Here is a 64,744-nt window from a genome sequence, read left to right on the forward strand (position 1 = left end):
GGCTAAAGTATGTTGACCAGACCACACACTAGGTGAAAACACTTCTAACAAACGTGACCTAACATAAGCTTACCCTTCCATTTATCTTTCTTTCTCTTTCCTTTTCTTTCTCTCATCTCTCTTTTTTCTCTTCATTGTTTTCCCTTATGTTCCCTTACTTTCCTCTTCTTATTCCTATTACTATCTCCTCCTCATTCAGTGGTTATAATAGGAGCTGCCTCGTATGGGCCAATAGGCCCATCTGCAGTTCTTATTCCTACTACTATCCCCTCTACTACACCTTACCTTACCTTGCTCCTCACCTCTCTCTTGCCTACTTATTGCCTGCATCTACTTCCTCATCACAATCGACTTGAGAATGGTCCACGGACGGACCAAAACATCGTCGTCCCTTCACCTTCTAGTGTGTGGTCTGGTCAACAAGATAGCACCAAGGAGCCACCAGGCATCCTCCAGAAAAGCAACACAAATGAATACAATATAAGTACTAAGGAATTTGCCTTTTTTTTTTTTAATCTATATTTTGTAGCAAATTTATAAGATTCTTGAGTAAGGTTGATGATTTGTTGTATTTACTTGAACCAATATTTATGTTGTACAATGACAACAAATTTATACTACCTGTATTTAAAACATTCTTAATGATTTTTTCATGGCATATATGAAGTATGTACTCGGTTATATTTTTAATAAAATAGAAATGGATTACAGAAACCATCCCATGCACTAAACAAAATCCCTGTACATTTCCCTTTCCTCCCAAGAAAACAAAGAACTTCCTTTGATACTTAACCCTTTAACAGTTTTTGTGATGCCTACAGTCTTCATTTAATCAAAATGGCAGAATATTCTGATATCGACTGAAGTCAACATTTTCAACGTCATGTTGGCTAACTAACTCGCCTTTTGTTATTTTATTTTCTTACTGCATTTGTTGAAAATGCCATCATCGAGTATAACTCTTTAGCATAAACACAATACCAAATTCAACACTTTACCATGCATAGTAACTTTGCAAGTAATGTGTCGGAAGTCAAATACTGTATCTCTAAGCAATTTGCGCTTGGCCCAATCACTGGTAGCTCCCAAAATTGGTAAGGGACACAAAAATGGATACTCTATTTTTTTTTTCAGTCAATCCCTGATGGGAACAAGTAAGAAACAAAATGTCACAGTGAAAGGGATGATTGCTTTGAATAATCAAGACTCCACTATGTTGAGATTCACAAAATTATGACTTTAATGACAGTTAACCCTCACTGGTGCAGTTATTGTCATTTAACAATTACCCAGTAGCAATATTACAGCCCAGTTAGTACAGTTTATCAATTATATTAATATAGTTATAATAGCTTTATAAGGGTGTAATGGAGTTAATCAAGACCTATGATCAAATTTTGCTATCATTTCCTAACTGCTTACTACGTTAATGAGATTATCATGTACAGTGGAACCTCGAGTGACGAGCGGCTCCATCTATGGGTATTTCGAGTAACTGAGCAAGCCACTCACCAAAAATTTGTCTCGATTGACAAGTTTTTGCTCGAATAACGAGACATCCACGTGGTGCTTCCTAGCGTTCCCGCTGGTTCTCACAAATTCTCGGACACCTCTGATGAGAGTGTCATTTTAGTGTGCAGGATAAGCATCCCTCTGCATTTATTTGTGCTTTTCTTTGGGTATTTTGTGGTTTTGTGGCTACAATTTATAACCCACGATGTCCCCAAAGAAGCTGCTTGCTAAAAATAGTGTTGTCAAGAGGAAGAAAGACACAATTACTGTAGATTTGAAGAAGGAAATCACCTGACTCAAGGGTGGATTCTCCTTCCACACCATAACCCCTCTCCTCCTCCCCACCTCCCTATCGTCTCCCTTATGCCAGCAACGACTCTTCATAAGGTAAAGTATATGTACAATTGAAAACAGTAAAACAAAACATTTATAATAATTACATGTACAGTATTATATTTACATTATAAAATGTCATATTGGTGTGTTTGGGAGTGGAACGGATTAATTTGATTTCCATTATTTTAAATGGGAAATTCGTTTGAAAGACGAGCATTTCACACGACGAGCTCAGTGCCGGAACAGATTAAATTTGTTAATCGAGGCTCCACTGTATTGGGTTGCAATTATCATCAAATGATGCTTTGGTCTTTCCTGCTAGATTTGAATCTATGCCTGGATAACAGTCATCAATGGAGTGGGTTGCAAGACACTTTCTTTGAGCTGTGCCAGGACCAGCTTTACATGCAATACGTGTACATATTAAGTTGTAGGCCTATATACAGTATTCAATCACTGCACTGTTTTTTCTCAATTATATGTATACAGTACATAAGTGAATTAATAAACTATATGAACATTCAGTGTGAATATTTGAGTCCTCTGCCCCACATAACTGACAGCTACCCCTAGTGTATAGCAACAACTAGAGAGACTGCCGCCACCACCCATCAACCTTATACAGCTTGGCTCATAGGTTACCTTGAGGTGCTTCCTTGAGGTGCTTCCGGGGCTTAGCGTCCCCGCGGCCCGGTCGTCGACCAGGCCTCCTACATTCATAGTGTTGATGTTTTCAGAACATCCTTATGAGTATTCAGCCATGCCATGCCAAACCATAGGTGAGGTGACAATTTTGATGATAGCTGCATTTTGAAGGTTAACTTCCTTAATTGAATACAAAATATGTTATTCAGTACTGTATTTTTTTATAGCTTATCATTTATAAAAATATAAAATACTAATGCAAACAAAACTGCATACAGGATACTCAAAATAGTTGCATGATTATCTTTAACAAGTCCATTAACCAAGAATACAAAATATACTGTACAGTATGTTTTTTATATTCAATAAAAACTTAACAACACAAGTAGCATTATATCACAGAGTACATAACATAGCAAATAAACATGACCCAATGGCTAGCATAATTTAAAGCTTGACCATTTATTGAGTGTATGAATCATGCTGTATCCAGTCTCCTGCTGCTGAGATGATGAGTCGAACATGATTCCCAAGTACGCCAGGTGGAATACAGTCAACACAGTAAACACCAGGTTTGTTGACAAACTGAACCATGAACGTGCTGAAATGGGTAATGGTACATGAGACCTTCATCATTTATTTATATTTCCCTACATGAATACATGCACATATTTTTCCAGTTGTATAACAGAACTGGTTCTTATTTCATTATGGATTGGAGTTTCCAGGCTCTAGATCCAATTCAGACCATATCTCACCCAGAACATCCTTATGAGTATTCAGCCATGCCATGTCCATAATCTTTTCACATATCCACTTACTATCATCATACATCTATTGTTTGCCTCTATCATTTTCACTTTGTATCTATAAAATCCACTTTCTTTTTCTATCACTAACTGCTCTTGCTAACTCTTCATTCCACTAAGCAGCTTCTTTCATTAGTCTATGAGTTTGGTTAAGAATACCAAGGAAGTGTGTGAGCAGCAAAGACATTTATAGCATACATCTCACATAGCACTAAGGTTCAGATGTCCATAGCCTCTTCTCCAAGATTACTAAAAAAAAAAAAAAAAAAAAATTCACTAATCAACTACTATTCTCATTCAATTTCTCAACGTGTATTATTTTACCTCTCAAGATCTAATTAGTTACAGTCAGCCTTTCTCCACTTAAGATTATCTGCGCAGCACTAACACATGATCAGGCACACCTTCAGATATTCTGTACTGCTCTTGTATCACACATACTTAAGCATACTGTAAGTCTCACAGCAAGCACATAGTCAATTAGGACTTTATTGTATTACATTATTTCATAATTTACTCAGTGCTGTGTATATTTACAAATTGTTAAATTATTTTTTATGTGCAATATTTATTAATAAATAGTTTGCATCAGCCATTATAACTTATTCCTGTAACACCATTGCTACCCATAATGTCATTTTCAAGACCTATTCCCACTTTACTGTCCAGATCATCCATATGCATCTACCAATCTCTGTCTACCAGTTTCATACACAATCCAACATATTCTTGAGTTAACACTCTTATTACCCCCTAACATTCCTCTAATATACACAAAGCTATACCTATTTTTTTTACCCTAATAATTGTCATTAATTTCTGATCACACATCTAGCTCTCTCAAACATTTGTTCCACTTCATTTTCACCATTATCTCTTTTACTTTTCACATAAAGATGTGTTTCACACATAACATATATAACATTTAGTTTAGTTTTAATTTAAATTTTTCTCTTGTGCCCTTCTTATTTATTGAAGTTAAATTAAATGCACACACACTCAAATCCACATTTATTCCCTTTCAAAGCCACTTTTATTACTGTCTTGCATATTTATACATTTGCATATGTGATTATACAAATATATGAGTATGAGTGGATGGATATATTTACAGAAATTGAATGGTGGTGATAGTGTGATACTAGGGACAATAATTTTTAATGGATACGGATATAATTTTTATTCATGCAATTACCATACCTTTCTGTTTATGCAAGCAGGTGTCTGAACATGGTCTGGCTAATATGCAGGCATCGAATACACTTGATAATTTGGCCCTCAGTGAGTATTCTACAAAGGTGTAAAACCCCAGTGAGAGAAGAACAGCTGCCAGTTGAAAATTTAGACCATGGAAAAGAGCCGACATGCTGTAGGTGAGCAACAAAGCCCAGAAGATCCCCAGATGGTTCCGTGCTGTCTTGAACACATCTATAAAAGTAAGCCACAAGTAAACAATATTCAATATACAGTACTGCATGTATTACAATATATATACTACACAGTCATTTAAAAATTTTCACTTGCAGAAAAAATAATGAGGAAACTTACAAGTTTTCAGCCAATGGTGCATGGGCACATTCCAGTATATAACCACCTCAACAAGAGAGCGTGGAATCTCAATAAAATATGGTCTTGCAACCTTGCCCATATTGAGACCCGCAAGAAGAGCAGATGCCTCACTCAGGTAAGACACAAAGTAATGACTAAGTCGAAAGGAGAGTGCTTCCCTATATGCCAGTCCCCATCTGTAAAAATTGTGAGTTTTTCAGTTTGAGATAAAACATACAGTATAATTCATACAGTACAGTGTATTTGTAAGTTTCATTTAGGCCACCATAAGGGTAAATTTGATTGTTAAATCAATATTAATTTAGGGAACCTGAATAGGGAGTGATTAATTCTAAAGGACACAGTCACACAACACTCGCACTGGTACACAATTTGCACACAGATGACAAGCTATCATACTCGGTAACACCGTTCCTCACAGTCTCATGCAGAGACAGTAATGAGAAATGTGCTGAACTTAGATCACATCACAGTTCTGCACTTATTTACCTTCATCTGTGGCAATACATATTGTAATTATATACAATACTGTACATAAGCCTCTAGAAGCAGAAACTAATACTTATAGTTTTTCTTTAGATGTTATAGAAAGCTACATGGTAAGAAGGTGTAGTGGAAATTTTGTTTATCCTTACCATAGTGTTGGTCTGGCATGTTCACTACATTTTTTTTTTAAATCGATTTTGTCGCTGTTGCCCAATTGCATCCGAGTGTGTGTAATTACCTAAGTGTAGTTACAGGATGAGAGCTTCGCTCGTGGTGTCCTGTCTTCCCAGCACTTTTTGTCATATAACGCTTTGAAACTACTGACGGTCTTGGCCTCCACCACCTTCTCACCTAACTTGTTCCAACCGTCTACCACTCTGTTTGCGAAAGTGAATTTTCTTATATTTCTTCGACATCTGTGTTTAGCTAGTTTAAATCTATAGTGTGTTTGTGTGTGTGTGTGTGTACGAGCTGACACAACTGAGTTCATACTTATTACACAAGAATTATGATACTGTATAAAAACTGTAAATTTATTATATTCTCTAACTGTGAAATAGAAATTGCAATAGTCCCAGTTCAGTATTTTCATAATATTTTCCAAAAATGATACAAATAAATTTAAGCTTTGGCTTACTGATGGTTATGTACAGTATTTGTAAGTTATCCAATAGCTTTAAACTAGTATCAAAAATGTTTTCACAAACTTATTTGTGCTTCACTGTTATAATAACTTTTATTTATATAAAATACATTTGAAATATGATGCCCGTTTTCTCTTGACTTCACTTGTTGAAGCCCTGAACAACAGATTTCCTGTACTTTTGGATGCACTAGTTTTAGGATACAATATATAATCACAGATATAAAATGGTGAAACAGGGGGAAAGGCTTTGTCCACTGTGGGAGAGACACAAAAACATGGCCAAGTTGCCAGAACAAGTGTAGAGGTCATGCCACGCCAACTCAGTGACCAGCCGCCAAACTACAAGGGCCTTTTATGGGTGGAGATGTCCTGGTCAAAGTTGCAGACAAATATGTGGAATATTCAAACAGTTGAGGTTTGAAAGAAGGGTCAGGTACTGTATATTTTTTTAAGTGATTTCAGTATCAAAGTATAGTACTGTATGTGGAAAAGCATGCTCATTTATTTGCCCTAATAACAACAAACTTGGGCATAAATCAGCAATGTTCAGATGTGAAAGTTCTTCAGCTGTGGAAGAGGTTTATTTATTAAAAAAAAAAAAAAAAAAAAAACATAAAATGATTTCTTACCGATTGATTGAGTCTGGAAGCAGCCAGGATGTGTAGCATGTAGACATCAGCAGAAACATGATACTTGCTGTCAACCGAATGACTATGCCAGGTATCAACCAAAGGCTCTGTTAATGATATTTGACTCGGTGAAATATTCTACACGTCTCTTGCAGAGAAAATGAACCTATACACCTATCGAGGCAAATCCTTACCCGACATATGTAGATAAACACTCACATGACATAATGGCATATATCTAACATACAACAGCATACAACCACCTAATATATGGTGGCATACAGCTCACCTGACAAATCTGCTCTATATGGACACATAATAATGGTAAAGAACTGTAGCTGTGTGAAATAAATTCTTACTGTTGTCCCATGAATGAAATGAGAGACTACACATGTATGTACTCATTTATTCCATTAGATTTAGCTATTCTTGTCCTAACAAAGATACGAGACATAACGGACATGTTATATGTTAAATACTCTGATAGACAGTAATTAAGATAACATACCCATGGTAATGGCTGCAAAACTTTCAGGTATGTGCCAAAGGAGATCCATGGACCAAAAATGATAGTGCCGGGATTCATGACATATCCTGCCATCTCTAGAGGGTTGGGGGCACTGGCAAGTGTTGCAGCATCCAGGTCATATCCAACAGACACCAGCTTCATCAAGATGACCATCTGGGGACCTCGTATGCTATGCCAGTCTATGGGATCAGCCCACCACAACTCGCTGATTAGAATAATGCAATATAAATATCTACACTGTATGTACATACAATATGTGGTAATAAATGTTTAAATACATAAATAATTTTGTATACAATGTAACCTCAACCAACTAATTGGGATTGCACCTGTTCCATATCATCAAGAAATCTGGTCGACTAAGCATTTTGCTATTTTTACTATTTATTGCCATTTTTGTTTAATACTGTACCCCAAATAACAGAGTGCATCTTTATGCATACTGAATACACAACCAAATAGTATTAAACAGTGCACCTTAAATATACTGGAAGGCAAAACTATGTAAAAAGATAAATTTATGGACAAAGTATAGTTTTTTTATATATATTTTTTACTTACCTTGGAGACAAGCAGGTTAATCCTTGTTACCCTGAGTAGATAGAATGCTAGTATACAGTACAATACAGTACAGTAGAACTGAAGGGAAATACAAAATAAAAACTGTAAACAGCCTCATTCAACTCTTAAAGCTTTGATTTCTTTAGTATTTTTTATTCTGAAACAATTTCCATCAGTTCCTTCTCTCACTTGGCATTGAAATCCAAAAAATCTGAATATTCTGTTTATATCTTTTTTTGTCCTGTATCAGTAATGGTAACAAATTCTTCCATCTGCCTCATTCTCCAGCTGTATTCACATTTTTCAATCAATTAACTATTTTCTTCCTTGGATCTCAGTAGTACAGTTGGGGTCATTCTGAACTCACAATCAGGAATCTCAGGTTCAAATCCCAGATGGGACAGAAATGGTTGGGCATGTTTCCTATCAGCTAATGCGTCTGTTCATCTAGCAGTAAATAAGAACATTGTATAAAGGTAACTGCAGAAGGCCTATTGGCCCATATGAGGCAGCTCCTATTTATACTCACCCAATACCACTCATATACATGTCCAACCCACGTTTGAAACAATCAAGGGACCCCAACTCCACCATGTTACACGGTAATTGGTTCCACAAATCAACAATCCTGTTATTGAATTAGCATTTACCCTGGTCTTTCCTAAATCTAAACTTATCCAATTTATACCCATTGTTTCGTGTTCTGTCTTGAACATGAAATAGGTACCCGTGAGTTAGTCAGCTTGTTGTGGTGTTACATCCTGACTACCCCCTGCCATTAGACATCTTTTCAGCCCACAAATAATTAAGTTTCAAAAGAAAATAGATAACACTTGAGCAGCCAGAGGTCACAAAACACACCATGGACACATCCAGTTATGGTAGAGATACACCCACTAAAGAGAGTCCCATTAATATACATTTACATAAGAATATTTATTTAATAAAGTGAAACATTGAAAAAAAAAGTGTTGAATGTAATGAAACGCCATTTTCTGGGCGAGTCTCAGAGGCTCCCCGGAGCTATCCAGGCTGAATGGATATGTATATCTTTCTGGCATCAGTCAGGGCATGGAGTTCTTGCCTACCGGGAACCACAAGCTAGAACCTGGCCCCCCTCTAGAGAGGCACGAGGAGCAATTGCCTATAGAACCCCCCCCCGTGGTTGGGAGCATTCTATCTGCCATTGACTGGAACAGGCACTCCAGAAAGGTAGGCGCCTCAAAACAAACCCCTATTCTGGTAAAACTATTGCGACCGAAAGCCGAACAAGTGGACAGAACTCTCCAAACGAAAATTAGCAAACTAGCTGATGTCATCATGTCGCCGTGCCGCTGTCTGTGCAACCACCCCCCCCCTTCTCCGGGAAGGAGAAGTGGAAGAGGGAGCCCCAGACGCACCCGCTGACGACCCAACCTTCAGTTCTTAGACTGGATGTCAAAAAGCGAGAAAAACACCGCTGACCGGAGGGAGGGAGGGATGCCGGGGAGCCTTCGGGACTCACCCAGAAAATGGCGTTTCATTACATTTAATGCTGGTTTTCTAGGGGGAGCCCCGTCAGCTCCCCAGAGCTACCTCACCACAGATAAGGAAAAGAGGGAAGGATCCGGGAGGCAGATGCCACGCACCCTAACATAAAACTAGACCACAGACTAAAGGAAAGGACCTTGCCAACGACCCGGGAGACCCAAACCCCAGAACCAGAAGGAAGGAAGTAAGGGAATCTGGGCAAACCAAAACGTGTCCACAGTCCAAGAGGCTAAAATGCGCAGAGAACAGCAAAGAGCCGTAACCGAACAACAAAAGAAAGCACCCCTGGCCTGACCAACCAAGCAGCAACCCAAGGACCCCTCAGGAAGCAGCAGACCCAAACACCACCCGAGAAGAAGAAAACTGCATCAAAAGAACAACCTACCACGAGGACCAGAACTGAAACAAAAACCGGAGCCAGAAGCACGACCGCACTACACTTCCATCAGCCTAAGAACTAAAGATTGGGTCGCCGGTGGGTGGGTCTGGGGCTCCCCCTTTCCTCTCCCGGAGAGTGGGGGGGGGGTTGCACAGACAGCGGTGCAGCGACATGATGATGTCATGCTAGTTTGCTAATTTTCAAATTTGCTAATTTGCTAGTTTGCACAGTGAGGGGTGCCAGGTTCTGGCTCTGGTCTTCAATAAGCAATATGGACTTCTAGGGCTGATGTGACTCGTGTGTGGAGCTATCTTGGTGAGCTAGCTATAAGGAACTACCATTCAGCCCCCCTTCAGAAAACAAATTTCACAGATAATCAAATTGCTGCATGGATCAATTGGATCCAGTCCCTAATTAATGCAGATATTTGAGCAACCATTACACAGTACACGTATGCATTTAACAAAAATGAAATCTTAGAAACATTTAACATTAAGGGAAAACTTACCAAAAGATTAGGAAAGCCACACATGCCGCACAGGTCCAGGGGCCTCGTCGAGACCGAGTTGCCAAGTGAGTAACAACAAGGGCCAGGCTTCCCACTCCTGTGAGACAGGCCATGTAGCCTGTACGAAGACCAAACAGGTGCCAAGCCACCACACCACCACATGCAGTAGATGCCATGTGCACAAGCCATGCAGGAGGGCGTACTATGGAAGAAGAATGCCAGGAGAGCTATTACTATTTGTCAACTATCAAACCAACTCTAAGGGGTTGGTTTTGTGGCCCACAAGTTTTTTTTTCTTCAAAATAAACACACAAATTGAAACATAATTTATTCATAGACTTAAGATAGTAAGATTATAGACATGTCAACACAATTTGTTTTCAGGTTTCATATTGTTAATTACCTTTATCAACAACATATGAAAAAAGTCTACCCAATATAAACCATTTATGCCTTTCCTTAGTGACTTATACTGTACATGGTTTACCATCACACACACTCATGTCCTGTACACACTTCAATACCATTCTTAGATGTACCATCTTATCAGGGATGGTGCATCTCTAAATCATCTCTGCGATGCACAATTAGATGGTGCATCACAACTTAATTATGGTACTGTACTAAATGTTTTTATGTTACAATTAGTCTTATTTTCAACCTATATACCATATGCATGATAATATTTTCTTTTTCAAATTAAACTGTAATTCTCATGTTAAGATGATTTCCATTTTATATACCCATAAACAAACATGAAAATGGTATTTTAATAAATACCATTCAGAAATTAAAATACCCTAATAAAAATAACATAAATATCACTTCAACAAGAGCATCTCTGGTGAATTTAAATAAATAATTACATTTTGTAGTTGGATATTATCCACTACAATCTAAGATATGAATTCGTAATGATGTTCAGACGTGATGTGGTTAAATTGCAAATGCTGTTCAAACGTGATATGATTTAATTGAAAATACTGTTCAGATGTAATGAAGACATATATTTCTAAAATGCATAAAAATCAAGTCAAGAGAAATAAAAAGAAACTAAATATTATCCTAAAATAACATTTAAGTTCTTTAATATGGCAATGGAGAGGGTTAAATAGAAAATCAGATCTGTGAATGAATGAGCCAGAGATTTTCAAAAATATACACTATCAACTGGTCAGATTACCAAAGGATCCAATACACGGAAAGGTCCAACAGTTAATCTTTTCACAATGAAGTTAAATACAACATTTGTTAATAGAACTCCATCAAGTCGGTATGAGTAGTATCATTATGCCAAGCATTTAAAAATAACTACTCACGGACTGATGTTTAGAGAAGTGGTTTGCTGGCTTCACATGATCTCGTCATACCTTCTCTCTTTTACTAGGCTCCTTCCCTTCAAGTCGCCACTGAATGAGCTGTCAATAACCAAAGATTTAAGGGAGGTGGGGGAGTGGAGAAACTTAGTGGGAGGAAGCACCATCCCAACCCTTGAAGGATCACCACCAACAAGATTGCAACACCCCTTATCTAATTGAATAAGTATGTCTCGCATTAATTTGATGAGCTATTTGGTAGGTTTTAAAAATGCTTAAATTGTACATATTTTATAACTGATAATTATATGTAGTGCATAATGACCAGCAATTTAAAAGTACTGTACAAAAATGATCAAGATATTTAAATAATTAACGATTGATCAAAGATGCAGCCATAGAAATCGATTTTCAGCATCAAATCGTCAATCTGATTTTCATCAACTTAACAGCCAAGTCTTAACATTTATTTTCCTAAAAGTCTAAATATCAACATGGAACATGTTTAATGCATACTACAGTCATGACATAATATCTTCACCGAGTTATTTAGGCTTAACCTTTTCCAGTGTCGATGCATGTGTACTGACCGAGTGGCTCCGTTATCTGGTGCTTGCACACAGTTCTCAATGGGTTTCCCATATCAGTACAGTATAATCACTTGGGAGCACTACATTTAATGAAATTATGAAATAGGGAAAAAAAAATGCAGTACTAAGAAAAACTAAAGACTGACATAAAATGGCTAATATAAGGGTAACAAATTATTAATAAATTAAAGTTATTAGTTACAGTAATTTGTAAAAGTATACAGTAATAGAAAAACCTACACTACTTACAATGAAAGGAAGAAGCTATACTGCAGGGGGCAAAGTGAAGCAAGTGACAGCCTTATTCTTGAACAGCAAATCCTGAAGGGATATCTTGTTGGCTCCAATGATAACAATAACTGTGCAGAGATTTGCCATCATTCAACACAATTTATTCATACTTTTAATAATAAATGTTGGAAAAGCACTTTATGTTTTCACAGTTTTATGTCTATCAGTTAATTTTTCACTACTCATCTAAACAATGGTAAACTGTTACTTGCTACTTTAAGTATGGATAGATGCACAGGAAGATATAAAATTAAGAGGAAGAATAGAGTTAAGGAGCCCTGTCATGAGAAACGTATTTCAAAGAGTCCTCATCATTGAAAAAGAGCCAGGCTTTGTATAGGACAAATTTCAATCAAGGGGGATTTCAGTCAACTGGGATGTCTGTTTATCATTAGAACAAACAATTCTAAAGATATGTGAAAAGACACAGACAAATTATGTCCACGGTGCTCTGCACCTCCGTGAAGGGGGGACCAGATTTTGGCTCTGGTCCCCAGTAAGCTTAACAGGACTCCTGCGATGTGATCCAGTACTGTAATGGGGAGCCATTTCAGCGAGATGACTTCAGGTAGTCACCAAGAGGCTCCTCCCAGAAAATCGTCTCAAATCTAATATTTTGCTTAAATACTTTTTGACCAAATTATGCTGTTTCAAAATTTTTCAATCCATTCACCTGGGCTGTATGGGTCTCAAACCGTGGACCCCACGTGTGTGGGGGCCAACGCTCTATCGACTGGGCTATGAGCAATCTTAAAAAGGATTTTTTTTTTAATTATTCAATTTTATAGCTTTTTATGTATAAGAACACGGTTTATCTTTTCCATTAGGTAATAATAGCCAGAATGAGACCAAATCTTGGTAATTAGGGAGATTTATAAGCAGAACCTAATTCTTATAAATTTATAGTAAAAAACATCGATTGATGTGAGCCACAATCTAAGGGTTAAGGACAGTTCTCCATCTAGGAGTAGGGGGTCTTCACAAACAAGCAATCTCTCGGAGGAGAAAGCTCTGTCAAGAATTCTCTTATCATGGTAATCCAAATACTCAAAAGATTAGAGATTATAACACCAAGCCTGCAGTTGCACAATGAATATTGATGTAAAATATGTACAGTTAGTAGAGATATAAAGATGCACAATGGGCAGGCATGCAAACAAACTAAGAAACTAAAATTTGCAACAGCAACAAGCAAATTAAAGGAAAATTGAGAAAGAAGTCCATAAAGATTTAAACAAATACTGAAATCTGAACAACCATATAAAATCAAATAATTGATTCGATTCTATGTGTCATTCATTAAAATAGAAGAAATAACCAAGGCTTTTGCATAAAATAGATGCAGGAAAAATTACCAATTCTTGTTGTAAGTGTGAAGACAAGGGACCACACAAGCAAGTTACAGAGGTGGAGGTAAGAGTCGGAGACAGTTGGAACGACACAGTACTCGTACAACTCTGTTAGAGTAAACTGGGATGCTGGGTCCTCCTCCTCCTCCTCCTCCTCTTCTTCCCAAGGCTCTCCAACTGGGAACTCATATATATCCTGTGAACACCATGCAGTCATTTGTTACATCATTACTGTAGTATACATCAATAGGATATACAATGACACAATGAGAAGAGAGGCGAGTTTAAGGAATTACAGTACAGTATATTATGCATTCTGTTTGCAATAAAATTACATGCTAATTTCATTCAAAATTATCAGTTTCAAAGAATACTTACTTCATCAAAATAATCCACGTAGTCCCCACCATCTCCTTCCTGGTCATACTCATAGTCATAGTCTGTGTAAGCAAAATCTGCCATCTGAAAATCAATCATTAGCATATAGTACTCATTAAACGTTGTCAATGAAATAAACAAATCTTATACAATACTGATCAAATGATTAATTAATGTACTATCATAAAGACTCATTTTTAGTAGCATTACTGTATACTATGGCATTATATCACTGAGGATACAGGATATAACCTCAAGCGAGTCGAGATATATTATAATAAATATAATAATAATAATTGTTTATTCAGGTATATTGTACATATATACAAGATGAGTTACAAACAGAATGTTGGATTTCTAGATAGAGCTAGTACATACTATGCCTAAAGCCACTAGTATGCATAGCGTTTCAGGCAAGATGTGGGAAAAACACTTAAGAGTAACACGTAAAACTAATTGAGATCAAAGCATACACTGAATTGAAAAAGGTCAAAAAAAGAAAAGAAAAAAGAATGATAATAATTACATGATGGATGGAACAGCAGAAATTGAAACAAAACATTATAAGTAATTTTAACTAAATAAATAGAAGACTACAATTTTCTTCAAGTTTATACATGGCAGATATTAGCAGTTAAACAAGTTGGTCAATAATCAATATTGTTTGGAAATAGCAAGATACAGGTTGACATTTAAGAGGTAAGGTAGGTTACATGGATTTTATTAGGTAGTACCTAGTTTTTATCTTAAATTGGTTGAGAGAGGTACAGTCTTTGACATGATTGGGAAGATCATTCCACATTCTGAGTACCTTGATTTGCAGAGCATTTCTAGTTTGGATAAGTCGTACTCTTTGAATATCAAATAGGTATTTGTTTCTAGTATGGTGCCCATGGGTTTTGTTACAACCTTCTAGGAAGCGTTTAAGGTCAGGATTGGCATTACAGTTCAGAGTTTTAAATATATAGAGTACACTTGAGAGGATGTGCAGTGACTTGGTATCTAACATACTCAAAGATTTAAGTAAGGGTGCCGAGTGCTGTCTGGGGACAGCAGATGGCCATGTTATTTGCATTGTTTTGGTAAATCAATAAAAATATTATACAACAGCTGGATACTCCATTACACACACATTTTCTATACTAGATGTAAATTACACAGTATTGGCCAGTCAGTTGGATATTAGGATTGTATTACCCAGTTATTAGGCACTTAAAGTTATTGATGTTCACAGTGAAGTACAAAATATTTATATTATAAGAAGTTTATTAATGAAATCTTTTGTATGAATTGAAAATAGAGGCAATGTTCTATAAAATGATGTAGGAATATGCAAATATGCAATACCCATTGACGTATTAACCGAAAACGACAGCATTCAGAATTGTCGTTGCACATCAAACACACTTTAGTGGGCCAGCTAGAAGCTTAGGGCCCATAAAGGAATACAGTATCCCTGAAAAAAAAAACACTGGTGCACTTCAAGTGATCTTTCTCCTTCACTTATACCTGTCTTTTCATTCAGTACTGCTTTACAAGTTTTCTCACTTGTGTTCCTATCCAAATAACTTTGAATTTGGCCGAGTCAAAGGCTAGTATCCATTTCTCAGACTACTTCAAGTGAGTCAAGATATTTTTCTTAGGAAACAGAAATAGAAGCAGGTGTGTAATTACCCAAATGCAGTTAAGACTGTTAGAATGAAAGAAAGCCTAGATGGGAGAGGTCTGCTCTGGTCATACCCTCCTAGCCACCTACCATAACATTCCTATATACAGTACAGATATACAGTAATTAATAAAGAATAAATAGTAGGCATCCATCAGTCTCTGGAGATTATGGAGTTGCACTCTGGTTGTCTGTCTGGAGTATACTACAACCCTTATAAAAAATGTGCTGAACACAAGCTAAAAATATCCAAGTTTTCTGTTAAAGTTTTGTTGTAAACTGAATAGCCACAGATGTCTTCTTTCCTCACGTATTTTTCTACATTCCCCCTTGACCGGATACTACCATTGGAAGGCAGCAAACTGCACATGGGAATCCCTACTTGATCTGTTGTGGCAGCCTATCGTGCAACAATAGTTCACCAGTGTTAGTCATATTCAAAAGGCTCAAAAGCCTGCAGCAGACATGTGTAAACACAGATATCAATACCTGCAATATAACTGACCTCCAGGTTGATGACATCACATGAAAACACTACTGGAACATTTGTGCAGTCACCGGGAGGAAAAATATTCATGCAAACTGCATATTTCGCGAAGAAGAAACCCTAAGGCGAAAAATTAGGTACAGATCTGGACGTCGAACCTTCACGAAAAGGGAAAATTAAAATAGACTATTGCTTACCACAATACCCAAAGACCATAGTTGAGAGTAATTGTAATAGTAACAGTATTAATGTTTATAAACTTGGCGTTGTAGTACAGAATAACCAGAGAGGTCTATCATGAGTGGAATACAGGCTCCACTTGCCTCTCCCCAAGATATCTAATTTATAGTTTTCTAAATAAGATATTTGTTAAATTATTTAGCTGTTTTACGTTTGTCTATGTAATAGACGAGTTGGGAGAGGATGGGCGTGGGCGGGTGGGTTGTGGGCGGGCGTGGGCGGGGCGGTGTGATGGGCGCCGCTCACGACGAGGGTTTGTTTACGTTGACGCGACCAGTTTTGTTCCCGAGCGTCAGCAGGAGAGACACTTATGACGTCACCTATTACATGATAGTGCTTACCTATCAGTGGCTATGGGAACGTGAGGTCTAGCTCTTTATTGCCTACCTACTAGCCTTTTAGAGGGCCCCCCTAAGGCAGTTCGTTGTTGTCTTATACCTTGTTCTGACAGCTGTAATTGCCAAAATTAGGCTGGGATATCGATATCTATGACAGGTGACTGCAGGCAGTAAATCTCCCAACTGTGGGGGACATTCCTACTGTAAACTGTGTGAACAAGAGCTGGGACATACTGTACTCTCCAACACTATATCTGTGATCACCCTGTTATCAATGACTTCAGACCAAATGGTATGAGGTACTTTGAGCTCTGTAATTACTTCATACTCGCAAGAATATTGGAAAATATTATTGTGCTGTACCCAGATTTTGCTAGTAGAGGCTAATAAATCAGCCTTACATTTTATGTTCTCTCCGATTTTTAGTCAGAGTTGATTTTTTTTTGTATTGAGGCAGGTATTTTCTCCCCTGATTCCATGTATGACTAACCATCCTGTGAGATGGGAATATTACATGAACTTATAGCTAGTTTTTGATCTACACTGTGTAATCTTTCATATAGAATAGGGTAGCAGTACATTGCTGTGTATACCAAAGCTTGTTAATAATGATATTAACAAAAATACAGATATTTGAAAGTTTCTTAAGTCTTCATAATTCATATTTCTCATGTTTTCATATTTTTTGTACTAAGTGTTGTGGTTTGCCAATTTTATATTGTATGTTAGATAGCACGTATGTTAGATCTAGATCTTAGAATGTATATTACTCTTTTTCCTGGTTTTAATAAAAATCAAAATTACCAAAGCTTGCTAATAAAAAAATGAAGTAGATTTTGACAGGTTGACACTGTTCGAGTTTGTTCATTGGCTTTCTCTCTTCAATAACGAACATATTTATAATTTAATGTCATTAAGTGATCAACGAGTGTTATTTAAACGCTGTTTGTCTTGACATATATAACATTTTGTAAAATAATAAGTAAAATCTTGACAACTTTATTGATTACAATTAAACTTGATGACACGTTGTTCGGACACGCCTTGTTTACACCGGTGAGGCCAACTACTTCATTAATGATCATATTAAAATATTAATCACCAACACATTCAGTACGTTTTAAATATATCGTCGCTTTAATAATACCAAAATCAAAATATGTAGTTGGTAGTTGTAGTAAAGAAGTGAGGTGAGGTCCTGTGGGAGGTGAGTTAGATGAGTGGCGTGGAGGGGTGTGGCGGGCAGTATGGATGACGTGGGCCGCCCAGCTCACCTCCAGGCCCTCCTCCTGTGACTTGTTTTTCCTGTGTTGATGCTCCCCCCTTGCTGGAGGATCTTGGCCACGTCTTCCCTACAGTGTACTCACTCCCTGGGGCGGAGCCACGCTCTTCCCACACCAGGTCCGATCGTTGCTCAAGACCGATACCAGTGCCTGTTAGACCCCAGCACTAGTGCCAGATCCCAGCACCAGTGCCAGACCCCCAGTACTAGTGCCAGACCCCAGCACCAGTGCCAGACCCCCAGTACTAGTGCCAGACCCTAGCACCAGTGTCAGACCTCCAGTACTAGTGCCAGGCCCCAGCACCGGTGCCAGACCCCCAGTACTAGTGCCAGACCCCAGCACCAGTGCCAGACCCCAGCACCAGTGCCAGACCCCAAGTACTAGTGCCTGACCCCAACACCGGTGCCAGACCCTAGCACCAGTGCCAGACCCCAGCAACAGTGCTAGATCCTAGTGCACTGTATAATGTAGGAGGACAATTAAAATAAGGTAAAGGGTCATTTACAGCCTAGTATTATTTCACAGTATAATCATACTGGCTTAATGCCGACGTTTGATATGTAACTGTTGACTTGACTGTGCCATACAGGTACTGTATTCCAAATTGTGGCCATGCTTGGGGCAGCTTCTCCCCCCTAAATAAAAGGGGGGGGGGGGGTAAAATCTAGCTCTCATAGTATCATAGGCAGGTGTACACGGCACACATATCCTTGGCTCCAGTAGGTTTGGATGCCTTGGAAAAACATCACCTACATAAACCTGTTTATGCATTGTGCTTTCCTATGTCATTAAAAGTTTGGTCTTAATGTATATAAAATTAGGGAAACCTAAATGCAACATTTTTTATGAGTTTTATCATTGATTAACCAGACAGGGCCATTATGGTACTTGATTGTGAGGATACACCATAGAAATTATTCTTGCTCTCTCTCTTTTTAATCTATACATGTTTTTGGTTAGGTTAGGTTTAAGGCAAAATCTGCATACAAATAGTACATACAAATAGTAGCATTAAAACTTGGAATTCTTGATTGCTGATTTTGTTTATGTAGTTAATAACTTCAATAATGCTTCCTTCTACAGTATAATAATTATATACAGCCATCACTTCTAATGAGCTTGTTAGAGGTGAACAGATAGATTCCAATGATTTAATTCAAGGTAAAGCCAGTATGCCTTATATAGCATTAGGCAAGAAATACAGTACTTATATAAATATACACAAATTATTTTCATATTTATAAATTTTAGTTTTTTTTTTAATTACTCTACCTGTAAATCAGTTTTATCATTTAAATTTTTTGCATTTAATAAATGTCTTATTTATTTAGTCAAGTCTAATACCATTATGATGCATTATTAATTATACTGTTCAATTCATATTCATTATTCAGAATTTTACTGTTTTTTTTGTCTCCACAGTTAAGGCTGGATTGACTTACATACACATGTTGTCTCGGCTGCCATAAATATACAGGTGAAGTATTAAATGGTTTCAAATAGATAATACTGTAACTAGTTTTAATAGGGAAATGTGTGATTCTTATGAATGGTTGAACATGTTTTGGGAGGCTGTAACACACACTGTACCCTAACATTGTACATCAGACCACATGCAAATGTACAATAGGGGAACCATGTGTATAACATGTCAGATTATACATGCAAGTTGAATAATCTAGCATTCTTTCTATTCAATTCCATATTTGAAGCTTCCCTATTTTAAGCATATTCTTAAAAAAGAATATGCTTAAAATAAAAAAATATAATTATAGAAATTATTCATACGAAACATTACAAAAACTTGTGAAATTAATTTTGTTATAAAGTATGAATGTAATTTTTATTACATTATCAATGAATATTTGTAAACATAGATCACATTTATCTTACAGATATATGCAGAACTATTCACCATGGGTGAAGATCGTGTGCCACCGGGCTTAGCAGGAGCAGTTGACAGTATTAAAGAAGCTCTGAAAGCTGGTCGCACAGACATCTTCCGAAAACTTCTAGATGCTTGTGAAGTCTGTAAGTAAGAATTTGTGTGCTTTTGTGAAGTGTAGAATTCATTAATATTTAGCGGAAAAGTCTGTTGCTTGTGGGATAGAATATTACACAGGGTAGTATAATATGTGGATACATGAACTTGGCAGTTTATGCAGGTTGACTATGGTGCCATAATAAATTTTGGAAAAGTTAGTCAAGTAAGCATTGTGTTTGGAGACTAGAACTCATTTAAATATGTGTAATTAAAATATATATGGCAAAATGTTGTATATTAAAAACACTTAACAGTACGGTATACTGTACTACTGTCGCTCAGAAAAATGCTTACTTGAGCAGTGTATTTGGTTGTCTCCGCCTGCCAGCCACCCTACCTCCTTGAAGGACAAAGAAAATACTTATATGACCCAAAAATTAAGCATAGTAGTCTGTATATGGTACAGTATGGTAGCATATGGTACTCGCCTAGTTGTGCTTGCGAGGGTTGAGCTTTGGCTCTTTGGTCCTGCCTCACGGCTCTCGATAAACTCGTGTACAGATTCCTGAACTTACAGTATTGGGCTCTATTAAATCTACATTTGAAACTGTGTATGGAGTCTGTCTCCACCACATCACTGCCTAATGCATTCCATTTGTTAACTATTCTGACACTGAAAAAGTTCTTTCTAACGTCCCTGTGACTCATCTGGGTACAGTACTAAGTTTCCACCTGTGTCCCCTTGTCAGTGTTCCACCCATGCTAAATAGTTTCTTTGTCCACGTTGTCAATTTCCTTGAGAATTTTTGTAGGTGGTTATCATTTCTTCCCTTACGCTTCTGTCTTCCAGGGATGTGAGGTTTAGCTCCCGTAGCCTTTCCTTGTAGCTCATACATTTAAGTTCTGGGACTAGTCTGGTGGCATACCTCTGAGTCTTCTCTAACTTTGTCTTATGTTTAACTAGATATGGACTCTAGGCAGGAGCTGCATACTCCAGGATTGCTGTGTTTGTGAATGTCCTGTATTTATGAATGCTTGTGCTAATCCATCCTAGCTTGTGGATTACTAGTTAGCAATATTGCAAGAGCTTGGTAATACAGTATGAACAAATTAGTGTTCATCATGTGTGGGTAAACAGCTGGAGTACATAGGTAAAAGATGAAAATGCAAAGGGAGTAACTGGGTTGTTACAAAAAGTTTAAAATTTTTATATTTTTGGACATTCCTGATAAGTAATTAGGCTAACTTGAATGGGGATGGGTCCCCATATAATTCAGATTACCGAGCATAGGCTGTACATTCATTTTTTTTTATTAATTCTCATCAACTTTGCCAAATTGTGATTTAATCATTGTTGGAATGTGACAGTTGTCATTTCCCATGCTAGAACCACCAATACTGCTTATTATTCACTTCTGACTCTGTAAACTTAATAAGGAGCCAGTTTCACTTGACTTCCACTGTCTCGGTGTTTGCTTCCAATAAATTATGAGGGACTGCATCAGTAAAGGAGTACATACAACCATAAAAACAACTAGTTATAACTACAGACACAACTGCATACAGCTACAACTGACTACAGATGCCTCTATGACCATCTAAAACCAAAACCATTATTATAACCCTAGCAACAGACAACCAACATCATCAGTGCAACTAATACTGTACATTCAATCTGCTCACTTACACGAGTTTGTGCTCTTTATACTTGTCTGTTTATTATACTGTGTGTGAAAAATAACAATGCAATCATTGCACCAATAGGATTCATTATACTACCTTGTTTTTATATAGAACAGGAGATGAAATCCTTAAAGAATCGGATTTGGGTTTGGGTTTGGTTTGATATCAACTTTGATCTCCCGAAGCTCTTATCGAAGGTGCAGTAATCGGCAACATATGCTAGATTGACTAACATAAGAACTATTTTTGATACCTCTATAAGAAATCATTAAGGACCTTGTATATCACATAAGTCAGACCATTCCTGGAATATGTGGCTGTAATGTGGAGTCCATATTTAGGCAAACACAGGACAAAATTGAAGAAAGTTCAGGGGTATGCCACCAGACTAGTACCAGAACTATGGAGTGTGAGTCACAATGAAAGGTTAAAGGTATTAAACCTCACTGCACTGGAAGACAGAAGAGTTAGGGAAGACATGACTATCATGTACAAAATTTTAAAGGAATTGATATGGCATACAAGGACAGACTATTTAATAAGTGTAGTGTTTGAACAGGGACGCAGATGGATTTTGAATGGCCAAATGTGCACTAGAGATATTAGAAAGAATATTGCCAGTGTCTGGATAGTGATCAAATGGAATACACTAAAAATAGAAGTAGTTGAGGCAGACTCCATGTACAGTTTCAGATGATAGAAATGATAAAAGCCCAATAGGCTCAGGAACCTGTACACCAGTTAATTGACAGCTGAAAGGGATGATCAGAGAGCTGAAGCTTGACCTTCCACAAGCAAAATTAAACAAGTCAAGTTGGGTGATTAGGTGATGTACCAGCCTGGTGATACCTTTCATTGTTACCCTCATGCGATCCAGACATATATACAGTAATTCCTTTGTGATTACCTTCCATTATAATCACTAATGTAAATGTACAGTACTTTATTTAATTTTATTGGGACATGTTTATTTTCAGCAAGTTATGGTGGTGGAACAGAAGAGAGGAAACAGTTGATAAATTCACTTGCAACAGAAGATGGCACCTTCCTACACATGGCAACCAAGGTAATTATTTTCAATTGGCATTATTTATCCTCCTTAATATAATACAGTGCAACCTTGATTCAGCAAACCTCATTTTGGTTCAACCATCACCAGAGCAACTGCCTGCTTTAAGATAAATTAACATAAATGTGAAATTTTACCTTAAAGGGTCATATCATAATTTTTAGTCAGTTTCAAATCAATCTGAGCTTTAGTGCTAAGGAAATTCCTGGTTTATTTGTTCATATATTGCAGGTTGCAATATGTAATTATATTTATAGTGACACAAGACAATTTATTTACTTTTTTTTTTTTTTTTACAAATTTATGATATGTACTATTATACTATTCCTTAAGAATAAATGTATATGTAGTATGTACTTTACCTGTCTTGCAGCTTGGTCGAGGAGACATTATACGAGCATTGTTAGCAATAGGTGCTGACCCTGGGGTGCAGGATAATGAGGGCAACACTCCTTTGCAACTGGTCCCCTCACAATCAATCACTGCCATCTTCACCGAGGAGTTGCTTCGTGCTACAGCACAGTCAGAGTAAGTGTTGATTTATGGTGGTGTCTTGACATCAGCATTACACGAATTTTTAGCCTTTTTAAATTTTGTAGATGTATTTTTTAGACATCTCTTCAGACAGCTGTGTTCTAAGGATAATTGATAAGAAAGAATACCAAGAAATTTATCCAAAAGATACATCTACGTTATACAATGGCCCCTTCGTTTACGAATTTAATCCGTTGCCAAAAACGGTTCGTAACCTGAAAATTCGCAACCCGAAACAAATTTTCCCATAAGAAATAATGTAAATTGAATTAATCTGTTTCACACTCCCAAGAATATTAATTTCAAAATACTTTTCATACCTAATACACACAAATATTTAGTACTATAGTATGTGCAAGTTAGAGCTTACCTTTATTGATGATTCTTGTTGGTGTATGGAAGACGGTGAGGAGGGGGGAGGGGGAGAGGTGTTAGTGTTTGGAAGGTGAGTCCCCTTCCATTATAACATCAGGCACTGATGACTTCTCTGGGTTACTCTCTCTCCCCTACATTTTGCAGGCATGCCACTAGGAACTGCTTGCTTGTCTTACTAAGAATCTGTCTAAAGACGTTTGTTTTTCCCTACATTTTAAGACTTGTCTGTAGTGAGACATCACATTGTCATTAATAAGGTCAATGCAATTGCCTGTTAAAGGTTTATCTAGGTGAGTCTTTTCAGCAAAACTTTGCAGTTCTTCCCACTGCACACATTTTCTTAATTAATGAGGAAGGGACATCCTCTACTGCTTCCTCCTTTCCCTGAAGATTTGTTGTTTTGCCTAGCTAGTTCAACGACCTATGTATCATTTTCGTGTTTATGAATGATCTCTTGTTTTCCTCTATGGTCATCCTCACATGTGTTTTTTTTAGGTTGGACCTTACCACTGACTTTCTTGGGACCCATGGCATGATATGTAATAATTACTTTTACGTTCAAAACCCAGAAAAGTAAAAAAACAATGAAATTCTTTACAAAGAAATCATGCGCGATCGTCAGTAAGCGGGAGGCACTGGCAAACTGAAGTGCGGGAGACCGTGCCACTAGGAACTGCGCGCTAGGTCGCCTATAAACGTATCAACAAACTATGTTACTCGAGGCAAAGCTCGTAAGCTGATTCACATTTTACAAAGAAATTGGGCTCGTAACCCGAAAAGTTTGTAAATAGGGACATTCGTAAGTCGAGGTGTCACTGTATGTGCTTTGACTAGACATCAAGGTGGCTATTATTCCTGTTCACCTGTCATGCCCAATTCTGGCTCGCAACTACTAGGTTACTTCGGCTGCAGTGTTCTGTTTGGTCTACCAGGGACCACAAGCTGTACAGCGAAAGACTAAGGTCATCCAGTGTAAGGCTCCTGGATTATCAACCAGTCGCATGTTCCCGCTATTTCTAGGCCAAGTGCTGGCCATCCTTGGACTCTGTCTAGTAGAGGACTATTCAGTTGGTACTGTTCTATACAGTATTTGTGTTTTAGTTAGCTTCATGAACATGTTTTATATCCAGTTTCTTGTATGTGACATAGGTACTTGAGGATTAATTAATTACTCTGGGCTCATCCTGGGAAAGGTCAGTTATTGGCTCATAAACTGAAGTGGAACAACTTCTCCAGGACTGTACTTTAATGTATTGTTGGGTTTCTTGCTTTTCAAAAAACTCTAATTTTGGTTACACTTTCAGTCCACTCATAGACTTTGGTGTCTCAGATACTGTATTTAAATTATGACATCTCTTTCTACAGTACATGGAGATGTAATTATCTAAGTGTAGTTACAAGATGAGCTACGCTCATGATGTCCTGTCTTCCCAGTAATCTTTGTTGTATAACAATACTTTGAAACTACTGACGGTTTTGGCCTCCACCACCTTCTCACTTAGCTTGTTCCAACTGTCTACCACTGTTTGTAAAAGAAAACTTTCTAATTTTTTCGGCACCTTTATTTCCTTAGCTTGAATCTGTGTCCTCTTGTTCATGATGTTGCTGGTTTAAGAAATTCCTCCTTGTCAATTTGGTTGATTCCTGTTAGAATTTTGTATGTGGTGATCATATCACCTCTTTTTCTTCTTTTTTCTAGTTTTGGCATGTTTAATGCTTGTTGTCTCTCCTTGTAACTCTTAGTTTTTCCGTTCCAGAAGTCATTTTGTAGCATGCTGCTGCACCTTTTCCAGTTTCTTTATGTGCTTCTTGAGATTTGGGCACCATACAACTGCTGCATATTCCAATTTTGGTCTCATAAAAGTCATGAACAGTTTCTTTAGTATTTCACCATCCATATAATTAAAAGCAAGGCTGAAGTTGGAAAGTGACCCATACACTGCTCTCACAATGTTCTTTGTATTCCGCTGGCCACAGCTTACTATCCAAAACACCCTTAGGTCTCGTTCTTTATTAGAGTTCTGTAATTCCATTCCTCATAATTTGTAAGTTGTGTGTGTGGTCTATTTTCTCCGAATCCACATTCCATAACACAGCATTTATTCACATTGAATTCCATTTACCACTTTACTTTTTTTGTTTTTTGTTTCACATCTCGTGCTCTCTTCTTCAGATGTTACCAACTTTTATCGAGATTTGTCACAATTGTTATTATTTTTATGCCTATTGATTTTTTCACTCTTTCTTGCAGCATTGGCAATCTGTTTGAAATTACAGGGTATAGATCTGACGAGGAAACAAGAATAATGTTGCCAGGTATATAGCTACTGGAATATTATCCTTTGTATACTGTTTCTCATAAATCAAATATTGTTGCTATTATTATAATTATTATTTATTTGCAGTACAGTATTTATTAATTATTATTAATGTGTGCACATTATACATATTAATGTGACTAGTATAGGCAGATGATGAGTCACAATAACGTGGCTGAAGATATGATGACCAAACCACACGCACCGGAAAATGAAAAAAAAAAGATAACAACGACTGACTAGTATAGCAGTAGAGTATGGTAGTGTGTGAACCTCCTTGTGATGACAATTTTAGTTTAGTTCTGAACAGCTTTTAACGTTTGGATTTCTGTACCTGTGTAGTTAGAAGTCTATAGTTTTATCACTTTGTATTTATTCTATTGATTACCATATAGAAATGACTAGCTCTGTTGATTCCTGAATAATATAAATGGCTGTTTTTTTATTTTTAACAAGACAATGAGGAGGATTACGTGATGAGTTCAGATGGAGAAAATAGATATAGATAGCAAATGTGGCAATTTAGACATTGTAAGTTCTACAGTACCAGATTTTACAAAATAGCAAAGTTTGTTTTAAGAATTTTTGCTAAATTTGATAATTTTGGTTTTAGTGTTGGTCGTGTATGTCAACTGATTGCAGCTGGATTGAGTATCAACTCTCACGACAACCCACTTAGTCGCAACACCCCTCTGCACTGGGCAGCATCATTTGCCGACACCGATACCCTTACTTGTCTAATTGGTAACTTATTTTCTGAATTTGAGTCATTTGTTCCTTAAATTTCTTTAATGCAAATCAAATTTTATACCTGCTCTTCATATAAATTCTATTCTTTAAACATTGAGGTAGGTCAATGTAATTGGCCCAGGAATAAAACCAAATTTGTATTGCAATTGCTAGTATTGGAGAAGGTAGGAAATCAGTCAAGATGTGATACATACTGAAAAAGATCTCTGGTTGTGGAGCAGATCGTTAATGCAGTACAGTATTCGGACGATGCTGCTTGGTATTAACCTCCATGTAATTTGTATCTTATAGCTATATATAAAAAAAAATTTTGGAGTTTATGTAGTTTTACTTATGCTTACCTTATTAATTCTTTTCAAAATTTACATTCTTTTACTTGTGCAATCGTATAACTAATGAGTTTATTGGATTTCCGTTATTATGATTGCACTGGTACAGTGAGTGCAAACATACATCATGTATCACTTTATCAACATCTTATTATCCTTCAAATTTAAAGATTATGAATATATACTAGGTTTTTCATACTCATTAAAAAAACATTGCTTCATTTTTATAAATTCACCTCAAATCCAGGTGTTATTTCTTCCTTGCCAAGTACAGTACATCTTGGTTGATTAAATAGCTTGTTTTCTCACTCCTTGCAACTATTGGAGCTGGCTGTCTTATAAATACTGTATATGGGCTACTTAACATTTAATAGGCATCCCTTAGAGGTTTTCAATGTTTGTTTCTTTCTAAGGTTTCAAAGTAATATTGTGTTGCTAGCAACAGACAATTTCTTGATTATAAAATAGAACTTCATGTTGATACTGGGAAGTGTAGCTTCATGGAAGACATTTCAAGATTTAATTTAAAATTAAATGTACAAGTCCCTTGATGTATGCAAGGGATGGCTTCATACCAAAATGCATTAAAATGTAACTAAAGTTTATATTTGGAAAACTGGAATGCACTCCATGAACTTAAGCCCCTAGAGCCAGATTCATGAAAGCACTTACGCAAGCACTTACGAACCTGTACATCTTTTCTCAATCTTTGGCGGCTTTGTTTCCAATTATTAAACAGTTAATGAGCTCCGAAGCACCAGGAGGCTGTTTATAACAATAACAACAGTTGATTGGCAAGTTTTCATGCTTGTAAACTGTAATAAAAGTAACCAAAGCAGTCGAAGATTGAGGAAAGATGTACACGTTCGTAAGTATTTGCGTAAGTGCTTTCGTAAATCTGGCCCCTGCACTGCACTTGTTACACACAGCTCTATGGTGGGCACAAAAACAAATTCCAATTTTTATATTATAATATAGTAGTTAAAATTTAGATGCGTGGCTTGGGAGTACCCTGGTTGAGGGTTTGAATCCCCCTCATTGCTCCAATTGAGTCTCATTGATATATCACATTAGTGTGATTTCCTTGTGTATCAGAATCCTGGTTACTAAATCCAGAAATGAGTCGTCATCTATATGTCCATAGGGTAAAGGAACAGCAGGTGGCACAGCTGCTGTAATGAGACGCTGTGGCAGTGGAGGAGTAGAACGCTGCCTGTGACCATGGTGGTGTAAGCTTTGCCTTCAAAATGATCACTGGTTCATCAATTTTACTGTCCGTATCATTTTTATTCAATCCTTGTGTATAGTCTTTTTATCACCGACAGGATCATCTACATCATTATAATTGTCAGATTCTAGTAGTAATGTACCCTGTTAATTTGCTTTTCTATAAGTGATGTCGTAGCACAAGCCACATGGTGTTGTGAGCTGGTGGCATGTTGTTGGTGCTGTTGATTTAGGGACGACAACAATCGTGGGAGTGGATGCACCCCAGCGTACCCATGAAGGGTTAATCGCGAAGCCTAATGGCAAAATGAATGTCGCCTATCAGCGGAAACTAATGTGCCTCATGGCAAATAAACGCACAGATGGGCAGATGATTGGGGAGCACCCAGGAGTCCCTCAGGGTGACAAGCAATGGCCCCACCTCACACGGAGAACACTGGATACTAAAACTAAAAACTTGGGGGGGGGGCCCCCTAACTAAAAATACAAAAGTCATCCAGTGCCCCCCAGCAGAGCAGAAGCCAGCTACCCACCATGGCTGAGCTGGCATGTGTGGTGCACATGGTCACCGTATACAAACTGAGGGTTACCTGCCAAAATGCAGGAGCCCATGATTTTTTATCAAGATGGCGACTGTTTACTGGAGGCCTGAGGCACCATATGGGTGTCCCATTTACCTTAGAGAAGTTTTAAATCTTGCTCTTGGACATAAATACAACCCTGGTTGATACATGAAGTTGAAGGGTTAAAGATCCTGGTTTTCCCTATTACTGTTACAAAATATTATACAGAAAAATATTTCCACAACTTGCTCATTAAAATTTGATAAAATATGAGTACTCACCAAGGTTGTAGACACACATTATACAGTACAGTGTATGTTGGTGAGATAGTGCTGGGTGAGACTTGGACATTTGGGAGTTGGTGTTGGTGGTGGGTCATTAGGATCAGGCTCCACCTCATTATTGGCAGGTGTTAGTGGTGCTCTCACTAGTTTTGAGTGGTGTAGTACTGTACTCACACTCAATATGTACTTGATATTACACAGTCGTAAGTGCATATGTTCTCGGCTTAAAAATCCTGAATTCAAATCTAGCTGCAAGACATGCATTTGGGCAATGTTTCATTTCACCTGATACCTCTGTTCATCTAACAGTAAACCTGTATAGTATCTGGGAGTTAGACAACTGTTGTGGGTTTCATCCTGAGGAACGCCAGTAGTGGCTAAGCCTAACAAGCTTCCCATCCCTGACTATGGAAAACCAAGGGATGGCTCGAGCCTCCCTTCCTCTTCTCCCTCTTCACTAGGACAAATATAGTCCAGGAGGCCTGGTCGAGGACCGAGCCGCGGTGACGCTGAGCCCAAAAATTATCGCAAGGTAGTTTAATATTATGTGAAAATATTTTAAAAGAGTTGAGTCATGGAAAGAGATTTGAGGGTGATCCAGGAAAGAAAGTTGTCACTTGAATGCCACATCAGAGGCATAGCTAATATGCCTCTGATGTGCTACACTTGCCATTGCTACATTTGCCAATTTTAGAATTACATTTCAGCACATGCATGGAAATATGCTCAAGATATTTTTTCATGACATGACAGAGAAACCTAAGGTAGAATATGCAACCATTTCTTCTTGTCCTTATCTCAATAAGCATAGATAAGATGCAAAGATACTATACTAAATGCCTTCTGGAACTAAATAGAGCAATGAGGGAAAAGGGTGATATGATTAAAAAAATTGTTTGAGAATTGATCAAATTGATAGAGGGAGTTTTAAATCCGCAACATTATGAATAAAAGGTTTTGAGTGCAAGTTACAGAAATTAAGGTGTCAAAAATGTCTCAAAATGCTCTCCTTTACTAACAGAGTGGTAGTCAATATATATAAATTATAAGTGAGGGTAGTGTGTGCAAACAGCATTAGAAGTTCAAAAACTCCAGACTACAGTATGTGACAAATTAAAGCCCCAGTGGCATGGGTAGCACTCACTCCACGTCTCGCAAGCAATTTCAGTCAGGTATGAGCCGGAATATAATTGGCACCAAACCTTAACTGCTTGCCTCTGTTCATCAAGTAGTAATTAAGGACCCAATTGTAAACTGATTGGTGGTCATATTTAGGGGTAAACTAGTATCTACAATGTAGATACCAGAAATTGTCATCTTCTGTATCTACTTATATACCAAAAAAAAAAAGATACTGTACAAGGAACACAAGATACAATAAGCTCGACTCGGTTTCTGTTACTACACTTGGGTAATATTCTTGGCTAATTATATAGCCATTTGTAGATCAGTGTATATATATACTTTATATTTATTGTTATAAATACATTTAAATGAATAATTTAATGGATATTACCTCCACATTTTTAGATTTCAATTGTTTTTATTTTTTTTGCAGCTCGGGGAGCAGATATTAATGCAGCTAACAGTGATGGTGCAACTCCCCTCCATGATGCTGTAGCTCGTGGAGATGAAAACATTGTGAGAATTCTCTTGGACCATGATGCTAATCCACATATTCAGTGTTACAAGGGGTAAATTTGATTAAAACTAGTTCTGTAAAAAATGAAAAGTCTTATTGCTAAAGTTGGATGCCCAGCAGAATGAGGGGAGATGTACCTTCTTCTGCCTCTGTTTCTGGTAATGACTAGACTCATGAATGGGTTAGCTCTTGAATGTTACTTATTTCTTGTGCAGAAAGTGGGCAATTTTCGCATTTATATTTCACTCCTACTGTAGGCCAGGGCTTCCTTCCTTTGATGTCGGCATGTGGGTATGGGCAGCTGATCTTCCATACTTGGGTGCTTGATTTAAAAGATGTTTACCTTGTCTTCAATGAGTTGTGTGCAGGGTAGGTCCTAGAATTATTGACTAAGTGGCTCTAGCATCACACATCATAATATCGTAATACTTTTGATTGCATTAGATACTGGCTTTCTATATGCACTCAAAACCTGATTTTTATAGCATATTGCTGTATTGTATATTGTTGGGCAGTCAGTTGTAGGAGTAATGTATAGATACAACAGATGTTTTTTTGAGAGAGGAGTTGAAGAAAGGCTACTACAATTCAATATTTGTGAATTAACTTGCCTACATTTTTGTGGAGCACAGCCCTAGTGGATAACAAGAGTTCTTGTAATGAATGATGAGTGATCCATGAAGTTCTGATGACTCAAAACAGGAAATTCAAAAGATGGATATTAAGAGCAGCATACTGTACACCATTAAGTAAGCAATGTAGCTCAAATAAAGAAACATGTAATGTAAACATTGTAAACATAAAAATATAAGGCATCAACTTAAGAATAATCTATGGTGAGGATATAGCATGCACATCTCATAATCTTGGTTTGCTGTACTGAGTTTAATTAAAAGATTAAATACATTTCTAGTTGTTTAGAACAGAGTAAATAGAATTAATAGTGTCCAATTACAATGATGTAATACATATTTCATGAATTTAGGATGCAATACTGGTATGGAAAATCATTTAAATTTTCTTTCCTGTACAGTATTATCTTCTGTAGTCACTTTATTTTTGTACCTCTTTATTCCTCATTAGACGACACAAAGGGAAGACGCCCTTGGAAATGGCCTCGTGTAAGCCGCAGCTTCAAGATCTGATGCAACAGTATTTCTTGGAAAATAAACCAATTCAAGTCAATGGCATTGCCAATGGTAGTGTTTCCCCATTATTAGAGCGGCGGTCACTCTCAGACAGAGGTGAGCCTAATGATACTTGTGTTGTTAGTTTAATAATTTCAGTTTGTGTGTTAATTTATATTAGATATTTCAGTATGATTTAAATACATTAGTTTCCCAGTATTCTCATCCTTTAATTCAGTACTGTATACCTTTGTATGTGCTCTGCATTCAAATTTAAAACCCTGTTCTCTCACAATTTAAAACAAAAAATGGGGCAAATATTGCAACTCCTCACTACTGGTCTGTTAAACAGTACATATATAGAATTTCAATTCATACTATATATTAATTTTCATTACCTCATTTCCCACATTCATTGAATTGGGTAATAGATTATTCAATACAATTTTAAATAGTTTTGTTTTGTACATTACTGAAGTATCATGCTGCCATTCGTGCTATTATGATTTTTCCTCTCATTATCATTGTGCAAATTCTTTTACACAGGCCTTTCAATGTCTCGAGGAGCATCTGGCTCCCTGGAATCCTTAGCAAGTATGGGGACTGACAGTGTTATGACAGGTGTGGAGGCTGGTAACAGTGATGGCATCCTTCCAAGAAAACCTTCAGTAGGCACTCCACAGTCTCGCTCTCCTTTGCAGTCTTCATCATCATTAGAACTTAGTCCTCGTATGGAACAGGTAATGTTAAGAGTAAAATTGGATCTGGGAGAGCAGTTAATACTAAGACCTGTTCACTGGAAATTATTCTAAATTATTAATTTTGAACTATTTAAATTTAATCCTATATTCAGTGTGCAAACTGGTTTGCATAATTACTGTGCATTCCGAGTTGAATGGGTTCAAATTTAACATGCTACAATGTAGAACAGAAAACAGGAGATACTTTTTACCCATAGGATTATAAACCTACGGAACTGCCTACCTGCCAAAGCCATAAATGTCTAAACATTGCTGCAATTTAAAATCCAGCTGCATATCAGTGATATATCATTGCTTTTGTGTGTTTCCATCAATACCCTGATGTTACCTCAATGTAGTTCCGAGGATCAGTGTTTCTACGGTCTGGTCTCTGACCAGGTTCTATAGAGTTTAATCAATGTGGCTAGATTGCTTACTACAGTACAGGTATACATGTTTCAGGTGTGTGAACGTTTAGCATCTGCACAACTGACGGCACCACCTCGACCATTGGTGACCCACTCGTCACTACACTTGCTATGGCCCCAGCCTCGCCGCATCATTGAGTTGAGTGGCCCTCGCTGGTCACCGCCTTCCCATACCTCGCTGGCTATTGTTGCTGGAGTGATACCTGTTCATAAGTAAGCCTTACAACAAGCCCTGTATCACTTACTGGTATTTCCTCTAAAATTGAAGTAGCACCTTAGGAATCACAGTACATACTAGTACTGCTTGGCATAGCCACTCATGGCAACACTACTCATGGATGCCAAGAGATTTATTGAAGTTCTGCTACCTAGCTGTTACATTTTCTTCATTTATGCTGTACTAGTATTGGTATTATACCACAAATCATCTAAATTTATGTACCCATATATATAAATGGCTTGCCATTGTCAGGACAGGAAACCTGCTTGGTTTATCAAGATTTCCATAATTAATGGTTGACCTTCCCAAGGTTAGAACCCATAGTAGTTGACTAACTCCTAGGTGGCTATTTACCGCTAGGTGAACAGTTGCATCGAGTGTAAGGAAATAGGCCTGGACATCTCACTCTGGCTTGTGTCCCCTGGATATATAGAATGCTTATTGGTATGTTTCCAATTAATCTGAAGTTCAGGAACATTTTTGGGTTTGTGTCCATGACATAGCTTGCTCTCCCTTTGAAATTGAACCTGGTGCTCAAAATATTCACCAAACTCACCAGGGTGTGTGTTTTGCCATCTTCAGTGTCCAGGGACAACAGTTAAACATTTTGCTCTAGATCTTACCGTGGCATTAGTTGCTGGCCAGATCCATTCTTGGGGCATCTTTTGGGCTTGCACTGGTCCACATTCAGTAGGACTTGCCTGCATTGTTTTAGGGCCTCTATAGTAGAAGTGTAGAGATACCAATATTTTGACCAGTACAGTACTGATATGGTCTTATGAGCTGATAACAATAACTGCTTGTGGTGTTGATGATTAATGATAATCATATGTTTCTCTCTTTCTCTATGATGTGAAATGCCTTGTATATTTTCATTATCTTTTAATTTAATCTTCATAATTGCAGTTTGATCAAATTGGAATTTTATTGCATAATTCTTCCATGATATTTCAATTTATAAAATGAAGGTGCTTCCTTTATGTCAATTATTTAGATTTCAACAGTATACAGACTGTCTGAACCACCTTTATTTGATCCTTTCCTTTAATGTTGTTTTCATTGTGGTATTTAAATTTTGTTATTGTACATGTACCTATACAATAAGTTGTTCTTCCTTGAATATAGTGTATTTTACTTTTCTCAATAAGAGCATCTTTGTTTTACATTCTCTTTAAAGGTAATACTGTACAATGGAACCTCAACTTATGAATCCCCCCCCAAGTTACAATTTTTTTGAGTTACGACCTCAATCTTGTGGGAAAATTCAACTCGACTTACAACCATTGCCTCGACTTGCAACTTTGTTGATACACATATGTTTTGATGGAGCGCATGGTTTCTGATGGCACGAGTGACCCCACTTCAGTTTACGAGACTGCCCGCTTAGTGACGATCGCACTTGAATTCTTTGTAACAAATTTCATTTTTTCAGCTTTTTTTGCTTTCTAAACATATAAGTAATTATTATATACCATGCCAAGGGTTTCTCAACAATTAAGAAGTGGTTTGCAGTATGGGAAGAAATGCAAAGACTTGTTGAAACGACTCGCCCAAATCAAGCTGCAGTAGGCTATTATAGGCCTTAACCGTTTCAATGACACTGTGATGCCTCACTACAGACAAATGTTAAAACGTAGGGAAAAACAGGTCTCTATGAAAAGGTTCTTGGTGAGGAAAACAAGCAGTGAGTCACATTCAGATCCTAGTGGTATGCAGGCAAAATGTAGGAGAGAGAGTACCCCCAGAGAAGTCATCACTGCCTGATGTTATAATGGAAGTGGGGGGACTCCCCTTCCAAACAGTAATATCTCTTCTCTTCCCCCCCCCCTTTTCCTCATCACCGTCTTCCATACTCCGACAAGAGTCGTCAATAAAGATAAGCTATAATTTGTACATACTATAGTATAAAATATCTGTATGTATTATGTATGAAATGTATTTTGAAGTTAATATTTTTGGGAATGTGGAACGGATTAATTCAATTTACATTATTTCTTATGGGAAAATTCATTTTGAGTTACGAATTTTTGAGTTATGACCTGTCTCTGGGAACGGATTAAATTCATAAATGGAGGGACCCCTGTACTGTATATGAAAAGATTACTTTCATCTGGAACAAATTTTGTCATTTGCTCATACCTGAATATTCTCTTTACACTTGCTTGAAATTAAAAATAATAATTGTGTTATGTATGTTTCAGGATTGTAGATGTGTGGGATATCCATAAGGGCTGGCTTGAAGAAGTTGGTTGTCACGTTAGTCTAGGAGCAGTTGTGGGTGCTCGGGACCCTCCGACTTCTCACACGTTCACGTGCATAGTGGATGCTGCACTTACCAACCATCCCCATCAGTACACACTCACCATACAGGACAGCAAAGTAATAATTTAGATAGATTTTTACATATAACTAAGAACGATGTTTTTTTAGAAGGTTTCACGTAAGTTGTATTATATCTGCTGCTTGCGTATGAGATAGCAGAGCGAGATCAAATTTGGTTGGTAGGAAGGTTATATTGGTAGGGTGGCATTCCAAATATTGTAAGTTAAATTCTTGCCAAAGAGACAGTTGTTTGTTTTGTATTAAGCTAGTGTTTGGTGTACAGTATTGTATAACCAGTGTTCCTACTGGCTTGTAATAAAACAGCCAGCCAATTAAAAAATAGTTATCCAAGTGAGGGTTATTTTCCTTCCTATCTTACCTGGTCTGTTGTATTAAATCCAGATCTATGAGTGCAAATGCTCACATTTTTTGGCGCTGTGAATGAGGAACGTGTTATTTTTAGGAACCCAGGAAAGAAACTGGTGCACAAGGGTAGATAAATGGTTGATAGGATACAGCTAATTTAAATTATAAGTGGGATATCAAGTTGGGCGCTTAATGCCTAAAGTAACTAGTTTAAGGAAGGATAGGTATGGAGATGGCTTTTTTGTACATGTAGCTGTACATATGTTGAAATAGCAGTCAAAATTACATGACCGATATTCCTGACAACTCTCAGCAGCAGCAGCAGCAGCAGACATGTGGATATGAATATATTTAACTGAAGATCAGATTTCTCTACTGAGCCATTTAAAAAAAAAGCTTTTGTAACTTGAATTAAAGTGACTAATTTAGATGTAGAGTGTTGGATCTTTATTTTTCTTAGAAAAGCATTGATGACAAGAGTGATAAATGGTATTTAAGGATAATAAGAGTGAACTGTTCCATTAACTCTGCATTTTCTGTGGGGAGCCCCGGAGGCTCCCTGGAGCTTATCGGGCTAATGTACTTTATATTAGACTGGGACATTAGCTATGGAGTTCAGACCTACCAGGGACCAGCACCAGAACCTGGCCCCTTCAGAGAGGTTTCAGGGAGCAATGGCCCTGGAAAACTCCCCTGTGGTTGGGGGTTTTCCTTATCTGCCATTGACCGGGGTTAGGCACCCAGAAAGGTAGGCATAACAAAACAAACCCCACATGGTAAGAAACTAAAACAAAAAAAACGAACAGAGGTAGAAACTCCCTGCAATCCGAAGGAAACAAGCAAATAAGCAAACATCACACTTTACTGCTGCGCCGCTTGTCCGCGCAGCCCTCCTCTCCCAGAGAAGGGGGGAGAGTCCCGGACCTCACTGCGCCAGCTACAAATAGCATAGGCTACAAATTCCAGCTGGAATCTTTTAATTTTGTCATGGTGAAAATTTTCAGGTGACCATGTTGTGTGGATCAATAGAGAGCCTCCACTATGCTCTGGTGACACTTGTCCAACTGCTGCGTGTGTGTGTGTGCTCTACTGAAGCAACTGAGAAAGGAGATGTTCCTCCACTAGTCATAATAGATCAACCGTCACTCTCCCACCGAGGGGTCTTGTTGGATGTTTCTCCACATGCACGGGTCCCTACGTTAGTAAGTATTAATATTTTATGCAGTTTAATACAGTTGTGAATTATTTGGTTTTGAGATTGAACTGTGGAATAGTAGACTGATGCCCATGGCTGATATGTTTACAAAGAAAGAGGGCAAGAGAATTTGGGGATCAAAGCAACGTGACAATATGGAAAATTATATGTTTTGAAGGAAAGTACATAAAGTTCCTGTATTCTTTGTTATACATAATGAAAACCTAGAATGGTGAGGGAGTTTTTATCTAGTCTGCTCCTCTCCTAGGAACGTGTGTACCAGATGGTCGATTCATTACTTGCCTTGAAGATGAACCAGTTACACCTCATGTTGCGTGCATCACCTAATGCCTGTAGTCTGCCCTACTCTCCCAGGTCTGTGATCAAATCTAAAGTGTATATATTACGTTCACTATTGATTTAATGATTTATATTATTCATTCATGATAATTACTCCATTTCCCACTTACTGGTGTGGGGAGGCATTAACCCTCAAATTAAAGATGAATAATATAGTTAAAGAAGGTTATTGAAATTTACAAAGAATAAATACTCATGAAAATTCTAGTGTCGTCTGCAAAGGACAATGCAGTACAGTACTATAGCTTGTATCCTTGTCTGTCTCATATGAACCGCCTCTCTCTTTCTTTGACTCACCCCATGTGTCTCCGAGTACATCCTGCCTTCTCCCTTCTGCTCTTTGGATGGGTTATGATGATCTGGGTTGTTTGCATCATTTGCTTTTTTTTTCCTCCCCCTTTTCTGGAGCATCTGCATTTTCTCGTTGGTGTATGCTGTGTATCTTTTCTTTCCCCCATTACCATGGTAATGAGGGAAAGTTATCACTTTCTTGGGTTTGTCTGTCTTGCTGTTCCCACTGTACAATGGACCAGTAATTTGGAAACACTTTCATGTAAAAAAAAAAATTATAGCATGCAATAGTTCTGTATACAAAATAAGTATTAAGAAATATTTCAAGACTAGCTAACTCACTGTTCTGGGGACAACATTGTTTCATTATTTTTATTACAGTAATGATATGCACTATAATGCAAGTATTTTTATTTTATTTTTATCATGTGTCGGCAATCATATGCAAATGATTGCCGACTTGTACAAATAAATAACGAGAAAATGAGCAGCTGCACAAATGTAAATATATTATTACCATTTGTGTATGGTGGTGGACTAAATAGGCAGTGAGGAAGATATATGGTGGTGGTCTACTTGGTGAGGAAGATGTGTGGTGGTGGTCTACTTGGTGAGGAAGATGCGTGGTGGTGGTATAAATGGTGAGTAGGATGTGTGATGGTGGTGTAAATTGCAGTGTGAAGAAAGAGATCATGTTAAAGATGGGTAAATAGGGAAAATAATTTATATCCTTAAATACAGAAGCAAATGATCAGGATAAAGAATGCAGATTTTGGACACTGCAAGAAGAAGTGAACACGTGGAGGCCAACTCTTGCCTTGAATGCTTTGAACAATGGTGAAAAGCATGACTTTTCACAAGATGCTGCTCGTTTGATCAATACAGTCCGTGAATGTTACTGATAACCAAATAATATATTATCTTTTCAGCGAAGTTGTATCGCTTGATCGTTATTGTGATGATCGAGGAATAAGCCTGGTGCCAGCTTTTGATATAGAGGGAACAATTTCCTCCACTCAGCTGGGTGCAGTGGCAACAACCATTAGTGCAACTCTCACGCATTTTCCTTCTGCAAGGTACAGTACTGCACTTTCTTCCATGGTTATAAAAAACTTCTATAATTCAATAATAACTACACATCTGCTAAATGAAAGTAGTTTTCTAATGGCTCCCCCCCTTCCTCAGTGGCTCCCCATTGCTTAGGCACTGGCATTCTTTGGCTAAACACACCCTGTCAGGGCACCTATGACCATAAGCAAATACTAGAATCTTACCCTGACCATGTATTTTCTGGGGGGAGCCACTACGGCTCCCAGGAGGTATCCAGGCTGATATGAATATCCCTAACTTTGGCATCAGTCGATGTGGGTGAAGTTCTAGGCCTACTGGGGACCACGAGCCAGAACCTGGCCCCTCTCAGAGAGGCACGAGGAGCAGTGGCCTATAGAAATGCACATGTGATTTTGGAGCATTCTATATCTACCATCGACTGGGACAGGCACCCAGAAAGGTAAGTACCCAAAACAAACCCCTATTCCAGTTAAAATAACGATAATAGACAAAAGAGTGGACAGAACTCCCCAAATGAAAATGGGCAAACAAGCATGACGTCACACGAGCCGCACCGCATGTCTGCGTAGCTCCCTTCTGCCCTGGAGGAGGAAGGGGAAGCCCCAGACCCCCGCGCCAGCAATCCACACCCCAGTTCTTCGGCTGATGTGAGGCATCACGGTTGTGTGGCTCCAGCTCCAGACTTTTGTGTTGTGCTGTGCCTTGGTTCAGTACTGCTCTTACAGTGGCATGCGAGCTGGGAGTAATATTCCTAGGTACACGGGCTGCACGTGCTTAGGGTTCCCTTCCCTAAGTGCCCTGTAAGTACCGCCCTTGGGGCTTGGGGTTATCTTCCACAAGTCATCTTGGGTCAACCTCTGTTGGTCTTTTGCTGCTTGGCAATTGAGCACCCCGAGTGTTTTGGGGGGTTTCCACCCTAGTTTGCCTTGGGGTAAGTGGTAGTTTTTGCACTGGTAGGGGCGTGGGGTACTGCACAGCTAGTTTTCACCTATAACAGTGGCTGGCTCTGTTCCTTCTGGGTATGCTACCTTCTTGCAAGGTTTTTCTTTTCTTTTTGTTCGCTTGCAGCCGTCTCCTTCTTTTCTGGCAAAAAATGAGAATGCTGCTTTCTAGGGGGGGTCCTTGGGTTGTTGATGCTTGTTTGGTCCAGCCGGGGGTGCATCATATGTTGTGTCCGGTTGCGGTTTTCTGCCATTATTTGGGCGCCATGGCTTCTGTGTCTGGGGACGCGCTTTGGGTTGATCCGGTTTCCCTTCTTCCCTGTTCGCTGGTACGGGTCTCTCAGGTTGTTCGCAGGGTTATTAAGTCTAGCCAGCCTGCAGTCTATTCCCGTGCCCATAACGTTTGTAAGTTTTGCTGCTCTTGCTGCCGTCTTTGGTAACATGTCCTGAGCTGACATTCGGGCATGGGGTTTTTGGCGGTTGAACATGGTCCTGGCTGGACGCTACCTCGTTAACGTTCCTCGGCCTCGTCGGCGGCTGCAGCCTGTCTCGACTTCGAGTTGAGATGTGAGCACGACTGCCTCCCGGATAAGTCCCCTTTCTTTTTCGTCTTTGGTGAAGTAGCTCCGGGGAGCCGTAGGGGCTTCCCTCCAGAAAACCAGCATTGAATGTAATGAAATGGTAGTTTCTGGGCAAGTCCTGGAGGCTCCCTGACAACCCTCCCTCCCTCCCTCCCAGTCGTCGGTTTTTGCATTTTTTGATATCCAACCTCAGAACTGGGGTGTAGATCCCCAGCATGAGGATCTAGGGCTCCCCCCTTCCCCCTCCCGAGGAGAGGGGAGCTGCATAGACATGCGGCGTGGCTCATGAGACGTCATGCTTGTTTGCTCTTTTTCATTTGGGGAGTTTTGTCCACTCGTTTGTCTATTATTGTCGTTTTAACCAGAATAGGGGTTTCTTTTGGGGCGCTTACCTTTCTGGGTGCCTGTCCCGGTCGATGAATGATAGAATGCTCCAAAATCACATGTGCATTTCTATAGGCTATTGCTCCTCGTGCCTCTCTGAGGGGGCCAGGTTCTGGCTCGTGGTCCCCGGTAGGCTTAGAACTCCACCCACATTGATTTATGCCAAAGTTAGAGATATTCATATCAGCCTGGATAGTTCTGGGGAGCCTCTGGGACTCACCCAGAAAATGGCATTTAATTACATTCAACACTGGTTTTTATGCCACACTACTGTATTATGTAGACCTTCAGTTACTGTATGCCTCGAGCTGCATGAGTTTAGGGTTCACTTTCCTAAGTGCTCACTAATGTTACTCCTGCCTGGCCAGTATTCCTTCTGTAGAAGGAATACTATTTTTCTGGATTTTTTTTTTTTTTTTTTTTTTTTTTTTTTTTTTTTTTTTTTTTTAAGAAACATGGAGCAGCCTACCTGCCTAACACTGAACAAACCTTTTCCTATAAGACAAATGAAAACAAATATTGAACAAATTTGAAGAAAGAAAAATGTCATAAAGGTTTGTTCAGTGTATGTAAAGGTATGGCTGCTCCATTATTTAAAACATCGAATATCATATTGATGTTTTTCGGTGGTAGAACGGATTAATTTTATTTCCATTATTGTCAATGGGGACATTCGTTTTGTATGACGTCTGTTTCACATGACGATCATGGCGCTGGAACGGATTAAATTTGTTATTCGAGGTTCCACTGTATTAGTCAGATGTACACAATTGGACTGTTGTACCCCTAATTTTTACATTAGAATACTCCAAATGTCGAGCCAAAAGTGGAACGGTAATGATACAACATGTCCTATCCTAAGCCTAAATATGCAATGCTAGGAATAATATATACCATTTTAGACCTTACTTGTGCTCTACTAGGCTTAGGAATGTTTAGGTTTGGTTGTTACTTTCTTTCTCTTGCCCTCTACAAAATTAATAGTACACACATTTAGTGTGGGTGTAATGATCCATCTTTTTGTATGTTCTACTGATAGTTGCTACAAGTACAGTACTGTGCTATCATCTTTGGGTGATGGGTTGATAAATATATACACTCAGTTGTTTCATAGCAACCCTATGTCACATAAATTTTTATATACTTACAGCTTAGGACTGATAATACAACTGTTGCAGATATGTACATATAGGTCCAAGGTTGACAGCAGTACTGGCAGAAGCCAGTTGTGGAGGGAATAGTGACCCTGACAATGCCATCTCCTTGAGTCCTTGGGCACAGCTGGGCCTGGCACAGTCGACAGTTCTACTGGTATGTGCTAATGTGTTCCACAACAAGGCTCGACAACTCTCTTGTCTTCCTCCAACAGCCATCTTGGTGGAGTATGGCTTTCAGGTATGTAGCTATTTGTTGCTTTCATTTTGACACCAGAACACATTATATTTAACTTCAAAATATCTTCATTTGTATGATTTAATGTTACATTTAGAAGCCTAAGTCTTATCTGTACCAAGATAATTAGCATTCATATCCTTATTGTAGTCTGGGGCTCACTTACTCTGTGGAGTATAAAATGTTCCTGCCCAGCACAGCAATATTTTGTATTTCATTCTTTTAAAATCCAGGAAAAGGAGTTAAATTTTGTATTTTAAGAAATGAGGACTTCACTGATGTTAGATCTACATTTAATGTGCTTTACACCACAAGTTATTAATGTACACTTGACATCCTCCAATCCAATCACTTCGGCTCCAGTCACGATTGGATACAGTATGTAGTTATGATTGGCTATTTGGTTGTATACTCCTAACCACAAAAAAATAATAATTTGATGTGCAAAAGTACATAATATATTATAGCTTCATTAGATACTCTAAACAAAACACCACCGAATATTGTATTCGTAATAGTAAATATGACAATAAAGAAATTACTTAATATGGGTACTCATTAAGGGTCGAGATGTTTCTCCACATACAATCTGGGACTTATGTATGGGCGAGTATGGTGGTGTTAATTGAGGGTGGAGGTGGGTGTTGAGAGTTGAGGCTGAGGTGTTGAGGGTCCAGGATTACATGGATGAGGAACAGGCTTCACTTGAAGCTCTCCTGGTAGCCCTCTCAAAAGTCTCTTTGAGTATTGTATTAATTGCTTCAAACCATCTCTGCATTTAAAAAAAAAATCTGCAAAAGACATCAGACTCTTGAGTATTGACATTAGATCTACTCTCCATGAACTTTAAAATTACCTTAAGGCTCTTTGCTACTTCTGCCATGCTTGCTTGAGTTCTTCAGTCTTCTTCCTTCCCTGATGAATCTTCTGAATCCTGGAAATTCATCTGACAATTTTCTCTCGTCAAATCACTGATATCATCACCAGTTGTGCTTGATGCAGTAGGAACATCTGTCACACTCAGTCTATGCATCCACTTCTTGCTCAAGATTTACTGTGATCAATTAATTTCTCGGTTGTTGGGACTGTGCATTTATTCCATTAACATAGGCAAGGAGCTCTTGTCTTAATTTCTTATGCTCACTTGTTTTCTTTGTACAAAATCCTTCAAAATTAATGCACAAGTAAGAATGGTTAGGTGTGAAGAGAACCTGCCCTACATTGGCCAGTAGAAGCTACTTCAGTATTATTATGTCCTTTATATTTTCCAGGCTGACTATGACTTCTCTCGAGGTGTTCAACTTGCGGTGGAATCTGGGCGACCATTGGCAGTATGTCCGGGTACTGCAGCTTGGAGCAGTTTAAGCGGGTAAGCTAAACAAGTTTAGAGCTTTGATAGTTGTTACTTATCTAGGCTTTGCTTGTTAGTGCACTTTGTGTAGTTCACTCGAATATGTGTTGGACTACTTTGGTGAACCATCTATGCAGGTTTTGTGGTGAGCAGTGTGTAATTATGAAGCCATTAGAAAAACTGCTTTATTAATACTTTTGCATTAATATATAATTAGATTTAACATAAGCAAAATTCATTGAAAGTAAGTACCAATATTTGTTTATTTAATGAGGTTGGTGGACATTGTATTACAGGTGGCCGGAGGCTGGGGTGAGCAACGTGTACAGTGGTGTGGTGGGAGGTGTGGACGGTGGGGCAGGTGGGGTGGTTGTTGCCCATTGGTCCAGTAGTGCTGCTCTCACACCATTAGTATTTGCTTGGCCACCTATACTTGTGGCTGCTGGACTTTCATGGAATCACAACACACACTGGGTTAGTTGCTGAACATCTATATTAACAATGTTTATCTCATAGTTGATTGGCACAGCGAAATCTTTTCCCAAATGTTTCATTTCTTTGATTTCTTATTTTTTGTGTCTAGCTTAATAAAAGTATCTTAATTAAAAAATAAAAATTACTCAACGTTTTATATTAATTATATTCTGTTTACCTGTACTGTATTTTAAAAAAGTAAGTTTTGATTGCTTCAGTGTCCATTTTGAGGAAAATGGTAACAGAGATGAAAGGGAAGGGCAAAATTTAAATGGAAACCATTAGTACTGTAATTATAAAATGTGGATGTTCAGGAAAATAGTATTTGGGCATATATAAAATTTGCTTCATCTTGTGTACCTGCTTACATTAAAAATTTGGTATAAATTAGTATTTGGTAGGCCATTAAGAAGTATTGCAGTGTGACTGATCCAGAAATATGATACTTATTGGACTCGAGAACTCTTGCAATACTTTCCTTGCAGTACTGTATGTCTACATTAAGTCACTACAGGTATAGTGACTTAATGTGTAAGCCCCTTTTAAAGGCTTCATGGTCTATGTGTGACCAGCAAACTGCTCATCTTTGCTCTAATAATTTCTTTCATCACTATTTTGAAAATGTTATGACCTGCCTTTTTGTTTAGGGAAGGGGGTCTATGTCACCCTCTTTTGTATCTATTGACATAATATTTGCAATTTTACATTAATGAACATGCATTTCTTCTTGGAACGTGTGTGAAAATATTTCCTAGTAGATCACTAGATTCTTCTGCAAATTTGCTCAAAATTCTGGGTAGTATTACATCTTGTCCTATTCCTTTAACCCTTTAACTGTGCAATGTGCCTGCAGGCCCACATCTGGGGTGCGCTACGCACCTCCGGGTACAGTATTTGTATTTTTCACGTTCCATTCAAAACTCCCGCGGCTACATGGGGTTCACATTAGCTTCCTCAGGGCTCTTGTAAACAGAAGTTATCTTTAAAAAAAATCGTGGTCCACATTCCCGGGTGTGAGAGCCTCAGTAGTGAATGAGTAACCAAGGCCGGCGCACGCAACATGAATTCACAGTACTGCTGTTCAGCTTGTAACCACAACATTTCCCAATAATGTCAAAATATATATATATAACTTGTTTTATTTAGCCTTGATAGTATTACAGAAGAGCCTGAGTGTGATGATGACTGGGTACAATGTTCAAATATTAGTGATTCAATGCTCTTCACGATGTTCACAGCGCCACAGCACCACAGCATTATTTCGTCCATCTAGGAATCTTCAAACGACTTCTTAGGTTCCTTTACAAAATAAACTTGTGGTCAATTATGTATTTACAGGATTTAGTGACCAGTATTGTGGTGATAATAAGCACAGTGCATAGTATTGTGGGAGGAGTAATTGTAGTGAGGGAGCGAGGGAGAGAATCGAGGTAGCCTCACTGTGTGGCAGCCACTCTTGTTTTGCTCATCATACTAGCTTAGTGGTTCACTATGGTGAACACATTTGTACATGGGTATATACAATGTGTGTATGTAATGTAGTAACAGCAACAGGAGTATGTTGGGAGGAGCTATTTTGGTGAGGGAGGTGACATAATCGTAGCATTGTCTGCTGGCTGCTGTGTGATTTCTCATGCAGTGTATGGTGGCCACTGTAAAGTTTGGACACAATGCCAGCTTACTTGCATAGTTATGGTGAATAAAACATGTAGATAGGTATACAGGCGATGATTCACAATAACGTGGCTAAAGTATGTTGACCAGACCACACACTAGAAGGTGAAGGGACGACGACGTTTCGGTCCGTCCTGGACCATTCTCAAGTTGATTAGATAGGTATACATAACATGTGTAAATAGTGTAATACAAACAATAACAGTAAGGTGGGAGGAGCAATGTTGGCGAGTAAGATGTTGGCGGAGTGAGGGAGAGACTGGATGTTGGAGGAGTGAGGGTGTGGCAGCTGACACTCGCGGAGTTCTGAGTGTGTTCATGGTGAATGTATATAGTGTGTGATAGTGTATAGTGTGTAAATAGACTGTATATATACATAAATTAGCATAATACAATGGAAATATGTACCGAATATGTGTACACATGTCATGCACGTAACACAGTGTCTTCGGACAGTACGGATGTTCTACTGCCATAATATAGTGTATGTGTTCATTATACATAGGATTGGCATGTAAAAGCATATAAAATGTATTTGGAACTGTGCGCAGAAAATGAACAAAAAATATATTCACGGCAACTCGCGCATCTTGCCCCGAGCGCCCTACCGGCCCCGGGGGCGTATGCCATGGGCGACCAGTGAATGATGACGTCACTCACGAACTTATGGACCTCATAGCAGCTAAAGTACTTACAATTTCGACTTTCTGTTACTATACCCTTACTCAGGGAAGGGTTTTTAACACTTTAAAAACAGAAAAAAAAAATTCTAGAGATTTTATTTCCTGCACACTGGGGGGGTGTCATATTTGGAGGCCGTGCAGTTAAGGGGTTAAATATAATGTAAATTGAATTAATCTGTTCTACACTCCCAAATGTATTAACTTCAAAATACATTTCATACATAATGCACACACATTTTGTACTAGAGTACATACTGTACAAGTTATAACTGATCTTTATTGATGACTCTTGTTGGTGTATGGAAGATGGTGAGGAGGGGGGGAGGAGGAGAGGTGTTAGTGTTTGGAAGGGAAGTCCCCTTCCATTATAACATTAGGCAGTGATGACTTTTCTTGGGTACTCTCTCTCCTACGTTTTGCAGGCATACCACTAGGACCTAGTTGTGGCTCACTGCTTGCTTGTCTTACTAAGAATCTGTCTACAGACACTTGTTTTTCCCTACATTTTAACACTTGTCTGTAGTGAAACATCACATTATCATTAAAAAGGTTAATGCAATGGCCTGCTACAGCTTTATCTGGGTGAGTTTTTTCAACAAAACTTTGCAGTTCTTCCCATACTTCACACATTTTCTTAATGAGGAAGGAACATCCTCTACTGCCTCTACTCACAACTATTTTCTTAGGCTGAACCTTACCACTGACTTTCTTGGGACCCATGGCATGATATATAACACAGTAATTACTTTTATATTCAAAAACCCAAATAGCAGAAAAACAATGAAATTCTATACAGTACAAAGAATTCAAGCGCAATCGTTACTAAGTGGGAATCATTGGTAAAGTAAAGTGCGGTCACCCGTGCCACCAGGAACCACGCACTCGGTCAACCTTTATGTGTATCAACAAAAGTTGCAAGGCGAGGCAAAGTTCGTAACCCGCTTCAAATTTTCTGCAGAAATTGAGTTCGTAACCCAAAAAATTTGTAAAGAGGGGCATTTGCTACCTAAGGTTCCAATGTATCAATAAAAATATAAATAAAATAAAATACATTGATTGCATGTACAGTACTAACAACATGGTGCAAGGCTGACCTTGGATTGGTGTTACCTGATTATTACTTTCAATAGGGCTGTTTTTAATGGTTCCAAATGGTGCATAAGATGTTGACTGTTATATATAACATGTGTATATGGCATAATGATAGCAAATACAGTATGTTCTATTGTCCAATGAATATAATAGAATGTGCATATTAGTGACGCAAATATTTTAATGTGTACGGATGTATCGGCACAATTTATTATACTGTACATATATATATTTCTCAAATTACACACCATTGCATGATTTAACTGCAAAAAACTAGTGAAAAAACAAGTCGGTGGCACTGAAATAAATTGGTATAAATATATTCACTGCTATTCCTGCTACCCGCCTAGCCCAGGTGACCTCGACAGGGCGTCTCGTCCATCAGTGAGTATGAATTAGTGACATCATTGCAATTTTCTTCTCTCAAGCACATCCAAAGCAAGCTACATGCAATTTTTTTGTTAAGTTGCCTGTGATCAAGGAATGCATTTTAATATTAGAAAGAAAAATAATTTTTTAATTTATTTTTTTTGTGTACCATGGATTTATCACATGTAACAGGTGCCCACTGCTAGGGTTAAATCATTATTTCAAGCTATACTCTGAATAACACCTATACATTACCATAGAGAAACAGCACTGAGTGAAGTGAAGCCATTGGGCACTTTCCAAATTCAATCAATGGCAGCCTCTTTCAATTTTGAGTTTAAAGAAAAAACTAAAATTTTGCCAGGTCGATGTCCCAGTTTTCTCTTACACCAACATAAGATTTTGTTGCATTTTATCTGTAGAATGCATCATATTTTTCTCATAGTGTTCTTGGCAGAATACTATGAGAAAAGTCTAAAAAAATCCCACCACAAAAGACACTGTGATGGGGTATGAAAGAGTTGACTGTTGCTACACGTATTTGGAAGACTTTAAGTTATAACTGTATGTACTAAAAAAATTTTCCTCCACTGCAGGATTATGTACATTCTTCAGTAGGAGCTCTGGTAGACACCCATTTGGTCCGGGTTCCTGGATGTGGTTTTGGGGCAGCTTTAGTGGAGTTAGGACGTTGTGAAACATGGGTAACTCGCATGGCTAGAGGTCAACCAGCACTGGACGTAGCAGATTTACCATCCTCTTCTCCTGGTTCTGCACTATACCAGCTCCTGGCAGATCCTGATGCTCTGTTACTAGATAATCTCTCAACAGAAGTGTTCTCTGTAAGTATATTTTGGAATATTGTAATAAAAGCCATGTAAACGAATGTTTAGTTTGCTTTCTACATAGGTTTATTTATTGGATGTATAGAAGTGAAGGGCACTTTATTTTAATAAGAATAATCTAATATAGAACAGTATAGTCTAATCTACAGTCTAATCAATAATTACTCCTGCCATTACTGGTGAAATCGCTACCCTACGATAAGCAGATTTTTTAATTTATTATGCGCACAGTTCTAAATGTCTATGATGGTTCACTATCCCAATCTATCTGCATACTGCTTGACACTAAGAACTAACTCAAAGTACAGGTTAAGAGGAAAAGAATTGGAGGGATTGGGTCAATCTGGGTGTTCTACCCAAAATTAAATTGTTCATATTTACACAGTCATATTTCTGATCTATCACATTAAATTCTTCCTAAAGTAAGGATCTTCAATAGGTAAGAAATTTGAATAAACCAAATGAGGGTAACTCAACTATGCTGTAGAATGGTGCCTGCGGGGAAACTGAAGGACAAAAGTATGCTGTACAATAGATACAACAGAGGGTGTGCACATTAGAGGTTCTGCAGGGAAAATCCACCCAGGGCAACATTACTGTACTGTCAAGGAATTGCTTTTGCAGAGGCTGCTGTCGCACAGTTTCTGCAGGTTGCATCGTCTAGTTGTTTTCCTCTGTCGGACTTGTTAGTTGTCCTAGGTGGCCATTCTCAGCCTTCTCGGAAGGGTCATGCCAGGGCTCGGGGTGGGCCATTGGTGCCAATTTCTGAGCCGGCACTTCCTTCGGAGCCAGCATCGTCTGTTCGGCGTGATATTCGCTCTGCTCTGGCCCCGCTCTTGAGCGGGGTCTGACAGCTGAGTGGACAAAGTTTTGGATTCGTAGTCCTGAGGTTTCGGGTTTGATCCCCGATGGAGGCAGAAACAAATGGGCAGGTCCTTTCATCCTGATGCCCCTGTTACTTAGCAGTAAATAGGTACCTGGGAGCTAGACAGCTGCTACAGGCTGCTTCCTGGGGGTGTGTAACAAAACGGAGGCCTGGTCGAGGACCAGGCCGTGGGGACGCAAAGCCCCAAAATCATCTTAAGATAACCTGCTCATCGGCTGCCTTCTCGTAAGGGGCATCGGCCCTTTCGCGGGTCGCCCCGTTGACGGGGCGATAAGGGGGAGGCTCGCTTTGTTTGCTCACTCCTGGTCCCACGATTTGTGATGATCGGCTTTTCGGGTCGTCTCCTCTCAACCTGTCTTCTTAAAAATGACGTTGCTTTTCACTGGTATGCACGCTATGGCCAAAAATGGACGTAATTCGAAGTGAAATCAGCTCACGAAAGTGATGTACTGTCCTGTTTTCTGTTTGAGTCCTCTGGCTTACTTGAAATGGTTAGGAGAGGAAACTTTCAATTAACATTTTCATGGCGTTTTGAAACTTTAGGATAATTTCCTGCCCTCCTAACCTACCAGAGGACCCATAACTTACTGTTTTGGAAAAAAAAATCCCAAATTTATTTCCAATTTTGTTTCATTTTCAAATTACGTCCATTTTCAGCCATACGGGTAAACGGCCAAATTCAGACGTAATTTGTAAGAGGACAGGTTGCTCCTCTGACCTGTGGTGGCATTGGGTGGCTCTGCCTCTTTTGGGGGGTTCGGGGCTGACGGGGCAGGCTTCTTCTACTGCGCTCTGTCTGGTCATCTTGGAGTGGGTGCGCTGGGGCGTGGTCGAAACGACCCCGTCCCTCAGGTGGGTTTGTGCCCAGTTGCGGCTCTTCACCGTTAATTTGTGCGCCTCAGTTTCAATGGTGCTCAAATAACTTTGCTTTGGGTTCATCCGGTTTCCATTGTTCCCTGTTCCAGGGCTTGGGTCTCCTAGGTAGTCTGCAGGGTTATTAAGTCTAGCCAGCCTGCGCTCTATTCTCGTGCCCATGATGTTCGTATGTTTGCTGCTTTGGCTGCCGTCTTTGGCTGACATTTGGGCAAGGGGATTTTGAAGATCGAACTGGTTCCTAGTCGCCTGTTATTTGGTCAACATTCCTGGTCCTGCTCGTTCTTGTGTGGCTTTGGGTCGCAGGTTGCAGCCAGTTGTCTTGATTTCGAGCTGAGGAGTGTGTGGCAGCTGCCTCCCAGGTAAGTCCCTCTTTTACCTTTTATCTTAAGTTATGTAGCTCCAGGGAGCTGAAGGGGCTCCTTATAGAAAACCAGCGTGGGATTTAATGAAATACCATTTTCTGGGTTAGCCCCGGAGGCTCCCTGGCTCCCTCCCTCCCTCCAGTCAGCGATTTCATTTTGCTATTGATACTCAGCCTTCGAACTGGGGTTTGAGTAGCTGGAGTGGGGGTCCAGGGGGTCCAGGGCTCCCCCTCCCCCTCCCAAGGAGGGGAGGGCTGCGTGGACAATGCCCCGCAGTGGCGGAGTATGACGTTTGTTTCTATGAAAGTTGGGGGAGTTCTGCCTCCCTGTTCGGTCTTCAGTTGCAATTTTCGTACCAAGTGGGGTTTGTTTTGTTATGCCTTACTTTTTTGGGTGCCTAACCCCAGTTTATGGCAGACAAGGAATACCCCCAACCACAAGGGGGTTTTCCAGAGGCCATTGCTCCCTGTGTCTCTCTGAGGTGGCCAGGTTCTGGCTTGTGGTCCCCGGTAGGCTGAAATCCATTGACTAATGCCCTGGACTAATATATCGCATATCAATCTGATAGCTCCAGGGAACCTTTGGGGCTCACCCAGAAAATGGGGTTTCATTACATTCAATGCTGTTTTTTGTTATGTTTCTTCTTGATGAACATGCAATACTCTTGATCTCTCCAGAACTCCCTAGCATTGATTTTGCAGAGACAGTGTTGAGAAAATGCAGTGATTGTGGGAGATTTGTGCAAATCATTTGCCATAGGGTATCTCCAAGGTTGACTAAGCTTGACTATCCTGTGCATTAAATGCAAGATGCTAGCCATTGAGCAAGTGCATTGCTGACCTAAAGTATGTGATGTACCTCAGGGCACATGAGACAAGCTGGAATTAATATCAATGGTACACTGAAATTTTTTTGTTTAATTCAGAGTGTGATGCGGCATGTGCGTCGTGCAGTACGTGAGGTTGGAAGTGCTGTGCCTGGAACTAATCCTCAAGTAGGCATAGCTAGGGGCTTGTCACCCGGTGTTGGCCGAGCTACAGCTTCTTCCCCGTGGCCGTTGATAACACTGGCAGTACTAGAACTTCATCTGGCTATGGATATGATCCTTGCAGCATGCAGGTAGTCAAATCAGAGAAGGTTCTGCCAGATATTTTATGAACATACTATATTAAAAACATGTGAACAAAATTGAGTTGATGCCTTCCCTCCTAATGAAAGACGAAACTAGGTGATGATAATATATATACTGTACATGCATACATCATTAGTACCCCATTTCCCATTTCTTGTGGGTTGAGAGGCAGTAGCCTTTGTTTATTCATTTGTTACATCATACATAGGAAAAAATAAAGGTGGTTAGATAATTAAGAATCATCTCTGTATTTCAGGTTAGGAAGGTCTTTGGTATCTGTGGGCACCAACCCCCGTAGCAACATCGGTGTGGCTGTTGTTAATCCTGGCGTGGGAAATCTACCTCCAACACTGCGTACAGATCTTGCCAATAAGTAATTTTTTAATTGGTTTATGTTGTATACAAATAATAATATGTGCCTGATAGATGAGCTATGTATTTGATGGTTTACCATTAATTAATAATTTATCTGGTTAAAATTAGGTTGAGTCTTATTGTTATATTTTAATCTCGTTTAGTACTGAATTGCTTTTATATGGGTGTTCCTTTAGCAAGGGGAAATGTGGTTTTGTATATACACAAGAGACTCAAGGCCAAGTGTTGAAATTCACTCACTCACTCTCACACTCGCACTCACTCACTCACTCTTCATACAGTAACGAAAGACTTCAGCTGGTAATTACCAGAGTGTAGTTAAAGGATGAGAGCTATATTCATTGTGTCCTGTCTTCCCAGTACTGTACTGTCATATGATGCTTTGAAAGTACTGATGGTCTTGGCATCCACCACCTCACTTATTCCAACCGTCTACCACTCTGTTTGCAAAAAAGAGAACTTTCTAATGATTTTTCAGCAGCTTTGTTTCCTTAGCTTGAGTCTGTGACCTCTTATTCTTAAAGCTGCAGGTTTCAAGAATTCTTCTTTGTCAGTTATGTTGATTCCTATTACTTTTTTCCCCCTTGAATTACTACCCAGGCCTGTGCCCTGGAGAAGACACTCCAGCATCGCCTTGGCGATGGCTCAACATGGGAAGCGACAGTTACCAGTGATAAGCCTACCACTCAATTGGTGTAGAGTAAGGCACCAGGGGTTACTTCTGTCGGTGGGAGAAATCATTCGATTTCATAGGACAGCTACCGCCCGCCTCAAGCTGGACAGCCCCCAGTCAATAAGGTGCTGTCCTGCCATGGTCTGCCTGCTCCACTAGGTGCATGTGGCTTAGGCCACAATCCAATAAGCAGATCGTCAACCAATACACCAGGCAAAAGAATACAAACACAGAGCCACCCAGCTCTCAAACTGGGCACATGGAATGTAAGGACCATGACACCGGGTCTCTTGGAAGATCTACTGGAAGTGAATGACGCCCGCAAGACAGCTGTGATCAACAGTGAACTACGCAAGCTCCAGATGGACATAGCCGCCCTGCAGGAGACACGTCTGCCCGCAACCAGCAGCACACGGGAGAAGGACTTTACCTTCTTCTGGCAGGGCAAACTACCAGAAGAGGTAAGGGAGCATGGCATTGGCTTTGCCATCAGGAGCAGGTTGTTAGGGTTCACAGTACCGCCCACAGAGGGGTCTGCACGGATCATCAAACTTCAGCTTCATACAGCAGCAGGAACGGTCAGCCTCATCAACGCCTATGCACCAACACTGACCTCCTCTACCGAAGTGAAGGACGACGATGATGACTATGATGACCCTGGCCTGACTCTCAGAGACATACCTCAACAAGAGCCAATCTTCCTCCTGGGAGACTTTAATACAAGATTTGGTTCTGATCACAGTTCTTGGCCTTCCTGCCTAGGCCAGTTTGGATTTGGAATAGATGAATGAGAGTGGGCAGGGCCTCCTGGAGTTCTGCTTTCGTCATGATCTCTGCATCACTAATTCCTTCTTCGACACCAAGCCCCAGCATAAGGTTTCCTGGAGGCACCCCAGGTCTAAGCATTGGCACCAACTTGACCTGGTGCTTGCGGGGCGTAGCAATCTGAGAAGCGTCAAACTGACCCGCAGCTTCCAGAGCGCAGATTGTGACACTGACCACTCTCTCGTCGTTTGCAGAGTAAAGTTCCAACCCCGGAAAATCCACAGAACAAAGAAGGAGGGAAAAACACACATTAACGTAAACAAGACCCGTGACCTTCACAAGGTGGAGGAATTCACTGCTGCGCTGGTAAATGCCCTTCCTGTACCACTCTGCGATAGCGCAAGTAAGAGGTGGTCACATCTTAGGGGCATTATTTTCAACACTGCCATGTCCACCTTCAGTAAGAGGCAAAACAAGTCATCAAATTGGTTTGAGGCCAGTGCAGAGGAACTGTTACCCCTCGTAGAGGAAAAAGAGACGAACTCTGTCATCCTACAAGAACCTGCCCTCAGAAAGGAACCTACAGGCCCGCCATACTGCCAGCAGTAGAGTTCAACAAACTGCGAGGCGCTGTGCTAACGATTACTGGCTCTGACTCTGTTCCAGTATCCAGACTGCGGCCACTGTCGGCAACATAAGAGGCATGTACGAAGGGATCAAACAGGCAACAGGCCCTAAGCAAAACAGGACTGGCTTCTCTGAAGTCAGCCACTGGAGAGATCATTAAAGACTGTGATCTACAGATGAATCACTGGGTGGGACATTACTCCGTACTCTGGAGTAGAGAGAACTTGGTCAGCGTAGAAGCCTTGGATGCAATCGAGTGCCTGCCCATCATGGAAGAACTTGACCTTGAACCGAATGTGGAAGAAATTGAGAAAGCACTGGATTTACTTACCTCAGGGAAGGCCCCAGGAGACGACAGGATTCTGCCTGAAGTTCTCAAGTGCGCTCGTGGAACACTTAAAACTGAGCTTCATGAACTTCTGTGCCAAGTGCTGGAGGGAGGGCTCGGTGCCACAAGACATGAGAGATGCAAACATCATCACTCTCTACAAAAATAAAGGTTACAGAAGCGATGTTAACAACTAACGCGGCATATCCCTCCTCAGTGTCGTCAGCAAACTCTTTGCCAGGGTCGTCTTGGTCAGGCTTCAGATTCTTATTGAAAGAGTGTACCCTGAGTCACAGTGCTTTTTCCGAGCAGAGAGGTCGACCACTGACATAGTGTTCTCCCTGAGACAGCTTCAAGAAAAGTGCAGGGAGCAGAGAAAATCTGTGTACATCACCATTGACCTTACAAAGGCCTTCGACCTTTGTAAGGTCAATAAGGAACAGTAAGGTAAGGAACAGGGACGGAATTTTCAAGATCTTGGCCAAAATTGACTGCCCACCCACCCTACTCAGCATGATACAATCCTTCCACAAGGACATGACGGGAACAGTCGTGTATTACCGCTCAACTTCTGAACCATTCAACATCAACAGTGGTGTTAAACAGGGGTGCGTTCTTGCTCCAACCCTGTTCGGCATCTTCTTCGCGATCCTCATCGACCATGCCTTTGGAACAACCACAGAGGGCATCTATCTCCTGTACAAGATCTGATGGAAAGCTCTATAATCTATCCAGACTCCAAGCAAAGACGAAAGTACAGATGCGAATCCTCAAGGAGTTCCTCTTCGCTGACAATGCAGCGATCACCACACACACACAGCAGAAGGCCTACAGCAGCTTCTCAACGGCTTTGCCTCAGCCTGCTCCGCATTCGACCTGACAATCAGCCTGAAGAAGACTCAGGTGATAGGACAAGACGTCAATGAGCTACCCTGTATAAACATCATAGACTATGTGCTGGAAGCAGTTCACGAGTTTGTGTACCTGGGCTCCACAATCTCAGACACCCTTTCCCTGGACTCTGAGCTCAACAGGCATATTGGGAAGGCCGCAACAACACTTGCCAGGCTCACAAAGCACGTTTGGGAAAATGCCAAATTGACAGTGCACACCAAGGTACAAGTCTACATGGCATGTGTGGTGAGTGAGTACACTTCTCTACAGCTCGGAATCCTGGACCCTGCGCTCTCACCAGGAGAGACGATTCAATACCTTTCACATGCGGAACCTGAGACGCATCCTTGATATCACGTGGAAAGGCCATGTCTCCAACAACACAGTACTCGAGAGAACAGAGTCCCTTCAATGTTCACTCTCCTGAAGCAACCACACATGCGATGGCTGGGACATGTCACATCCATGGAAGATGGCCACCAAACCAAAGGACTATTTGTATGGAGAACTGGCATCAGGAAGGAGACCCACCAGAAGACCTCAACTGCATTTTAAAGACGCCTGCAAACACGACCTCAAGCAGATGAACATCGACATCAACACAACGGCAGCTGCAGACAGATCTGCCTGGAGATGCAGAGTGCAGAAGGGACTCCAGCAATTCAAGGATGAACTGAAGAGGCAGGCAGAGGATAATAGACTTCAGAGGAGGTCTTGACCACTGTCAGACACACCCGCTTCCGTGTTTATCTGCTCTCTCTGCAGTCGGGACTGTCATTCTAGGGTTGGCCTTCACAGCCACAGCAGGCATTGCATCCAACTAGACTACAACAACTAGACACCCAGGGCACAACTCCATAACCCCATGGGATTGACAGGATGCCTAGTACTACTATTACTCTTTTGTACATAGTGATCATATTACCTCTTGTCTTCTAGCTTTGGTATATTTAACACCTTTAACTTTTCCTCATAGCTCTTATTTTTCAGTTCAGAAGCCATTTAGTTGCATAGTCTTTGCATTATTTCCAGCTTTGTGGTCCTCAAGTGACATTTTTCAATCCAGGACCATCCCTAGATCTCTTTCTTTATGAGAGCTCTTTAAAGCCTTTTCGCTTAATTTGTATGTTGTAAGGTATAAATGTGACACTAACAAATAACCATCATATTCAAAGGTTGCACCACACTCCTTGCTGTATTTCTTCTTCATACAGTGGGCTTGCTCAGTAACTGTGTATAATTACCTAAGTGTCATTACAGGATGAGAACTATGCTCGCTGTGTTCCATCTTCCATATAATCTTTGGCATATGACATTTTAAATCTGTTGATAATTTTGGCTCCAGCACTTAAGGTGTTTCAAGTGTCTGCTGCTCACTCTGCAAAAGAGAGCTTGTATATTTTGGGGGCACCATTGTTTCCTTAGCTTGACTTTATGTTGACCAGACCACACACTAGAAGGTGAAGGGACGACGATGTTTCGGTCCGTCCTGGACCATTCTCAAGTCGATCCCATCGACTTGAGAATGGTCCAGGATGGACCGAAACGTCGTTGTCCCTTCACCTTCTAGTGTGTGGTCTGGTCAACATACTTTAGCCACGTTACTGTGACTCATCACCTGCATATTGACTTTATGGCCTCTTGCTCTTAGAGTTGCAGTTTTCAAAACTACCTCCTCATCAATTTTGTTGATTTCTATCAATGTTTTGTTTGTGATGATCAAATTGCCAAGTTTTTCCATCTTCCAACTTTGTCATATTTAATGCCTCTCCTCACAGCACACATCTTTTAGATCCAATAGCCATTTTGTATTGGCTTTATACCCTCTCTAGTTTATTGATGTGCTTCTTGAGATACAGACGCAACACAACTGTTGCATGTTCCAATTTTGTAGGATAAATTTTTATACATTTTTGAATGGCAATTTTGTTTTCATCAGAGTTTTGGCACTACGCGAGGTGTACAGCTCTGTTTGGATGCAAGGGCAACAGGCTGCAGGGCTACAGTCATCATTGCTGGTGCTGACGTCTTTACTGGCACGTCTTCTTCCTGACCACTCTCTACAACCTTCGTAAAACATCGCCACCACCGTCACTCTGTTTGCATAGATCATTTCTTCAGTGATAAATATCTCTGTTAATGAAAATATTTTTATTTTTTTAAATTCATCCAATACCATTGGCAGAATCCATCTCTGTTGTTGAAGAGTTTTAAAAAAGTTTTTGGAAGTTTATGATAATGCATCATGTAGAAACGAGATACTATACTTAATACCTTGACTGTAAAACCAAAAACAATAATATTTTGACAGTTACTTGAAAGTTCCTTCCCTTGAGAACATGCAAGTGTTCATCTACTTCAGAGTTTAACTTGACACTTTTTGTATACAATTTTTGTATTTACAAGACTTTTAATTATATAAATATGTAGTGTCCATGGAAGGTTAATACAGTGAAAGCTTGTGATATCCAGTTCAAGAATTCAGTCAAGTGTAAAGCCTACAAGAGCAATGAATGATCCCATACTTTCAGGTTAAGGCATTTATGGATTTTATTTACAAATCATAATTGATATATAGTACAGCAATACTTTGTTACTATGCACAATGGTAGTAGGACAAGTGGCTGAAGAGCGAGTTGTCAAGTGATGTGATGTGTTTGCTGGTAAGCACTTAGCAAATTATCATTTAAATTAATCATAAGTCATTTGAATTTAGCTGTTAAAAATCTAAATTATTTTAAAATATTTTTACAAAATGAAGTGCAGTACTGTACTGAAATTACCTGAGCAAAATGTACTCACACATGTACTCTGCTTCCTTAATGCATATTACAGCATTTGTTTATGGCTACATTCAAGTATTTCTTAATAGTATTATTATTTTGATAAGTGATTTAATTCTGAAATATTTTTTTTGTATAATGTATGTGTTGGGAGCCTGTAATACTTATTCCTTTTGTGGTTTCCTTTAAAAGTAGTTTTGGTGTATGTTATTTTGTGGTTTTATCGATGTTGGCTATTTCATGATCATGATATAGTGTGCCTCCTTCCTTCTCCTGGAAATTGCCTAAGGTAGAGACTGGTACAAAGTTCCAGAACAGTAACCATGTTTACATCCTTTGTTTCACACACTTTTTTGTATTATTATTGTATGTGCCTTTGCTCGTTGATTAAAACAAATTAGTGAACATACAGTACTGCTTGGTATGATAGCTTCTTTATAATAAGCTCTATTTCCAGGTCAAGGTTACAGCCTAGCAATTGTAAAGTTCAATAAAATTCATTTTTAAGTTCACTCAGTTTTTACTATTAATGCTGATTGTTCTACATGCCTGCACACTTGTGACCTTTAACTCTCGAGTATGAATTTGAAACCTAACGTGCAGTTAATCAGAACTCTAGATATCGAGAATGATGATGTAGCAATGTTGAGCACATGAAGCCAATTAGACTTCCTGGTGTTTTCCCTAGCTAATTGCAGTGTTTGTGTATACACGAGACCCCTTCAAAATTTGGATCTTATTGTTACAGACTTGATCTGGATTAACGTGAAATCCAGATTTAAACAAAAATTACCATTTTGGCTATCACTCAATTTTCTAAATTTTTTGTATAGCAAATTATGCATGTTTCTGCATATTTAGACTTAGATATATAATGAATGATTTTGTGTATATAAATAATATAAAATATAAATTAAACATTAATTTTTTTTTTTGAAGCACTGGCTGACCTTGGTAACACAGTTAAACAGCAAAATATGGTTAATACTGTTATGCTACAGTATTTGGTAAACTTACACAGCAACTTTGAACTAGCCTTGAACTCCTCGATCATGGTTCATTGCATTCTTTCAGCTATAGACTGTAACTGTGCACCAACAGCAAGCCCCTGGCTACATTAGTGCATAAAGATTGGTAATCAACATCATCCAGATCCTCACATTGTAAAGTTTGTTATTGTTTTGTCACTTTCCATACCTCCACTGCTTTCCTTCACCTGCTTTTTTCTTGTCAAATTATTAATGTAGTACCAATGCCATTAACCTCTGTCGCCTGCTAGCTTCCCCAACCATGATTATATTTCTTAAACAATTCTGCCTTCTCATCCATGGTAAAGAAGTTCCTTCTTACCTTTTCCTGATGTACCAATACTACTTGTGCCAGATGACATGAGGCTTCAACTGGCAAATAATGATACGGTATATCCTAAGGATAGTTTGTGAAAATGCTTGAGTGATGAGAGATGTGGCTGCACTCACCCAAGGATAAACCACGGCTAGTATGCGTGGCCTCACAGTAGGTATCGATGCCACAGAAAGTCAAACTATTTTCGTACAATTATAGTGCCTGGGAGTACCTGTCTGGCATATTACCAGCAGGCCTTGGTAAATTACTGGCAGGCCCTTGCAGGTTTCTGACAAGGTCAATTATATATAAAAACAGCCTATTGAACCCACTCTCACCAATTGCAAGTTTGAAGGTGTTCATGACCTTTGCTACATTACAATAATCATTCTTACTGACTCTGCCATGCTGCCTGTTGGGTTAGCATGACTCAACAGGCCCTGAGGCCCTTGAATCTTATGACTTTAAATCCGAGTCACTAAATCTTATGACCCTGAATCCTGTGGGGTTTGTTCTCCATGGGTTCTGATCCTGCTTCTGAGGTGTAAGTGTACCAGCCAGCTGCCCTTTACAGGCTACATTTGCCGGAGTTTGGTGTTTGCAGCTTTGTGCTTAAATGGATGTCATTGGATTGCCCTGTATGTTTACGGACCTTGAATTAGAGGTGGTGTTGATCTCCACCTTGGCTTCTGGCTGCACTTCCTCTTTTGTCCCCTGCAAGTGTGGACAAAACATTTTATCACACAAAACTTTTATCTCGATTCTCTTTAGAAATTTTTTCAAGTTTGTTATAGGGGAAAACCTCTCTAGATTGGTTACAATCAAAACATGTTTAGCAGTAATTGTTTTATTCATAGCCATTACTTATTCTGCATGAGTTTATGAATAAAGTGGATATAAATGAGCTATTGGGGAGGAGGAAAATACTTAAATGAGTCACCTTCTAGAATGTTATGATGTCTGTTAATATAAATTACTGTTCTAGGTACACTCAAAAAACAACAATTTATTAGATTAGATAAAAGTAAACATTTTCCTATTTCCTTTTGAATATTGGTGTATGAGAGGTGGCCACCATGATGGCAGAAAGTGTTAAGGGGCATTGTCATCTCGGTTGCAACCAGAAGCTCTTGTTGCACTGTCTAGGATGTTAGCTGGCTATCCATTATTTTAGCCTTTTGGATCTTGTATACATTTGTATAATACTTACACGCCTTTAATAAAGTTATTGGAGCGCGGTTGTAAAAGAAATGCATTACGAGTGTATTCAACCGATTAACTTATTGAACTGTAATTTGTTATGTTCAAGGAAAGTAAATATATTCAATATTTGTGTTTAAAATGTAATATGAAAATATTAATAAGTTGAATACATTGGTGAAAATCATTCACTGTGCACTGATTTTGATCAATTAACACTGCCATACAAATTTACCAGTCTCTACTCTGAGGAGCATGAATGATGACCACATGGAGAATTACCCTTAGCTATTTAACCTTCGGAGAGCTCTGCAGCTTTGTGTTAAAAGGTATTAGACATTTGTTAAAGAATTTTTCATGTTGGTTTGTCAGTTTTAACGAGTGAGGCAGCATCCAGTTACACTAATCAAGACATGGCCAATGTGTGGAAATAATGAGGGTTGCCTAAGCAAGGATACCTATGAGATTAAATAGGAATGACAACAAATCATGAACAGAAACAACAGTACAAGACCAGAAATGAGGAAGTACTGGAGCAATAACTGAAAGGGCACCATGACAATGAATAATGTAAACAAGCAGATGGTTCTGCAATGTCACTAGGTCTATAGGAAACAAGTGTCAGTTTTCATCAAGCCCACAGTTGTATTATCTCTAACAAATTTCATGATAAATGAGAAAGATTGCCGGGAGAGAATAATTAATGGGTTGTTTTGTAAAATTTGATGTGATTCAAAAGGAAATAATCTAAAGTGCTTGAAACTGTCAGTTCTATATTTAAGTATTTATGAATTTTCATTAGTTACTGTATACTGTTGTTGCTATTATAAAACATATATCATGGATTTGTGCATTACTGTAAAACAAATTTTGATCATGGGTAGTGTTATTTCCCGATTGTTTGTGCCTCCAAAGTATAGAAAGTGGCTATTATTTCCCTCGCTCAAACTTTGCTTTCACCTTTGCCTCAGACAGCTTAGGGAAGATGTCTTGAAGGTTCCTGAAGGCTGCCAACTTAGGAAATAATGTTACAGCTGTAATAAGGATTTGGCATCCTTTAAGTACAGTACCTTCAAGATATCTAATAATAATAATAATAATAATTTTTATTTAGGTAAGGTACATACATACAATAAATTTTTACAAAGATTGGTTGACTTATAGGTAGAGCCTAAGTTGTATTGGGCAAAGGTCAAAGCATAAGGTATGAGGGGAATAGTGGCCATTTTCTGTTCTTTAGAGGCATAAACATTGAGAAAATAACACTTGCTACCCAGGAACAAAACTTGTATTACATTGTGTTACCCCTTTTCCATGGTGGGAGATAGGAGATGCATCACCAATTAAAGGTGTGGAGGGCTTGGGCATGAGTGGTGTTGGGCCCACAACCATGTGTGTTGTATGCTTGCTCTACCTAATTTAGTTCAGCTAAATAAAGTTGATTAGAAGTTCTGCCTCTTTAGGTATATTTACTCAGCACATCATTTCCCAGCATGGCAGCACTCCTTGCATCACTACTGTATTGCTTCATGTGTCTCACCCTCCTCACTCACACAACATTCCTTGCACAGCTCATCCTCTAAATAAAGGCCCAAAGTCCATTCCATGCACCTACCAAACCCCTGTTTATGAATGAAAAATGGTTTACACACGACTTACAACTTATGACGTCCGTACACTTCGCTGACGACTTTTGTTCGAACTGCAACGCTGTAAGTGCTTCTCACACATACTACAAATACAAATCATCAGCAAAAGAACCTAAACACCTAACCTACCTAGTGCCTAAATATGCACAATATGTAATGTACAATTATAATAATTTATGTTTAAGACAAGTTCTGTATTGAATGATCAAAATGTTGAAATTGATGAATGTCTTTTTGGGGTCGACCGCTGGATAGAATGGACTTTGGTCTGAGGTCAGGTCGCCTTGTACCACTCCCTGCACTGCTTCATGTATATCACACTATTCACAACACAGCACTCTTTGGTTACAACTCTGTGGTGCTTCTACATGTAGTAAATTACTCGCATGCTGAAATATTCATACTGTAAATAGCAATGCATGTAGATGAAGGATTACTTTGTGATATTTTTTAGTATTATTCCCATTAATTTTTTGTACATTGATGCTTAAATGTGATGTTTACATTGTAAGTTTTTTTTTAATATCTTTATTATTTGTGTTTTTATATACAGTATAGCACTATGATTTCCTCTACTGATGTAGAAAACCATGAAAGTGATGGTGAATGCCTTGTAAGTTTGTGAAATTATTTATTTTTGGTACATGCACAAAGTTTGTTACAACTTTACATACAGTAGTGAAAGTTGTGGTTATTGAACTGAAGGATTTTGATTGCTTCATGTATTTTTATATTTGGATCAAGTAACCAAGATATTTATATTTATTTGCTTGTCCAAGACAATTTACTTGGGTATAATTTTGCCTTTTATTATCCTCCCAACTTCTAGTTCATTCACATTTATTGTATGTAGTAATTAAATTGACAAATTTCTTGGATCTCCTTTTTGTACCTTTATAATATATATTCTAAATTTGTACTAATGGTTTAGAGTTTAGTTTTGACAGTACAATATTTTCTGAGCCAAGGCTCCCTCTGATACTTCCCGAGCCAAGAGTGTATTTGGTATACAGTGCCTGTAGGACTTGAGTTATCTGTCAGGCTTTCACTGACCATGTACCACACACTGACAAAGATCTTTATATACAAAAAAAAAATGTACTTCAGGGAAGGTGGACAGTGGTAAGTATAACCACCACAAACTTTGTTTGATACAAAAAGAGGAATCTATATCTACACTGTGGAAGGCTTCCTTAGTAGCTCTCCAGTTTGTTTTAATTAAATTTTAGTTTCACAATTATGCTTAGTGCCACCCTCATTGCATGTTTCCCGTTTTTTTTTTTTTTTTTTTTTTTTGCTCTGGCTAAGTGTCAAAGTTACTTTTCTTTGTGAGTTTTGCAACAAGAGGCAGATAGTTTATCGTACATCCTATACTCTTTCTGTGCACAGTAAAACAAGATGATTACATAGAACACACAAGACCTAGATGAGACCTTATTGGATGTTTGCCATTAGATTTTACAATTTATCCACCCACCATGTAAATAATTGCCCACCATTAATTGGTGGGTAACTGCCCACCAAATAGTCTCCATGGTGCAATGGTAAAACACTCGCCTGGGGCTTTGGCCTGGGTTCATATCCTGACCGGGGAGGATTGACCAGGCACCAATCCTTAACTGTAGCTTTTGTTCACTCAGCAGTGAATAGGTACCTGGTTGTTAAATGATTTTGTGGGTCGTATTCCGGGGATAATTAAGATTAAGGACCTGCCTGAAACACTATGCGTGTTAGTGGCTTTACAAGAATGAAACAACTCTTGTATATATAAAGAAGAAATATATTGATGGCTCCAATATGTATAACAAACATAATTGTAACACACTTCTTACAATGCATCTATTATGAATTGCAATACAGTAGCAGTATATTATATATTAGAGGTAAGTAATTTCGTTAATACTTTAAATAATTTTCAGTATTGGACATTACAGGATTACTGTTCATGATTTTAGTCAGACCAGCAACCAGGATGCCTGGTCAGAGACTAGACTACTGGGGCATTGATCCCGGGAATGTACAACAGATAGACACGACTTATACTTTCATCATATATATTTCCTTTATCTACTAGGAACAATAGGAACGGATACAGTGCAACAGTTTGCC

At 39.0% G+C, this 64,744-nt stretch overlaps 2 protein-coding genes across 4 annotated transcripts; one reads left to right on the plus strand and one right to left on the minus strand.

Moving 5' to 3' along the window:
- Nucleotides 1-904: 904 nt before the first annotated feature.
- Nucleotides 905-16,753, minus strand: por (Protein-serine O-palmitoleoyltransferase por). The gene is given in 10 exon segments (XM_045736043.2): nt 905-2,950; nt 2,952-3,094; nt 4,503-4,730; nt 4,851-5,047; nt 6,633-6,739; nt 7,141-7,366; nt 10,140-10,341; nt 13,692-13,881; nt 14,064-14,147; nt 16,608-16,753. Coding segments are annotated over 9 exon segments (1,443 nt in total). The 5' UTR covers nt 16,608-16,753; the 3' UTR covers nt 905-2,884.
- Nucleotides 16,754-18,029: 1,276 nt separating this feature from the next.
- On the plus strand, nt 18,030-58,954 carry LOC123753983 (uncharacterized). Of its 3 annotated transcripts, none has more exons than XM_045736040.2 (21): nt 18,030-18,566; nt 19,500-19,554; nt 19,973-20,108; nt 22,722-22,810; nt 23,187-23,341; nt 26,654-26,784; nt 30,752-30,887; nt 31,919-32,079; nt 32,509-32,702; nt 33,165-33,343; nt 35,552-35,729; nt 37,043-37,240; nt 37,502-37,608; nt 38,814-38,960; nt 42,040-42,256; nt 43,525-43,622; nt 43,901-44,078; nt 48,493-48,738; nt 51,791-51,984; nt 52,254-52,370; nt 57,599-58,954. In XM_045736040.2, the coding sequence occupies exons 3-21, from the start codon at nt 19,994-19,996 to the stop codon at nt 57,732-57,734; spliced, it is 2,976 nt and encodes a 991-aa protein (XP_045591996.2). In that variant the 5' UTR covers nt 18,030-18,566; nt 19,500-19,554; nt 19,973-19,993; the 3' UTR covers nt 57,735-58,954. The 3 variants fall into 3 exon arrangements, with proteins under 3 accessions (XP_045591996.2, XP_045591997.2, XP_045591998.2); XM_045736041.2 differs by having other exon boundaries at nt 18,053-18,195; nt 57,599-57,873; XM_045736042.2 differs by lacking the exons at nt 18,030-18,566; nt 19,500-19,554; nt 19,973-20,108; nt 26,654-26,784 and having other exon boundaries at nt 57,599-57,873.
- Nucleotides 58,955-64,744: the final 5,790 nt, after the last annotated feature.

This window comes from Procambarus clarkii, chromosome 6 (assembly GCF_040958095.1).
Source record: "Procambarus clarkii isolate CNS0578487 chromosome 6, FALCON_Pclarkii_2.0, whole genome shotgun sequence".
NCBI classification, from domain to species: domain Eukaryota; kingdom Metazoa; phylum Arthropoda; class Malacostraca; order Decapoda; family Cambaridae; genus Procambarus; species Procambarus clarkii.

What these genes read in the sequence shown, in the direction of transcription:
- LOC123753983 (XM_045736040.2), top strand. Translation starts at nt 19,994, where the DNA reads ATGGGTGAAGATCGTGTGCCACCGGGCTTAGCAGGAGCAGTTGACAGT. An exon ending in TCTAGATGCTTGTGAAGTCT is followed by an intron (nt 20,109 to 22,721) that starts GTAAGTAAGAAT and finishes GTTTATTTTCAG; the next exon opens with CAAGTTATGGTGGTGGAACA. An exon ending in CGTGCTACAGCACAGTCAGA is followed by an intron (nt 23,342 to 26,653) that starts GTAAGTGTTGAT and finishes TTTTGGTTTTAG; the next exon opens with TGTTGGTCGTGTATGTCAAC.